The sequence below is a fragment of the Diospyros lotus genome, chromosome 15 (assembly GCF_014633365.1).
Source record: "Diospyros lotus cultivar Yz01 chromosome 15, ASM1463336v1, whole genome shotgun sequence".
Lineage (NCBI taxonomy): Eukaryota > Viridiplantae > Streptophyta > Magnoliopsida > Ericales > Ebenaceae > Diospyros > Diospyros lotus.
The window spans coordinates 27,448,411-27,520,499 of NC_068352.1; the positions used below are offsets into that span (position 1 = coordinate 27,448,411).

Genomic DNA, 72,089 nt, shown 5'->3' on the forward strand with positions numbered 1-72,089 from the left:
GATTCTTGTGTTTGTTTTTTTGCATAAAATTTTGCAATTTTTGTTTTTCAAATTGTACATCATTCAAAACTTTTACCACTTATACTTCGTTTCTCATTAGAAGATGGAGATGCGCTCGCTCCCCAATCCTTTGTGAATGGTGGATGGGTATTATGCTCGCTCTCCAATACATTGTTGGTAATGGATACCGGATTATTTTTGCAATCTTTACATTTTCGGTTCTAATCCAGTCGCATGCATTTTATGCTTTTGACTCCAGGTTATCGTTCTTGTGCATCTATGTATTTTGATTCTAGGTTATCCTAGGTCATTTTTGTGTTTTCAATTCTTAGTTCAATCTTATGCATCTCACCCCTTTAATGCTAGATCTTTCCTTTGGCATTCTTACGATTCTTGTAATTTTAAATTTTTGGACTGTCCTCGCCCTTTGCTCTTCGGTTTTTAAACCGTTCTCACGCTTTAGTGTTTTTACTTTTTATACTATTTTCATGTTTTTAGCATTTTTTATTTTTAGACTGTTCTTACACTTTAGCGTTTCAATTTTTTGAATAATAAGTCCTATATCGTTCTCCGTGTTCTACACTTCAATACTAGGCTTTGCTTGTTTATCAGAGTTTTAACCCTTTTAGTGCACTCATTGTTTTTGAAAAATAGAATACACAAGGAGGGAATTGCAACAAGACAAGCATCATTTTATTCTTGCATCGCTTAATGACATACATAAATGTTTAAAACTTTTAACCTTGCCCATGATACTTCCTTAAAGCGTTCATACACATTTTGAATTATTTCATGGGCTTTAGGTCTTCGAGCAATGTGATGTGCTTCTTGGAAAAGCTTATTCTCCTTTACTACTCTTCTCGCCTTAAATTATGCCTCTAGCATTCGGGATAGTTAATATGTTCATCCTTCTGGGCTTCCGTGTCCACAACTTCTACCAATTTTCGTTTTTTGATCAAAGCCTTTATTTTATTCTTTAAGTCTTGGCACTTGTCAATGGAATAGCCATGTGTACTGTGGAATTGGCAAAAAGCCTCATGTTTCCTCCCTATAGGCTTGTCAATCTTCATAGGGAATTGAATAAGGCCCGATTCTTCAATGGTTGCCAAAATGTTGAAGCGTGACTGTGTGAGAGGGGTATACTCCTTGAACTAGAGTCGGAAAGTACCGTCATGTCTTTTAGCCTTCTCTTCCCTCTAATTTGTTTCTTCATTGGAGTTTTTTCTTTTTCTCTTCTGATCCTACCTTCTTTTCCTCTAACTATTTGCATTATTTTAGCCTGTAATATATATTTGTTAGCTTGAGCAAACAAATCTGCCAACGATGTAGGCTGATCTAGAGCTAGGGATTTTTGCAATAGTATTGATGTTGTCCCTTGGAGCATTATGGTGGTTGCCATGCCCATTTGTAGATCTTTCACTTCTAATGTTGTGTTTCTAAAACAATAACATATTGTCTAAAAGCTTCTTTGCTACCTTGTTTGATACTGAGCAAATATGTGCAATCCTTCTTTTTGAGGTTGTTAAAAGCCTTGATGAAGAACTCCACCCTTAATTTGTCAAAACAAGAGATGGATCCCTTAACAAAGCCATTGAACCAGGTGTGGGCATAATTTGTTAAAATCAAAGGAAAAGCCCGACACATGATTGCATCCTCCCACCCATGAAGTAGCATCAGGGACTCATAACTCTGAATGTGGTTGTGAGGATCGCCCTTGCTCGAGTACGTAGAAAGTTGCAGCATTTTGAATTTCCTTGGCAGGGGTCTATCCATTATGGATGATGCAAAAGGGAGGACAAAAGGGATTCTCTTTAGAGGCTAGTCCTTAAAGGTATGGAATAGCCTATTTTGCTTAACACCTCTTCAATCATTCTCCTCATGTAGGTTGTTCCTTGAGTGTTATACATTGAAAGGTTATCAGCTTCATTATTTTTCCTTAGTCTTTTAACAAAGTTCGGTCTTTGCCTATGGACGTACTCGCTACTATTTGTAAGTGTTCCCTTTTTTTAGGGCCTTGCCTATCATCCCTCAGTCTTCGACAACCCTCATTCCTCTCTTGGTTTTAATCTTGGCAGGGAAGGAAAGCCCGTGGGAAGGTCTTTCATGGTAGACACCTTGATTGAGTTCCTTGAGAAAGATAGAACCGAGACTAAGTGTCCGAGGTAGCTTCTTGGTAAGAGCTATTTTCAGGTACCCCTCTGTAAAGTCCTTTGTGGTGGAACCATTTTAGATACAAATTTCCTCAAGTTGGGTGGTAACATAGTATAAGAGACCATGTTTTGTAATACCCCAGCCATTTCGCAAAGCATCCTCATCCCTTCCTCATGTTGTTGTAAAAGGGCTTCAGACTCTGCCCAAGGGACCACATACAGAACTTGCTCAAATGAGCCAAGGTGACTGGTGTTAGAGTGTGAGATTCAAAGATTATTTTTTAACAAATGATATCTTATAAGGGGTGGTTGTCCTTCACGTGAATGTTGATGAGTATAGGGTGGTTAACCCTTATCTGAATGCTGATAAGTAAAAGGTGGCTAACCCTCATGTGAGTGCTAAGGGTGCCCCTCTATACGAGAGAATGTCTCTTTCCTAAGTGAGTGAGCATCACAAGAAAGGGTTTGTTGCTTGTTTCTTGTTTAGGCCATTGTGAGTGAGTGTTCTTTGGGTTTTTTTTGTTGGGTTCCCATAAACGACATCAATTGTTATTGTTTAGATACAATAATAAATTTTAGTATGTGAAATCATCTCAAGGCGTATGAAGGTGACCTTCTGGGATGGCAGGTTTTGTATGGGAAACCCCATCGAGAAGGTAATTTTTAGTATGGGAGACCCTCTCAAGGAAGTGTACAAGTGACCCTATGTAATACCTCATATTTGTATGAGGTTGCTACGTAATTTCGATAAATTTAGAATACCGAAAATTGGTTTGATAGAAATTATAAGTACTGAATCGACTGTAGGGAATGTCTCGGGGTGAAATTTTTTAAGGAAAATGATAGGGTCTCGATGAGCGTTTCAAGATAGGATTTATGGTATCGAAAGAAATTGGATCGGGAACAGTTTTCGATACAGCTGTTATTTAGGCTGCAAAATTGAATTGTCGTAGGGGACTTTCAGGAAGTCAACGGAAACCTGAGGGGGCTTTAGTTTTTCGTAATGAACAACCCTTCAGTAGTTTCGAAATGAAATGATAGCCTAGCGAGGACACTGGGGTGAAATCTTCATTATCGAGTAACTTTGAAGTTATTAATTTTGCGTTGTAATGCAATTTAATTCAGCATTTGAGGGTGTATGGAATTGTATAAGTGAAATAGAGATGAATTTTTAGATTAAAATATGTATTTTTTCTATTATTGTAGTTTAATATATAGTTATATAATATGTATTCGTGGGCATGTGTGAGGCCATTCATGGCCATGCCTTGCAACCTTCACTCCATGTCCTGCTATCATGATGGCTGGCAATAAGGTTGATTTGTACGCAAAGAAAGTATGGACAAGGCAAGTGTGAGGCGATAGAAATGGTTATGAAATGGAGGAGATGTGAGCAAATGAAAGCAAGAAGAAAATGACAGTGAAACGGAAGCAAAGGAAGAAGGCAGCCGCGGCAATAAGCTATGGCCGAGAAAGGCAACGAGCAAGCGACTAAGAGATCGCGAGGGAGAGGTCGGCCGAGGAGTGGCCGTTTCCAGTTGCCAAAGGCAGCCATGGCAGATAAGGAAAAATGAAGCAGCAACAGGGAGGCCGATTGCGGCAACTGACGGTGCGTGTGTGCGTGCAGGTGAGGCCGAAGGCCGGTGCAGCGGCCAACGAAGGCCTGGCGATAGGGCGAGGCGACGACTGGGCATGGCGCAGGTGCTGCTCGCGTAGGAGGCAGGGGAGAGAAGAAGAAAAAGAATAGAAGAATAAGAAAAGAAAAAGAAAAAGAAGAAAGAAAAGAAGAAGAAAAAGAAAAAAAAATGAAGAAAAATGACGTATGGTAGTTGCAGGGGCAAGAGGAACAAGAAGAAGGAAGGAAACAAAAAAAAAAAAAAAAAGAAAGAAAGAAAAAAAAAAAAAAAAGAAGAAAAGAAATAGAAGAAAAATAGGAAAAATTCTCGAAAAAATTCTAAAAAATAGGAAATGAATATTTATTAATATTTCAGATATTTTGGGCAAGAAAATGGTTCAGGCTCGAGTTTCGAGAATATGACTCGCATACCAAGGAAGCCAGAGAGGCCAAGTTAAGGTAAGTAAAATTTTTTAAAAAATTTCAAAAATTTGGGAATATTATTTTATGAATTTTTATAGTGAAATATTTGAGAAAATATTTAGTTTGGATTTATTGAGAAAAATAGGAAGAAATAGAGTGAAAAATAAAGAAAATACAAGAAATTATGAAAAAATAGGTTTTAATGCTTATTTAAATAATTATGGTGATTAGGATGCTTTGAGACTTAAATTTGAAGTGACTATGCGAATTTTGAGGTTGGCACGCAAATCGAGACGATGCACGAATTTTGAGACAAGGCACGAATATCGAGGTAACCCGATAAGCTTGAGAAGGTAAGTGGTACTTCTCAACTGGATTTAGTTTATGAAAAAAGCTTGGTTTGTAGGTGATTTATGTTTCAAACCCTGATCCTTGGGGATACTTTCATCATATTGACATACTCTGATATGTATCCATCACGTAGACTGCATACATGACATGAGTATGAAATGCATAAATACACGTTGATATCATTGATCATGCGCATGTTGTCCATTGGGAGTATGAACTGACACCACTACTTTACTAAGAGTGCCCCCATACACTTTGACTTCGAAAGATATGGCTGTAAAAATGTTGAGTAGAATGAAAGGGTGCAGTTGACCCCTACGAATAAGTAATATATTGCATACATGCATGATAAAATATTTTGTTCCCTTACTTAGATTACTTAGATGATTTATCATCTAACTTGGGGTTTGCCTCTGAAATATTCAAACGTTCCGGATGGAGATTGGAACAGATACGAGAATGAATGAGGCATAAAATGACATTTAACAAAATGCATGATGAATTGAATGATGATTGAGATGTATGTAATGCAGCCTATGTATTTAAGTTTTATTACTTTGAGTTCTGAACGTTTTAAGGAATAATGATGTATAATCCTATTTAAAGTTAATGTTAGTTGAGAACTTATGCTATGTATTAAATTATGTTGATGAGCGATGATATAAGAACTAAATTTCGATTTACGTTAAGATATCAGGTTCGATTCTTGCTTCTGCATTTGATGTGTATAATGATTCTTTTTCTAGATAAATGAATGGAAATTTTGGGATAGATATGAAGAATGATGTGATTTAGCTTTAAGTTTGAAAGAAAAAAATTTATTATCTCAGAATTGTCCCAAGTTATAATGCGTCCGAGAAAGCAAGACATTACACCCTGTAGGTGATGAGTAACACTCTAACGAGAGGCTTCCTTAGTGATGAGAGACCAAGAAAAGAGAAAACTAGTTAGATGTAAGGGTGAGGTCACCTACGGACCCTCCTATGCTTAAGTTAGTTTTTGAAGAAGAGAGTGCTTGAGAGCAAAATGAGAGAGAGTTCGACTGCTAATTTGAGCTTACCACCTTGAATGAGGAGGCGAGCCTTCTATTTATAGATAGGGGAAAGACTGACAGGTGGTGCGATGCCATTTTTTCTAAGTAGCACCTCAGAGGAATATTCGGAATCATTGATCAAGTCTCGCAAAGTTTGCAACTTCTCGGCATGGCACGACAGGGGGGTCTCTTGGCCTTGAACGGGTTTGAGATCTTTCAACTTTAAGGTTAAGTTTTGTAATTCTTAGTCCCATTTCAATTGTATTTTGATTCCATCTACAGTTGGCTAAGGCTCTTCACGTACTTACTAAAATTAAGTTTACTTTATGAATGATTTTTGCTTTGGCCCAGTATGAAATTGAAGAGAAACAAGTTCTTAAAATGGTGTTTTATGAAAAGATTAATGGTATATTTTCAGTGACAACAAATTTCTTGATGATGCCCAGTAAATATGAGCAATGCGAGCTGAATTGATCTCTAGTTCAGCCTGGTGTTTGGTTGCTCGCTTATTTGCTATCATGGCCTTTTCTGGCTACAAAAGGAGCTTGCAACATATAAATGAGAGATTCGGCCTGGCTCTTCTGGCCCATCCAAGAGCAATTAGCTTTGGACTTAAGCCTGATAACTGCTTGCAATTGGTGGGGCGGGCTCAACCCGATGGTGCAATGGGACCTTGGGCAGTGTCCCAGATCTAAAAATCTAGTTTTGATAAAGTAGTAATCCAACCCAGATCTATTCATATTTAGAATAGATCTTGTAAATTTGGATATGATTTCTATTTATATAGTCTTTAGCAAAAGGCGAAAGCATGGCAGCTCTGTGCTCATCATGTAATGTGTAGCTATTCATCTCCATCTATGTTCATAATGAAAAACCTAGTAAAATAAATACTTTTTTTGTTTGGAAAACTTCTTTTGTTGAGAATCTTATTTTATTGACTTGATTTAGGGGGGTTAAACTAAAATAAATTTATTTTTGAAGGATTTAATAAAGCTAGAACAAAAAGTTAAAGACTTAGGAGGACACTGCTCCAACCCCATTTGCATTCTCACCAGAGGAGAGGAGGGGAGGGCATTTTTGAGAATTTACAAAAAGAAATAACCATATGTTAATTATGGAAAAAAAGTAATATGTGATTATAAAACTCAATGAAATACATATTAATTTTTAAAAAATAAAAAAAAATTAATTAATATAATTTAGACAAACTTCATTGGTAATCTATAAAATTTACACTTTTTATCTTTGCTAAAAAATCTGAGCCGTAACTCACAAAAAGAAAAAATTATCTTTGCAATCTCTATAAAATTATTCTTTTTTTGGTTCTATTTTAAATACTATTTATCACTCGTTTAAATACGTATAATTATATTTAATTTTTAATTTAAATATTTTATAATTTTTATTTTACTTTCATCATAAATTTATGTTAATATTGTTATATAAAAATTTTTAGTTGTAGGATAATTAATATTACTTAATACACTTTTAAATCTATTAAGCCTTATGTAATAATTTTTTTAAATTTTTATACCATAATTGTAATTGTTATATATTTATTTTATTCTATAAAAACACAACTCTGTTTGATCACAGTGCAAACATTAAATCCTAAATCTCTCTTTTTCTTTTCTTTTTTTTTTAACGTAAGAATCGAGGAGCTTCATCTTTGGCATGAGCGTTGCCAACCCTATAACCTACGGGATGACTCGAACTGGACCATCGGGTCAAGCCAAGGTAAGTCCGGGTCAAAGACCCGTGCCCGTGACCTCTTGTGTAGTTAAGTGATACCTATCGCATTGCCTAGGATTCGAACACATAATCTTGGCATACTCAACACTCAAAACCCATACAGTCGACCACTTGAGCTATCTCAAAGGGTTAAATCTCTCATGTTTTCAGTTCAAAATAATGAAATATCAAGAAAAATAATTTTAATAATTATTCTTAATTCACAGCCATCACAAACTTAGTATTCAATCAATTTATATAAAAATTTAATAATAATTTTATTTTTAATCATATTTTCCCCATGATGTTAGTATTAAATCTAACACTTGAAGTTGGGTTAATTTCAAAAAAGAATGAACGTTACTTGAGTTTTTAATTTTAATATCTAAATTTAACGCTACATTTTAAATCGAGCATTTAATTTTTGTAATAGGAACATAATAATATCTAAATTTAACGCTACATTTTAAATCGAGCATTTAATTTTGGTTGGTAGCCTTGGTCACCGTCGCTGTGGATGCAATCAGAAGAAATTTAATTGCATTCTCGCGCATCTTTACTATTGCGAACGCGGAAGGTAGCTTTCCAATTGTCCTTTGCACAGCGAGCGAAAGTCAATTCTGTCACTCGGAAGCTACTTTCTGCTTGCTTTGGTTGAAGATTAGGTACATCTTGTGGTGGATCTGAGGTCCAAAAGCTTTGGTTGAAGATAAGGTACAATCCCAAACAGCAACAACGACTCAGTTTCTTCTTCTTATTATTCTTTGGAAAACTTTTCTCTCTATTTTGCACTTTACAAGAAGAGCTACTCAACTCACCTCTCTCTTCTGTCTCTCCAGCTGCTTCCTCTCATTTCAGACGAGGTATTTATCTTGTTATATTATGAAACATAAAATGAGGCCCATGGCTGAGGGGCTTCTTGTGGCAACCTGGGTTGCCCCTTCGAGTGCCCACTGGAGGGCCACAAGAAGCAGCCAGCTTGGGCCAGCCCAATTCTCATATCTTGTGGCCTTTTGTCGTTTTGTCTGTTGCTGTCTTTTTTGCACGACTTGATCCAGACCATTGGCGTTGCTTTTACTGATGCAATTTGAGCCATTCATTTCATTTATATCTCGCCTCGAGATTGCTGTTTTCTAATCGCATTGAAGACGATTTTGATTGAGGGGGTTTGTAGAGGGTCGGTCATTTTTAGGGTTATTTCTTTATGCTCTCTCTCTCGTTCTCTCTCTGTAAATATTGTATAGATCATCTTCTGTAAGGGTTCCTGATTTTGTTTTTGTTTAAGGTAAGCACCTAATCTGTAAGTGATTTCGTGGCTTATTGTGTAGAAAATCAGGGTTGTTTGTTATTGTTTTTACGCTGTAATCAGATTGAATCTATAGTGGAGTGAACTCTTCTCACCGGAGCTCAAGTGGACGTAACCCTATTTTTGGATGAACCACTATAAAATCTCGTGCCTTCTGTCTCTTGTTTATGTTTCAAATACTGTCAATATTGTTTCTGTGTTTATCGGTCAATTCATGCGAGTTCATCTATGGAGATTTTGAACTATGTGTGTGCATTTGGAGATTTTGCTATCTCTTTTTGATTGTAACACATATGTTCCTTAATTCTATCTCTCTCTCTCTCTTTCTTTTATTTTCTTTGGCTATTGAATCAAGATATGAGTTCGAATGCTACCAACCTAGATAGAATACAGAAAGAAAGAAAGAAGAATATTCTTTTCTTCTTCTTCTTAATATCCAGACGCACACATAAAACACATATAGCTACCTCTTTGAAATCTAATTTCACAGGACAAGAGGAAATTGATTATGACAAACATGATGGCGGATGCATGTGGGGGGAAGATTGTTGAATTGCTTGCAGAAGGCGTGATTAATTATGTCAAGCGCCATGGGGCCTATGTGATTCGATACAGGAACAAGGTCCAGCTACTCGAACAAGAAAATATGAGGCTCGGTGAAAAAAAGAGAGAATCCAAGGAATGGTGGATAGAGCCACAAACAATGGGAAAGCCGTTGAGACTGAGGTCTCCAGTTGGCTAAAGGACGCAGAAGACATGAAGGGGACATCGCCAACATCCTGCATCCACAAGAAAATAGAGAATCCTTCAAGTGTTTTAAGGGCTGCATGTGTCCCAACTTAATGTGGCGTCACAAGAGGGGTAAGGATGCTGACGACAGGAAGTCGGAGGTCACTAAACTGATAAATAGGAGTGAGCTGCTAGAGACGTCACCAGTGTCACACGATGCACCTTTCCAATGGGAGCCGCACTTTGATTCTTCTCAGTATTACACCAAGTTTGACTCAAGAGCTTCAGTTTTTGATAAAATCATGGAAGCTTTGAAGGATTCTAGGATTGACATGATTGGGGTCCATGGGCCTGGTGGTGTTGGGAAGACGACGATGGTGAAAGAGGTTGCCAAGGAAGCTAAGAACCGAGGAATTTTTGAAAAGATTGTGTTGGCAGTTGTGTCTAACGATCCAAACACCTCAAAACTTCAAGGAGATCTTTTACTCCAATTGGATATTAATTATAAACAAACAAGTGAGTTAGGAAGAGCGGATGTGCTACGAAAGGCACTGTCAAACGGGAAGAGAAAGATACTGGTAATATTGGATGACCTTTGGCAAGTGCTAGACTTGAATGAATTTGGAATTCCTATTTCAGGCCTTGGCGACAGAGGTTGCAAAATTTTGCTAACCTCTCGTAGAGAAGAGGAATTCAAAGGGATGGAGGTTCGTTTATATTTTCGCATTGGGTACTTGGAGGAGCGAGAAGCATGGGAGTTGTTTAAGAAGGTGACAGGAGATTTTGGAGTCAATGAATCGATAGCAAGAAAGGTGAACAAGAGATGTGGAGGTCTGCCTCTTGCTATAGTTGCAGTTGGAGCTACATTAAAGGACGAGGAAGAGTTTGAGTGGTGCAATGCACTTCAGCAATTAGAGAATTCCCCTCTAAAATACATTGAAGGAATTGATCGAGCGAGTTATACCCCCTTGAAGTTGAGCTATGATTTTCTAAAAGAAAAGGATGCAAAGTCGTGCTTCTTGCTCTGCTGTTTGTTCCCCGAAGATGCTGATATTTCTATTGATGACTTGGTTAAATATAGCTTTGCCTTGGGGTTCCTTAGAAAGGTGGATACGTTGAAAGCTGCAAGATATAGAGTGCAAGCCTTGGTTAAAATGCTGAGAAGGTCTTGCTTGTTGCTAAATGGAAAAAACGAGAATTTTGTTAAAATGCATGATGTTATTCGTGACCTTGCAATTTCTATCACAGAGGAGAAGCAAACTGAACATGGCAGTGGTCATGATTGGCCAGGGCAGCAACAGTTCGTAGTGGATCACGATATTCGAAGGTGGCCAGGGAATGATGCCTGGAAACATCACACAGCTATCTCATTAACGAACAATGATGACAACTTTACTTTTCCTTGCAGTGTGCTCGATTGCCCACTAGTGCATACCCTTTTGTTGAAGCTTTGGAAATCTTCTCTTAAAATACCGAATGATTTCTTTCAAGGCATGAAGAAGGCAAGAGTTTTAGATTTAAATGACATATTGTTGGCCCTCCCATCATCGGTTTTGGAGTTGGATCATCTTCGGATGTTACGTTTAAAAAATTGCCAATTATTGGGAGATTTGGCTACAATGCAAAATTTAAAGAATCACATTGAGATACTTAGCCTTGAGGGATCTACAATAAAGGAGTTACCACAAGAGATTGGAGAATTGACTCGTTTGCAATCCTTGAATCTAAGTGGATGCGAAAGCCTAAAGGTGATTCCAAAGGGTGTGATATCCAATTTGATCCGTCTAGAAGAGTTGTATGTTGCGTACAACTTTAAGGAATGGGATACTATTATAGATGGCGGGAGAATGAGTAATGCGAGCATTGTTGAGCTGAAATTATTGACACAATTAATAGTTTTATATATTAGAATTTCATCAAGAAGTTGCAGGATTATGGTACAAGAATGCCCCGACTTATTTGAGAAATTGATTAATTTTAATATACTTATATTTGATGGCTACAGTTATTATAATCAATCCTCGAATGTTTTGAAAATTTGTGGTATTCACCATATAGATGATGAGTTTTGTCTCTTGATGGACAAAGTTGATAAGTTGATATTGTGGAAAATTCAAGACTTGAGATTTCTACCTAGCAAGCCACAACTACAGATTACACCAAGTGGTGAGGGATCTTTCAATAAATTAACCTGTTTAAACATTTATAGTTGTGATAGGATTAAATATCTCTTTTCTCCGTCCTGCGCTAGAGCACTCCAACAACTCCAAGCACTACATGTAAGGGAATGTTGCCAAATGGAACAAATAATTGGAGATTATTATCATGAAAAGGAAGGTGTCACTGATGAAGCAATTATTTTCAAGCGGTTGACATATATTTGTTTGGAAGATCTTCCACAATTTAGAAGCTTCTACCCCAAAATGGAGAAGACAACAATTGGGGGAAACCCTTCAAATTGGACTACAATAGCAGAATCTATCTTTAATGAAAAGGTATGTATTAAATCTTAACATACTATCTATTTTTTATTTAAAATATTTTCTCTAGGATATTGTTTGCTAAAATGTCACCAACAGAATTATTTTAGTCATTAAATTATTTTTTATCATTTAAGAAAATAAAGTTAAGACTTTAACTAGTACTTTTCTATTCTTAAGCTAACTACTACTATCTATTTTTTAACCCTTTTTTTGTGTGTTGATAACAATAAAATTAAAAACTAAAATATAAAAGTGTGTGACCTAATATTAAATTTTATATGACAGGTTTCTTTTCCCGTCTTAGAACAATTGAACATTTTGAGGTTACCAGTGGAAGATATTTGGAACAAGCAGGCAATCCAATCCTCCAAAAAATTAAACAAAGTATCTTTTTCTCAATTAGAGAAGGTGATAATAAGCTATTGTGAAAATCTGGTAAATGCATTCCCTTCAAATATGCTTCAACGATTGCAAAATTTGAAGACATTAGAAGTTTGGGAGTGTCCTTTGAGATTGTTAGTTGAAGACCTCAACTCTAACATTCAAAGTCTTACAGTTACATCTAAATTCATTGATGTGTTCCCAAAGTTGAGAAGGCTCATCTTAGATAATTTGCCCAAGTTGATGAAAACATGGCTTAGTGATGCGGACTACTGCTCCTATGACAATTCTGTGGATTTATGCCTAGAAAGTATAAAAATTAAAGGTTGTGGTAGTTTGAGACATATATTTTCAGCTTTTGTTGTTAAACATCTTGTGCGCATTCAAGATTTATGCATAAGAGATTGTCCTGAAATGGAAGTGATAGTGTCAGAGACAAGGAGAAAATGAGTGACCAATGATGGTACGACTGAGTTCTGTGAATTAAAAAAATTGCAGCTAAAAAATTTGCCAAATCTTAGAAGTTTTTATGACTCCAAGTTTGAAGCAACACATTTATTTAATCACCAGATACGAATATTCTAACTCTTACGATGCACATGTGTATATTAAAATAAAAAATAAAATTTTAGTTTTAATTAACATATCAGCATACAACTATAATATATCAAGTCTTAGCTCTTCCAAGAAGTTAAATATACTGATATGCTATAGGTAATTTTATTTTAATTTTTATTATTTTTACTTGTCTAGATTACAAATGTAATCGTAATAAAATAAAGTGCATATTTCACACATTTGAAGTTGAATTTTCTATCATTCTTAGTTAGATAATATCAAACTATGGTTTATTAGCAAATATGTCCCACTCGTGTTTTGGCCATTGGTCACCGATTAACATAGTACTAAAGTTGCTATTGATTTTCTACCTCTGCCATGGCCTAATATAAAAGTGTATGACTTAATATTAAATTTTATATGACAGGTTTCTTTTCCTGTCTTAGAGCAATTGAACATTTCGAGATTACCAGTTGAAGATATTTGGAACAAGCAGGCGATCCAATCCTCAAAAAGATCAAACAAAGTATCTTTTTCTCAATTAGAGGAAGTGGTAATAAGCTATTGTGAAAATCTGGTAAATGCATTCCCTTCAAATATGCTTCAACGATTGCAAAATTTGAAGACATTAGAAGTTAGGGAGTGTCCTTCTTTGAGATTGTTAGTTGAAGACGTCAACCCTAACATTCAAACTCCTATGGGTACATCTAAATTCATTGATGTGTTCTCAAAGTTGAAAGGGTTCATGTTAGATAATCTGCCCAAGTTGATGAAAACATGGCTTAGTGATGCGGACTACTGCTCCTATGACAATTCTATCGATTTATGCCTAGAAAGTATAACAATTAAAGGTTGTGGTAGTTTGAGACATATATTTTCAGCTTTTGTTGCTAAACATCTTGTGCTCATCCAAAATTTATGCATAAGAGATTGTCCTGAAATGGAAGTGATAGTGTCAAAAGCAAGGGGAAAAGGAATGACCAATGATTGTACGACTGAGTTGTGTGAATTAAAAATATTGCGGCTAGAAAATTTGCCAAATCTCATAAGTTTTTATGACTCCAAGTTTGAAGCAATACATTTATTTAATCACTAGGTACGAATACTCCACCTCTTATGATGCACAAATGTATATTAAAACAAAAATTAAAATTTTAGTTTTAATTAACATGTCAACATACAACTATAATATATTAAGTCTTAGTTGTCCCAAGAAGTTAAATATACTCATATGCTATAGATAATTTTATTTTAATTTTTATTATTTTTACTTGTCTAAATTACAAATATAGTCGTAATAAAATAGTGTGTATTTCACATATTTGAAGTTGAATCTTCTATCATTATTAATTAGATAATGTCAAACTATAGTTTATTAGCAAATGTCACACCCTTGTTTTGGCCATTGGCCACCGATTAACATAGTACTAAAGCTGCTATTGATGTTCTACCTCTGCCATGGCCACCATCTTGTCGCTGATAGTCAAATGTCTCGTTCCTTACTCATTCTACAAAGATCCTTCCCTCCCAATTCTCATTCACTGTATCCCTACTCTTCTCATTAGCAGCTTCTGCTTTCCCTCAACATTAACCATTGAAAACAACCTAGAGCCACCATAACACCTAGATGGAGTTCTCATGTTAAGCCCTTAAAAGTGAACATGATGAACCCATTTCTCTCTAGCCCAAGAAATTAATGGTAGAAAATTTGTTTCATATATTGAGAAGAAAAATGTGCAGTATATGTTGGTTGATACTTTGTATATATATATATATATATATAATATTAATTCTTGTTGATGATTGCCATCATAAATTAAAGCAATTAAATTAGAATTTATGGCAACAAACTGATATAAGTAGACATTACTTATTTTATACAATTGTTACTTTGAAATTTACAAAAAGTACATGAATTTGTAGGATTTAAGAAAGCAAAGATTATTAATATATGCCAATCTTAAATTTTTTTTATCATTTATTGTTAATTTTATTTTATTTATAATTTTTTATCTGAGTTTTAACAGGTTATTTTTTTCAAGATGAAATTTCTCTCTTTTAAGAGACCTCAAAAGCATAGGAGAGATACAATTTTGAGATCTCTAGCTACCATACAAAAACATCTATTCACGGTGAATATAATCGGATGCCAAGTCTCAACCAAGATTTCATCTCATCATCAAAAACGAAGTTTTAAAATGATCGGGATATTATGCTTACAAAATTGCCAAGGGCTCAAATATGTTATTGACATCAATGGCATAATAAGCATCAGCAAGGAGTAATTTGTTGATGTGAAAATATTAATTCTTTGGGACTTACCTGAGTTGATGGTTCTGTCGAACAAGAATCTTTGTGACATTAGAGGCCTTCGAAGCTTAAAGTACATAAAAATTGAAAATTGTTCTCATTACGCATTCAATAGCCATGAGTCTTCAACACCTAGAAAGTCTAGTAGTGCAATCATGTGAAATGATGGAAGAAATTATTAATATTGAAAAAAATAATATTAATAATTCAGAGAAAGAGAAGGCAACTCTCCAAATTGAATTTTCAAAATTAGAAGATTTGATTCTATTTGGCCTACCAAGCCTCATAAACTTTTGCAATGATGAAAGAGGTTTCTTTAGCTTTTCATCATTGCGTAGAGTTATGGTGAAGGATTGTCCAAAAATGAAGACCTTCGCTTCTAGACAACTTTGCTTGCCTCCAAGGAGGATGCGAGCCAAGGTAGGAGATGAAGAAGAGGTTGAAATCATAGATCTTAATGCATTTTTTGAGTTCAGGTAAAATTGTAAAATCTTACACAATTTTTGGCATTCACTTTATATTCATTCACTATTTTATGTACTCTTTAATTTGTTCCATTCTCAAACCCTTTGGGTATTAATTTGTCATCTTTTTTTGGCAGGAATGCGGACAGCAACCACAAGATGAAAGCCATATCCTGGGGAGATGTCTTTGACAACGGTGAAGACGACTTTGATGATTATGGTAAAAAATACTTTGATGATGACAATTTGACAAAGATGTACAGGGAGATAACAGGAAGGTAAAGTTGACAACTATATATACAAGCACATCTCAGAGAATATATCTATAGTTCTACGTTATTTAATTTGACATGTGCTTTGAAATGAGCAATTAATTTTTCTTTGTATAAGGGAAAAATGTTAAACAAATAGGATATTATTTTAACTATAAATAAAATAATTTGACTTTTTTAATACTAAAATAAAATTTTAAAAATGCCTTGTCAAGATTTATTATAAAAACTCCTCCTAACAATCATAAACTGTCCCCTGAGAAGTCTATTTATTCCATGAGCCACGCATTCCATGGCTCCCCAAAACTTATTTTTGTGTGGTCTTCATAATTTAGGCTGCAACCAGTGAGAATCATTTTAAATATTATTTATACATTCTATTTTGACACTTAATATTATCAGTGCATTAATATTTTATCTTCATCTCTCTTGTCCCTTAAACTCCAAATTTTAAATTTTAAAAGTAATATTTCTATAAAAATTACCTAATATATATATAATTAATGTCCTTTCAAATCTTTTTCTGTATAACACGTTAATTTATTTACAAAATTCACATATATAATTCAATTACTCGTCATTTTATATTGTAACTCGTTGGTGAGTTTAGGAGTTATTAATATTTTATTTATGAATATTGAGAATTTTGTCTCTATTAAATTAAATGTGAAAAATATTTTTATGTAACAAAATATATGTAAATAAATTATGTATTAAATTAAAATAGAATGTCATAAATAGGCTTTCCTCATATGTGATGTGTTTAGATTAATGGATTGGGCTTTGGAAATTTTTGTTGGGCGCATGAGGAGATTTTGTATATTTTAATTGTTGTAATGTTGTGAAGTCTATTGGGGCTTATGATTGAAATGGGCCATTATATTTAATTGGGCCAAGGATTTGGGCTTGAGCCCATGTGTTTATATGAGTATAATGAAATAAATGGAAAAGAAAATGAAAATAGCAAAAGACAATAAATAGGCATGCTTTATGAATAAAAGTGAGGGCAAATGGGGAAAATCATAATTGGAGAAATTAAAAAAAAAAGAAAAGAAAGAAGAAAAATGGAAAAAGTCTACAAGGGGTTTGGATTTTTATGTGTGTATGAAATAAGGGCAAAATTGGAAAAGAAAAGTTAGGAGTGGTTAGAGATGGCGTGAAAGCCACTTCTCTTCCATTCCTCATCCGTTCTTTAATTCGTTTTCTTGCTTTTTCTGTCCCGAATGTTCTTCCATCTTCTTTTTCTTCTTCCCCTTTTTCCACTATTCTTGGTGAGTTTGGAGCTTCAAGAAGTGAAGAATCTAGCTTCATTGGAAGGCTTTTCTTCTTCTCCTCCGATTTTTATCACCAAAGGCAAGTTCTTCTTCCACCATTGTATTGAGTTGTGCAAGTTTTCATTTGTTCCTTTTCTTTCATGCAACTCCTTATTTTCACCCATTTTAATGTATAAGAATGTGGCCTTGTATGCCTCATTTTTTAAGAAGTTTGAAAATTTTTCTATTTTTCTCCAAAATTGGTGGGTTTTTCATTTGAGATGGTTTTGGGGTCCCTTTAGAAATCTCCATAGGGTATATTTCATCTCATTTTTCTTTCATAGAATGGCATTGTGGATTAAGAAGTTATAATGAGAGTTTGGGGATGATTGGTGTCCATTTTAAGTGTTTTTGGTGGATTTTTGGCCTTTTTTCTTCGTTCTTGACCAAGTCCACTAGGGCCGAGTCAACTCAGCCGCACTTGACTGTACTGCACGTGCATCGCTATTTTGGCCATAACTTTTGATGTAGAATTCGAAATTGTGATCCGTTTGAAACGTCATAAACTAAACTTCGAGGAATTCGACTTGATATATAATATCATATATTTTGGATATGATTTGAGTTGGTTAAGTCCTTTCTTAATCCAAATCAAGTAAGAGTGTTAAAGTAAATTATTTTTAAATGCTTCCTTTGATATCCCTCAATTCTCTAAAATGATAAGATGTGGTTGAAGGCATATATATGTACTAGAGATAACCCGTGCCTGAAGACATGGTGCAATTAAAAAAAATTAAATATTAAATTTGAATGTGAAATAATCAAGTACTGAACTCCGACACGTACTAAACTAAAAGGCTAAACTCGCTTATATCACGTATCTAAAGACTGTAAATTATAATAGCTGTGCATAATACGTATAAATTATAATTATATTTTAATCTTAATATTATTTACACCGTTTCTTTAGACGCGGGTATTTTAATCTTAATATACCTGTGTCTAAAGGTACGGTGTAAATAATATTAAGATTAAAATATAATTATAATTTTTACGTATTATGTTGTAATAATTTTGTTTGTATAAGATTTATAATATTTATTTATTAATATTAGAAATCAAAATATAAGAGCAAGTAAAAAAAACTATAAACACTAAACAAAAAATAATAATTAAAGTTATTGTATATTTGTTAACGTTTTATAATAAAAAGAAAAAAATTACTAAATCTATATAATAAAGCAAATCAATAAGTGTTCTACAATCTAAACAAATTAAATTAAAAATTAAACATCAAACAATACATAATAATCACCACTGACCGCTATAGTTGTGGCCATCAACTGGGGGCAACCCTGATTCAAGGTTGGGGAACCTTGGGTTCTCGACCGTGAGTGATCGGAAACCCATGGTCGGGAACCCTTGTGTTTCTGAACCTTAGGTTCTTTGACCATGTGTGGTCAGGAACTCTTTGATTTTTATATTATTTTAGTTTTAAAAAAAATATTGTGCTTAAAAAAATAGAATTAATAAAATAAAAATAGAATTAAAAAAATAAATTCTTTTTAAATATTTGCATCTTTAAATAACTCAATAAGATAGATTAATCAATTTGACATTTTTTTAGTATCAAATATTCAACAACTAAAGATAAAAATATTAAATTTTAAATTAAGCTTCCTACATTGAATAAAATTTTACAATAAAAACAACATTTAGTTATCAGTGATTTAAAAAAGAGATTTTTATTTTTTTTTGAAATTAAATTATCTATATCAAATTCTTATACATTAAAACTTACACGATTGATTTTTTTTAAAACTTATATGATATTTCAAAAAATTTCAAAAACTTACATGACTGATATTTAGAATATGAAAAAATTAAGTATTAAATATTTTAAAAATTAAAATTTAAAAAAATTAAAAAAGAGTCCTTGAGTATACCTACACACCCCGTAAGTGTATTGCAATTGAGACATTTGTATCAGAATTGTATTAGTTCATAATTACACTGATGGTGGACCAATTGCAACCTTAGTGTTACTAGCTCAAAACCAACAAAATGGTATAACATATCCAATTCCAACACGTCGAGCAACCAGAATCCCGGGTTCTCAGACTCAAGCACCCACCAATTTGAAATTCAACAAACAAATTCTTCCCTAATGACTAAGAGAGACAATTATGCACACAAATTGACACCACAAAAACACATATCTGGAAGCCACTGATATTAGCAGAGACGCGATAATCAACTAAACTCAAAATGGGAATTTTATAGATTAAAGCCCTAAGCTCTGAACTTAAATTATCAAGAACATATTTTTATGAGAACCCATCGATCAATAGCACAACTTACCAAAATAAACAAATTAAGAAGTTCAAGATTATACCCTGCGATTGTTGGGATTCCCATAGTTTCCAAACTGATTATTAGTCGCCAGTTAATTAATCCGTATCAAGGCCAATGCATTTTTTTGATTCATCAAGGAAGAATTTCATTCAGCTCAAGTTTAGCCAATCAATTATAAAGTCTAGATCATTAAATCTCTGATTCCATAAGCCAACTCTGTTAAGCACAATTTTGCAAACCCCCCAAGTTCAGTTAAACCATGAAGTTATATAACGATGCATAAAAAAGTAAAAATTTTCCTTAATCAGAGAAAATTAAAAAACAAATTCATTCTTGAAAAAAGCCCAACATAACTCAAATTACCACTCAGGGCTCCAAAAGAATGATGTAAAGAAACATCCAAATCCCAACATTCAATCGCTTTTCCTCCAATTTATGTTTCCACCAAGCCTTTCCTCACATTTTCTAGGCAAACAAACACAACAAACTTACAAACAAACCCGCACAATTAACTCACAGATAAAGGAAAACCCAACAACATAATCATCAAAACCCATAATTAACGCACAAATCAAAGAAATCCCCAAGTCAAGAAAAACCCACAATTCATTCACGATTACATTGGAGGAATCTGCCATTATGTATGTATGTATATAATAATCTATGTATATAAAGAAGCAAGGCAGCATGTGAAGATTAAGAAAAAGCGCACAGTGTGTGTCTTCTTCCTCCTCCAATTTCAGAAGTGCACTGTGCGCAGATACGGCTTTCTCACTTGCGTTAATTTGATGCGTGTTGTGCGTGTGACTCACAGTGGTACGTTCTTCTTCCCGAATTTACAGCCCCCGATCTCCCTCTTGTCTTCTTCCTTTCTTCTGTTTTCTGTCCATCAATCCACCAAGGGGGTTGCAGCAAACGATGGAGAGGGCGGCGACGACGGCGGGGTTGGGCCGATAAGGGGCGCAGTGAACGGCGGAGGGAGGGGCGATGATAGCCAGTGGGGGAGAGAGAGAGAAAATGGGTGAATAAAAACACATATATATATATATATATGTGGCGGACGACCATGGCTAAACCTCGCAAGTCGAGGATGTTGGCGGATTGGGACGACGGCGGGGATGGCCATTGGCAGCAGAACATGGTCGCGCTGGAAGTAAGCGGCCGCGATGTTTGCAGGCCGTAAGATCGGGAAGCACCACCAACGATGACGGCAAACACGAACGATAGTGATGGCGGAGCAGCCGTTGGCGAATATGGCTGTGGTGGAAGCAAGCGGCGAAGGCTGTGCGGTGGGGGGGGCGACGGCGATTGAGCGGCTACAGGGGAGGGGGAGGCGATGGCGTGGGTGGGTGGGTGACTGAAAGAGAGAGAGAAAGGGAAAGAGAGCGGCTGGGCAGAGATGGAGTGTGAGAGGGAAAGAGGGAAGAGAGGGCTGGGCAGTGAGTGGCTCTGTGTGCGTGTGTGAGCAGGGGATGTGATGGTTTCGCGGGGGGGGCGGGGGGGGGGGGAATTATATCCTCAAAACTGATCTGAGCCATTGAACTTCTTGAAAATTAATCTCAACCATAAAAAATGTCTCCCTCACATTTGTCTATAGATTTCAAATGAAAATTAATCTCAACCATAAAAAATGTCTCCCTCACATTTGTCTATAGATTTCAAAAACCATCCTCCCTTATTATATAGATATACGTGGGGTTCATGAGACAAAAATGTAATTGAGTTGCATGAGGAAGCATGATGATAATCATTTGGGAAGTTAATAAAAAATGATCTTGGTTGGCATGTCCATGGTAATTCATGTGTGATGCATGACTACCATTATATGAATAATTGCCCTTAATTGATGTGGTGAAACCTTATTAATGTGAATTATGTGGAAGAGCCAAGAGCTTTAATGGGCACAAATTGAGGATATGTGATTGTCTCTTGTCATAGCATTGTTGTGGATGCGTTACATGACATTATGTGTTATTTTATCTTGCATTATGATGATAGGACATGATTTGTATGTGATGGGTGCGTTAAGTATGGCATGGTAATTATCATTGGGCACTCATAGTTTAAAGAAGGACATGCATGTATTATGCATATAACCATGGGTATACACTAAGCGTAAAGGGCTTACTTGTTCTATGGTGGTCACTCGTGATGTGACATGCACTTGAATTCGCATATGCATGCTTGATGTTATAATTTGCACCACTATTATTATTTTTGCGCGACAACTAAGTCTGCGTGTGTGGAAGATGGTACCCTATGAGAGCCTGACGCGAGTGAGGTGGCCATAAAGCCAGTAGGCCTTTCTCGAGCCAAGTGTGGCTATTGAAATTTTGGTATTTGTGTGTATATATATACATCTGCATGGATGATTTGTTATTTGAGCTATTGTGATGTATGGAAAAGTCATCCCTTTGTAGATTGAGGCATGAGCTATGCAATGATTCTTTAAAAGCATGACATTCAGTTGAATGATGAGTATCCTTCATAATGTATGCATGCATGCATAGTAGTGGCAGCCTTGGGGGCCACGTGGGTTTCTTTATTATGATTTCATGTGTATGATGATGGGAATAACACGTGGCATGTATGATGTTCATGGCATGTGAAAAATGAGTCTGGTACTCATGTGAAATGCATGCATTGATGCATATGGTTAGAGAACCTTGTATGCCAATTGTTGTGCATGTGCATGTATACTTTATGAAAATTTAAAATGGGTTTTGTTAAAATATAAAGAAATGATTGCCTTTGAGGAGGTTGTTGTCCAGTGTGGAAAGCATGAACTCAATTGAGACTTAGTGATCGGGTAGTGAGTTTCCCTTGACTTTTTGTTATTCATGCCTTCATATATTGATCTCGTCATAATTTTCCTTTCCTATATACTTACTGAGCCTTGTGGCTCATCCTTGCTTCTTTTGTCATTTCAGTGAAAAAGAAGAATAATTAATTGGGGCGAGTTCTAATAGATGTGTACAAAGATGTCTCGGCCTCAAAGATTCATGGGCGTAGTTCGAGGGCATGATTAGAGGGTTTAATTTTGTATTTAAAGTCTTGATGCCTCTTTTATTATGAAAATGTATGGGTGGTAAGCCCCCAGATGATTATGTAAAAAATGTTGTAATATTTATTATGACTTGTATTGTTAGTGAGTAAATATGAGAATGAAAATAATTTTTGATAAATTTTAAGTAATATTTGTATTTGTATCCATTTTGAATGGATCTTCTCTCGGACTTCCTATGCTAACGGGTAATCCGGGAATGGGCCTTGACATATATTCACTCAAAAAATGTAAAAAAAAAATTTTTTTTATTAAATTTGAAATGTTACTAAATAGTAAGTATTAATAAACTAGCCTGATATTCATATTAAATTAAAAGCAAAGAGATCGAGCTTGGTTTCAGTACCGTAAGTCAATTTATAAGCTCGTGTTGCCGAAAAAGGCGGCAGTGAGCTCCAGATTGCCAAGGTGGCACCAAAACACCTATGTTGGCATCGACATGTAGTAGTTTATTATGCACACGAACATCACTGAAGTGGCAAGTCGCAAGAGGACCCTTAGTTCAATCCAAATCGTCGATCAGAGGCCTTTCGAGAATGGCTTCTTGGCGTCACTTAAAATGCTCTCTAGCTCTCCACTCGACTCTCCATGTTTGAAGAGGCAGTGGATATTATTATCTTGCGAAGTGCTCATCTTTTATCGAGGTGGCAATAGCAATGGTGGTGGAGATTGAGGATGGAGGGGGAGAGATTAAGGAAGGGTCTGGATACAGTTTTAAAATACAAAGATTTTAGCGTGCAAGCGGTGACATAAGGTCGAAGAGTATTCACAGTACACGGCCACATCATAAATGATAGACATTTAAATTACTATTTATTGGATTAAAGTTAGGCAAGTGATATAAAAATAAATTTTATCTGTAACTACTTGAATTATGATCACATCATTTTTAATCTTATGCCATTTTGGCAAAGTTTCCAAACAGAAATATGGATAAATTACTTAAATGTGCTGAATTTTTAGTGTATTTTTAATTGTAAACTAAATTTTTAACTTTTTAAATTTTGACAAAAGGGTTCTTTTATTTTCTATTGTCCATTACATTCCATATTTATTTTTTTTTTAAATTTATTGACTTGCACATAAGGCTATCTTAATCACCGTTAAATCCAAAAATTTCTTCTTTAATATTAATATCCCACAAAAATTTCATCTTTACTGACACAAACAAATGACGTCCCCATGCACGAAGGTCAAGGAGTGTACAAGGTATTCGTGTGGAGCCTCTCTCTTTCATTTCACAATTTCAACTACTAGGAATAAATTTGCTGTTATTGCCAAAACTTGTCCACATATTGATCCCTGCCTCAGTTACCTATTTAAAATTAACCCTACATATAGGTTCAATTGGTGTAAGCATAGGATTCCCCAGAAACAAGGTCTGGCACCATAATGCCAACAATTGGGGTGTCCAAATCACAGGAACGTTATGTTGCCCACGCCCCCCTCACCGGCGGGCAACATAGCATTCATGGTCCAGATCATTGGTTCCGTTATTGGAGTAAAATTGAATTTAATTTACTGATTAATTTAAAAAATTGAACTAGTAAATAATAAAAAAAATAAATTCAAACTGCATAAATCAAATTAAGCCGATTATATAAAAAAAACACACAAAAATTAAAAAAATTAAAATAGTTGATAAAAAAACACACAAAATCAAAGAAAATAACATCGTTTTATAAGCATCAAAATAACATCGTTTTAAAATTTGATTGGTTCGATTAGTTTGGTTATTTCAACCAAAAAATCAAAATAAAAATAGAAAATTAAACTTTTAAGAAAAATTAACAGAACTAAACTAATATAAGAAAAAAATTTATTTAGTAAAAATTTATTATACTGACTTTTTGGTTACAATAAAATTTTATTATATTAATTGTTTAAAATTTTAGCCTCTCCAAACATAAATTCCTCAATCACACTAATATTCCTACATTCTAAACATGAAGAAACAAACTAATTTCATAATCACGCGGATTGTCTCTCTCTATCAGTGTTTCTTGTCCTTCCATTTTTATGTTTCATTTATAATAAGACTTCGCCTACAAAATTGTCTTTCAATGTAATGGTAATAAAACCTAAAGGGAGAAAGTAGGGGGTACCTCAGTATCAAAGCGAACAGTGCAGGTGAAAGATTTTCCAATGTCTGTCCTGACTGTAACATCTTGACCAGGTCTTATCTCATTGATTTTGCTTGGGAGGCTAATAGTATAACGCCCATGACCTGTCAATCCAAGGGAGTCTGCATCCTGACCAGCCTTGAAGCATAAATGGAACAATTCCCATTCCCACCAAATTACTGTGATGGATCTATTCAAAACTTTTTGCAATGATTGCTTTGACGCCCTGTTATAAAGTAGGATTACTATAAAGGGAAAAGGACAAAACAACAAAATCATAAAGTGAAGAAGGAAAAAACTGGCTGGCTCCCCATACAAAGACTCACCAACAACATTGGACCTTTAGCAGCCCAGTCACTAGGATTTGATGCATTTGTGCAGCTGCTAATAACAGCAATCACAACACTACCATGCTTCAGCTCCACAAGCTGTCCATGAAATTAGAATTTGGCCACTTTGCCTTATGCCTCTTTTGGTGCAGCAAATCCCTACAGCGTAATCAATCATTAAGAACACTGGCAATCTCAAGCTTTACCAATGACACAGCATGCGAAATGACCACCATAGAGTTTCAACTTTTGAACTCTAGATGTCTTAACAATTCGGTGGACAATGAGAAGTCAGCCGAAATTGTTTGCCAAATTTATCGGCCAAATGGGTGAAAAGCCCGTTAATGCATTGAGTGTTAATGCAAGGGCAAATGGACTTTTCACCCATTCAGCCGAATTATCATTGTCCTTTTCTAAAGAAATTCTATTTGCAACCATGTATTTTATTCTTCGTAATTTACTTTTAATATTTCTAAAATATCTTCAAATGAAAATTCGTATTTGCCCTCATTTAAATCGTTGAAAATCAACCACCCACCATTACTCCTCAAGCGCGTGCACCCACTTTCTCACCCACCATTGCCACAATCACTTTTTCAAATAGCAACAACTATAGTAAATCAATATAAAACAGTAGAAAATTATTAATATTTTTAAAAATTAAAATAATTTCTTAATATTATCAAATTGCATGCATTTATATAATTTATATTTAAAAATAACATAATTTATAACATCATAAACATCAATCACTAGTTAAATCACATAATTTATATATATTACAAATAAATTAAATCACATAATTACATAGATGAGTGATAAATTAAAAAAATAAAATTAATTAAAAAATAAAAAATACTCTTTCCTGAAGCCCCGAACCCCGGGGCTCGGGGCCTGGGAGATACCCCGAAACTTGAAATTCGGACGATTTGGATTTCCCCGAACTTCGGGATTCGGGGCATCCCCCAACCCCCAAATCTCAAAATTCGAGAGATTGATGGAATTTCGAATCTATATATTCGGAAAAAATCAATTCTCCCGAATCTTGAGATTCGGGAGAATTGATTTCTCCTTAACCTCAACGTTCAGGAGATATATATATTTTATATATTATAATATATAGTTATAATTATAATTATATATATAGTTATACATAATTATATTACATAAATTATTATATACATACATATTTTATATACATAAATTATTATAATTATAACTATTATAAAATATAAAATATGTATAATATATATAACTATTATAAAATATAAAATAGTAGAAAATCAATTCTCCCGAACCTTGAGGTTCGGGAGACTTGATAGGCGAAACTCTTCAATTTTGGGGACAAGTCCCGATAGGCGAAACACGTTTAGCCTAAAAAACAACTCTAAAGCAATACCTTTCTCGATCATCACCTTCTTTACTTCAGAACATTTTCCCTGCATCTTTTGCATTCCTTTGTTGCATGAAGAGTCCATCTGACTTAATCATTGGAGGGGTCGTATATGATTCGTGTGCCCTTGATCCCTTTTTATTTTGTAGACCTACTCACATGACAAAAGATCTCTTGTCATCTCCCAATAACTCTAGATTTTTTGGCTCCATAACTCTCTCTGTTAGCGGATCAAGTCTTTTTAGGGCTAGTGGATTGGGTCTACCCTAATCGACTTCCCCCTCTTCAAAGTTCAATGACTAGGGCAAAAAGGCCAAGGAATGCCTCATGTTCTTTCTATTGCTTTTTAAATTTTTTATAGTAAATAAATTTTAATTATTATATTCCAACAAAAACTACAACAACATCTATATAGTTGATTGCGTTGGATGCATTTGTTACATGGCTACTATGAAAAAGCACAAACTTTGAACATGATCAAAATGATTATTTTCATGCTAAAGAGGTTATAGCTGTCAAAGTTGGATGTCCTTATTATAAATTTATAATAAAATGTAAGTTTTAAACATGACAGACGACACCAATATTGAGGAGAATTGGACTTGTCATGCCAGACCAGACATGTTGGTCATGCTGGACACCCTTACTGTAGAGTTTTAATAAAAAGTGTACATTTTTGAATGTTATCAACACCATCAATATGAAAGACCTAACAATCAAAAGTAATTATATTTAACGCTCTCATACCAGAGTTAAGATAAAAGGCATGAGTTCTAAACATGATGAACAATAAAATTTTATTGAGCAAACAAAAAAAAACAAAATTTAATTAATAATTGTAATGTTACATAGAATTATAATAATCAAATAAATTATGTTAAAAAACACTTGTCAAAGAGTTCGGATGAAAAATATAAATTTTGAATGTGATAAATGATCTCGATGATAAGGAGCATTATAATTATCAAACAAATTATGTTGAATACCTAATCTCAAAACTACTAGAAAAATCATGAGTTATAAATATGAAAGAAAAATAAAATTATTAAATGAGCCAGCTCGTATAGTCTTAGCCAACTTGACCCTAAAGGCTTTCAAGCAAGCCGAACGGGCCAAGCCTGTCAAGTTGTTTTCATAATATTTTTAATATGTTGTGTATATGAATACATAATAATAATTTCATATATATGTTTTAACTTTTGACTTGAAGGAATCACGTGAACGTGTCTTCAATATTTCATCTTCAATCTTCATTATTCAAGCAATGTGCTGGTTGGAGGATGATTTTTTTTTTTTTTTAATTTGATCTTTTATTTATGATTATAAAATAATTTATATAAAAAATATTTAATTGGTTTTTAAATAGGACCAATTTGAGCAGTAAACTTGTAAAAGATAATTTATGAAAATATTTAAGTGGTCAACACTAAACTTATAAAAGATCTCTACTTAGTTTCTAAATAAGACTAATTCAAAGGTTTATTACACGAGTTTTAATAAAAAAAAAAACTATCATAATTATTTTACATACATGCGTGACGCTTGGCATGAGAACTAAATATGTGAGAAAGAGTAGAGAAAATAAATAAATATTATAAATATCAACTGCTATGCATTAAATATTTTTGATCGAATAAGGTGAATTTATGGTTTGACTCAAAATTATTGATTTGATTTGAGTCTGAAATGATCATCCTATCACATGTCCATATCCTCTATTTGTTAATAATAACATATAATATGTATTATTCCTTCCGGACTATAATATAATAACATATAATATGCATTGTTCCTTCTTGATCAAAAAAGAATTATCAGCGGTGGGGCGCGGTCCAAGAAATGATTGACATCTATAAGCACTCCGACAGTTGACTCAGTAAGAGAGTAAGGAGAGATAATATATTAGTAGGTCAAAGATCAGAAGATATTTTAACTTTAAAGGGAGTTGGTTGATATAGAATGAAGAGATGTTCTTCAACATGCATGTGTCGTGCGTTTGCAGATGATGGGACTAGCTATCTGGCATCAGTAAAGGTTCCTAGGTGATAACATGGTGGAGACGAAACTCTCATTAATGTAGATGTGATCCGTCATTAATAGATATAAGAGCCTCTATTCTCATATCTTGACTTACTTAGGGGTAAAAATTTTATGTCTTTTGTGTGACTGATTTTGATCGATTTGAACAATTATTTACATATTTAGCTTCCTCGCAAATTCTTATAAATTAGGGAGATTTTATAAAATTGGTGAAATTTTATTCTAAAAATTTTGGTAAATTTATTTCATTCTCTCCTAACAATTGTGGCTGTCGTATCTCTGTCACAAATTCAACAAAACTAACTCTATTTGGCACTACAATTCTAAACGGTCATCCATTGTCTGCAACCACCCATTGGTGGCTTTTTCGTTATGCCGTCGGGCCATATAACACCGTCAAGTTTCCAACCTAGAAAGCATTTGGTAATTTCTTTTCCTTTAAAAGTTTCGGGTGAAGAAATAGAGAGATCTGAATAATTGGACCAATAACCTACCTGTAAAGCTCACAAGGTTAATAACATCATAAGGGCTGCTCACAAGGTTCCGATCAGGGTTGAATTAAAATTGGTCTGTCAAATCTGTAAAGCTCGTGTCTTGTAATATCTTGACTAGAAGTTTGCCGGCATCAAAAACTTTGAGATTTCCAAGCTGTATATTAGATTAGATCCCTTTGCATCTTGTAGCCTGCCACTCAAAGAAAATCTTATGTTATTATGCGCATTCAGAAATTTATCAATTGCATACGCAACTGCCCACGTTGTATCATATGCATAAAGTCCATAAACATTCTTCAGAATTTACTTTCCCATCCTGCTGCATCTTTCACCATCAAGACACAAAGGCCTTTTTCTGGGTGGTTTGTGGAGCATGTTGACGGAACCCAAGTACACCTTCAAGTATTGTCAACAGAGTTTGTTCTCTGAGGAGAGTGTATCTATTTGTAGCAGAATCCAATCCGTTACATAGTTTTTGGGCAATGTTAAAGATTCTCAATTTTGGGTCTGGATTGACATGAAGAACATAAACACGGGTTCCAAGCAATTTCAACTTATTTAGCACACCTGTTATGTTGTCGGTATCATAATCAATAGGCAACAGAAATTTTTAACAGCTATGATGAGACACCTTTGCATTTCGTAGGGTCACATATAGCATCTTTCACAGTCATTGCATTGTAAGGCAGCCACCCCATTCACTGGTTTTTTTCTTCTTTTGAAAATAAACATATCAACGGCACCAATAAATCATGGCATTTTATACTTTTGAACATTTTAATTATTATATTTGTGTTATATTTTATCTACTTAAAAAAATGTTTTATCTGAAACATGTGTTAATTCGATTATGATTCACTTATTTATATTTTTTTCTCTAATTTAAGGAATAACAGAATCTATTTGGTTGGTGATTCTCAAAGCATCTCTTTTAGAGAGCCCCCACCTGCACATATTCAACTTTTTCCAATACCAATCAGTACCAACATTTTTTAACGTTTTACAAATAAAACTACTTTCAATTTAAACTGTATAAGCTATCACAATGAGTAACAAATATGATTTCATATTTGGTACAAAAGAAAATTCTAGACTGATTTTAACATCTTCTCAAGATTTTCTTTTTTCCATAATAATTATGGATGCAAATGCATAATTAGGTAATTGGGTTGTGGGAAAAACAGAAAACATAAAAAATGAATATCCCTTCTCCTTCCATCTTCATAACTCATGAGAAAGGGAAGGAACCCAATGGAATCCAACAGGCCCAGCCTGGATATACTTTGGGCTGAACCACCAATGACCAGTGCAAGGCCCAATTGTTTGCCTTATAACCTGAGCTGCAGCAACATTTTCCTTCTTCCAACATATTCCCAGTAAAAATTAGGATATTTGAAATATAATTTTGAATATTTAACTAGAATTTTCTCTTTATTCTTCTCAACAAGTCCTGTTCTGTAAATTTACAAGTCCAAGTTCGGCTATAGATATAATTTGTACATTTTGGACCAATTCATCAAATGTTCAGTGATCCTTGAACCAAAATAAAGATAGCAAATTTTTGCAATTAAAATTTCTAAGACAATAATTTGTTTGCCTCTCCAGTTTTATCAAAGTAGGAGATGGATTGACATTTATATCATTGTTACAAAAAGTATTTAAAACTATATATAAAAAAATATTTATATATAGTTTTAAATATTTTAATGAATAATTGTAATAGGTTATTGTTCTTCTCAATAAAAACTATATATAAAAAAATATTTAAAAAAGTATTTGTAACAATGCCTAGTCACTGCAACCTCTATGCACCCAATGGACTTAGGCGGTACATAATCCTAACTCAAAAGAAATTATAAATATTTAGTTATAATATAGATTATTATTCTCAAAACTTAATTTATACAATGCATAAAACTAGCGTCTTAATTTTACAGTTTTACATTTTTTTTAACTAATTTATACTTTTACTTTTTGCAAATACTCTTATAAATATTATTAGGATCGATGGAAGTTTAATTAAGTGCAGAGATTCTTTGGTTAAATTAATATCTCTAGGAAAATACAAATATCCAACTAATTGATTACTTTGAATTGATGATTAATACATCAAGGTTAATCTAATTTTTTCAACGAACATATTATCTAGGAAAATACAAATAGCCAACGATTGCCTGTTTTAAAAATTCGCAAGTTCAATTCGTGCATGGTCTTTTCACGCGGAACAAGTTACATATAATTTAATTACAATATACACATAATTTACATGTTCAATATATATATATACACAATAATATACACACGTATTATTTCCGCCTCTAAAACTTTCTCTATAAACTTTTTTGGATGATTTTGATTATTCGTGTCGAGATCTATCTCTATTAAAGATGAAAAAAAATTCTATCCTTATAATCAATTTTTTTTTCCTATAGTGTATTCTCGTTGTCCTTTTAAAAAGTTGAGAGGTCATCATACATGAAGTTGAGAACAATGCTTCATACCTAAATTAAGTCAAATCAAAATATGTAAATTAAAGAGTCACATAAAATGTAAATCATAACTAATATGATAAATGGCACCATGAGACAACTTGCCAAGTAAGTAATGTAATTACTTCTAACATGAACATCTAAAGTATGCATAAAAAATTGTACATGTGAGATAAGATTGTGTAACTTCACCTTTCATCCCCAATTATCCATTAAGATTATGATACCGACAAGCAAGAAGCAATCGAAGAGGTAATGATAGTGACGATCTTCCGAATTCAAAAACAAAAATTAAATTAAGACCTAAAGGATAGGTAGCGTGAAGAAAACTGAAGAAAAGAAGGTAATATATATAGTGTGTGGTTAGAAATTGAAGCAATTTGGTCTTTAACCATAATTGGTCGTTGAAAAAACATTTTCGGTCAAAAATGCATTTTCGACAATTTTTTATAATTTGTGAAATGCCTTTGAAATGTTTCGCAAATTACAAAAATAGCTCGAAAAAGTTTCCAGCCATCTTTGACGTTTTCAAAATGAGAAACGTCTTGAAAACACTGAAATGAAGTCTCTAAGTCGTTTCCTTGCATTGGAGATGATACCACCACAAGCTATCTTTACTCCACTTGTCTTTGATACAATCACTTCCATATTTGGATAGTCTTGTATGGATAATACTTTAATATTATGCCCAATAATTTTGACAAAATAGGGTCACAAATGAGTCTAGTCATTCGCGAGTTGTTTTGTACTCGACTTGACAAAAACTCATTCAAGTTCGTTCGCTAAAGTAAATAAACCAACCTTGAGTGTAACTTTGAAACTTAATTTGTAAACCACTTGAGATTAAACTCAATAAACCTTAAATTGTTAAGGCTTGATTAGAAACTTGTAAGTATGTTTAATTAGAAGCTAGCAAAAAGACTTGTGAACAGACTGATTTATAAATAGATTAATAAATTTATTTATAATTTTATAAATATATTATTTAACATAAAATTGTCAAACTTTATATTTATTTTTTAATAGAGACGAAATTAGATATTGAATATTTTTTGTCTCTACATGAGATTGGGATTTAATCCCCCAATTTTTTTCACCCTTCTCCATTTTTCTCGATCCCGACTGTTTCCTTCGCCTTATTTATCACTTCCATCATTCATCTACCTCACCATCGAAGTTGTTGGTCGTCTTCGACCCCATCATCTTTCTCCATTGCTATCGTTACCTACATCGTTTTTGCCATTTGTTGTCATGTTCATCACCTCTACCATTCATTGTTGCCTTCACCTCTATCACTGTTGTCATCACCTCCACCATCTGTTGTGGTTAGCACTCTTGTTATTTTCCTTTTCTCTCACTATTCTCTAGCTATTTGTTGACCTTGTCGCGAGCTCAAGCTTGAATCACCTAAACCTTGTCACAAGCTTGAATAAACTTTCAAGATCAAGCTCAAGCTTAATATTTTTCTACCAAGCCGAGCTTAAGTTCATAAGAGCTCGACTCGGCTCGATTGCATCCCTAGTAATGAAAGATGAAAATACATGTCTTTGATTACTATGAGGATAACTTTTTTATAGTTCTTAGGTGAAAATATATAGGGTAAATTTTACATATTATCTTTGAGATTTGTTCATAATAAATTCAAAATTTTTGGTTTAATTATTTGTGGTAAAGTCTTTGAAACAATTAAAATATCATTAAAATTTTTTACCTCACCCTCAATAATGCAAATTAGTAACTTTGATGAGTTAGTTTAATTGAAAACTCTCATTTTTTTTTAATTTTTTTGTAAATGGCAGCATTAATGGTATGTTTTCTCTCTGTTGACTAATTATTATAGTTGAAATCACACAAATTGCAAAGCTATAAGTTGGGTGGTTTCAAATATAGGGTAAATTTTGTACATTATCTTTGAGATTTGATTAAATTGTATCAACCACGCTTGTATTTTTTTAAATGATAGAGATTTCCTTTTTAGTTAACTAAGCATAAAAATTGACTATTTTGTTTTTTATTTAAACATTGTGTTATCTCTTTCTATCCTTTCTCACGCACATATTTCTTTCTCAATTTTTATTTCCTCACTTGTTTTCTTTTCTAGCATTTTCTCATTTTAGTCTCTCATTTCATCATTTCGATGATTGGCAAAATCAATTGATCAACTTTATTTTTTTTTATCTCAATTTATTTATCACTTTTATTGAAGTTGATCGAGATGGAAAACCTATTGCAATAGGTTGGCGATGCATTACACTTGGTTGATAATGAGTTTACAAGTTTTTCTCTCTTTCTATTGAGAATCCTATTACTCAATAAAGTTTTGCTAGCAAAACTTCGTCGCGTGAGGTTAGGTTTTCTCAAAAATCAATTGATTATTTTCAATTTCAATCCCCTAGAGATGCATTTAATCTTGGGTTCTTTTTTGGGTTCAAAACCTCTTAAAAAGTTTGAGGGTTTGAACTCATTACTGGGTTCAAAATGATCAAAATGATAAGGAAAGTGTGGTTGGATCAGACATAATTTATTGTAATTTTTATTTTTTTATTATAATTAAATTGAAAGAGATGGAGGCATTTTTGGGATTTAGAAATAATTAACAGCTATATGTTAATGATGGAGGAAATGTAATTCACAATTATAAAACTTAGGGAAGGTGTCTATTAATTTGAAATATCAAAGATGGTTACTGCAATATATGCAAACCTTAGGCAAGGTATATGAAATTCACAATTTATTGTTTTCTCTTTTTTATTAATTATTATAGTTCATCCAGCTCAAATCACTAAGCTAATATCTTTATAGTTTCAAACATATGGTAATTTAATTTAAAAAATACATTTCAAATCGTTTAGACTGGCTGCTGCACACTCTTAGTGGATTTAGACCTAATTTAAATCTTTCCAAAAATTATATATTGAAATAATGAATTTTAAATTTTAAATGAAAATCTTTCCAAGAATTATATATTGCAACCTGAAAGCTTTTCTTTGAGAGGAAGTGACTAATGGAGTGGGATAAAATAAAAAAATAAAATAAAATGACAAAAACAAAATGTTTTTCCTAGTTAGAGAAAGAAAGAGATGAAAATAAAAAATTATTAACAACAAATGATATATACATTTTTTTCAAGATGAGTTTTGAATTTTTATATAAATATTAGGGGCAAAAGTCAAACAAGTTATTGACTATTGTACTAAAAAATCTGTTAAATAAGTTATCTTAATTTTAAATACAATGTCACATAATCATTATGATAAATTTTCATCAATTTTATCTTACACCAAAATAACTCTATACAATTGTAGTTTATTTATATGATCCAAGTAGCAGGGATAACTCGGTTTGGATAGCCCCTTTGGTCGAGTACCAGAAACGGGTCCTCAAAACTCCAGCCCCGAAGCTACCAACAATGGCTTCCTCAATCTCTGCTTCTTTGTAAACCTGGTAAGTGTTATATGCACATCGTATTTGTCTAATTTGGAAATGTATTTTACTTGGGTCATTTCAATATCGTGAGTCTGAGATGGTTCTTCTTGATTTCAACACAAAACCGGGTTTTTCTGGGTGTTATTTTCTCTGAGGAATTTAATTGCCGAAATATGAATTGGATTCTTATGATGGATTCTTGATATGGGTATGCTGTCTTATCTACTTGAACATGGTTTAGGGTTTTTGCTTGGTGTTTGTTGTTCAGCACATGTAAGGAGTTGTAGTTTTATGGTAACGCAACAACTGTTCTCGTTTTGCTTGTATACTGGAACAGCATCACTTAATCTTATTGGGATGGAGACTAATTCCGATAAAATCTTTGGGTGGCTTTTTGACAGTAATTGTTATAGTTCAGTTAAGAATTATGGTATTTCATAGTAGCGTTAATGGGAGAGAAATTGCATACATTTCAGAACTCCAACTTTGATAGAATAGCTACTCTTGATTGGTTGATGATTGGAGCATCTTTAGTGGAGAGTGAAACATTAACGGGGTCGAAATTATGTGTGATTGGTTGCTATTGATCAAGGTGTGTTGGGTGGTTAGTCTGAATCTAGACCTAATGTTGCATCATTACTACATTTGTTACTCAGTTCTTGTTTTTGGTACTCGAATTTTTAGGTGTATTTTTTGGTCCCAGTTTTGCAGGTATGATTGGTCATAGTTATCAGTGGAGAAGGGTATGAACTTCCTCTTTTGTGTAGCATTGGCCTTTTCAGGTTTAATTGATTTTGTAAGGGGTTGAACATAGCTGTTTGATAAATGCTCTCTCTCGTGGGCTGGTTCTGAAAAAGCTTCTGTGCAGAAAGAGCTTTAATCTCATAGTTATTTACTCCAATGAAACTGATCCAAATTAATTCTGACTTTTAAGATAATTATATTCATTTCATGTCAGTAACTTGAGATCGGCATTTTGGAGAGAAAGAAATGGGATATGTGTTTCAAGCACTCCCATCACTCATGTTGGTTTTATGAGGAAGACTATAGAATGTAAAGAATCCAAAATTGGGAAGCAACCAATTGAAGTTCCATCTAATGTGACAATCACTTTGGAAGGTCAAGGTTTGCAAGTGAAGTCCTCCAGGGCAGCTTTCACTCACCTATCCACGTGAAGTAAAAGTTGAGAGGGAGGAGTCAGGTAGGGGTGGCAATTTTTGTTGACGGGTCGTAATCGTGTCGTGTCGAGACACATGTATAACACGTGTCAGGCTAACTCGAACACGACCCGTTTAATAATCGTGTCAAATTTCTTAAACCCAAACACGACACGTTTATTAAACGTGTAATACGACACAACCCGTTTAACCCGTTTAACTAAACGTATCGTATCGTGTCGTGTCACCTGTTAACCTGTTTAACCCGTTTAATTTAAATGGGTCGTGTTGTGTCATCTGTTAAACGTGTTATTTAGTTTTAAACATGTTATTTCGTGTATAATCGTGTTAACGTATTCAGATCAACTCACTAATTTTTTTAATTAAACGTGTTATTTCGTATATAATCGTGTTAACGTGTTCGGGTCAACTCGTTAACACGTTTAATTAAACGTGTCATTTTGTGTCTAAATGGATTAGACGGGTTGACCCGCCTAAGACACGAAAATAATCGTGTCATAAATGAGTTGACATGTTTATGACCCGAACCCAATTAACCCCAACCCTAATCCGCTTAATTTCGTGTCGTGTCGTGTCGTGTCGTGTCGTGTAATCGGATCGTGTCTAAAATTACCAGCTCTAGAGTCAGGTGTCCTTAGGGTTAGAAAGGCAGCGGAAACAAGACAGGCCAACCAAATGCATGGTCTATTTGGGTAAGGTCACTTCAATTTTGTTTTCTAATTAATTTAGTTGTGTATTCATGCTTGGAGATTTATGCACCTCCTTCGTTCTTGATATCTGTTTATTTTTGTAATTTTAGGACATAATTTGATTTGAATATATGCTGGTAGATCTTGTTTATGTAAATTCTTGTAGCAACATTTCTTAACACATGGTAGGAACTAGGAGCTTTTGATAAATTTTTATTAAAAATTTATGGGGGAGAAGATATTTGTGTTGAAATTTCATGATCTTCATGATGTCCATGTGTACAATTATCTGAATTAGTGCCAAGGTGATTCTTTGTTCAAAAATACTAAGTTATATGATAGTTATGAGACTCTACGAGACAAGTTTGCTACAAATGGTAGTTACATAGACTAATAATGATTGATCTTTTACCATGCCAAGTTACCAAGAGATGGGCACTTTCTGCAAAATGCAATCAGAAAGTACAGGCGGAACCTACATTACTAAATAATTTCTCTCTCTCTCTCTCTCTCTCTCTCTACATATATATATATATATATATACATATATTGTCAAGGCCTGTTCCCGGATTTTCCTGCTAGCATAGGAAGTCCAAGAAAAGGTCAATTGAAGATGGATACAGATACAAAATCACTCAAAATTTACAAAAAAAAAATCTTTTTATTTTCACATTTGCTCACTATCAATAGGAGCCATAATAGATTATACACATTCATTACATCTTCATCTCAGGCTTTCCACCCATGCATTTTCAAAATAAAAGGACATCAAGACTTTAAATACAAAATGAAACCCTCTAATCATGTCTCAAACTACACTTATGGATCTTTAAGGCCGGGACATCTCTGTACACATCTAACTAGAACTCGCTTCAAATATCTATCTTTCACTTTCTTGGAATGACAAAAGAAACAAAGTGAGTCACAAGGTTCAGCAAGTATAAAGCAAAAGAAAGCATTAATAGAACGATATATGAAGGCATGAATTACTCAAAGTCAAAAGAAAAGCACTATCCGACATCTAGACAACCATAGGGTTCATGCCTTCTACACTTGACAACATCCTCAAAAAAATATAATTTCTTACATTTCATCAAAACACATTTTTCAAAGTGAGGCATAAAGCTCAACAAGTTTATATATGTAATCAACAATGGCAATCATTGAATTAAAGATATGAATAATGAAGAGGGTCTACAATAGATACCTTATCGCCCATACCAATGTTTTCCAGCCATTTAATTAGAATGTAAAGGTTTCCCATAATAATAATAATACAATCCCATTCTCATAATTCAATATAATATCATGTCTCTTATCCACATTTTCATAGCATTCTTAGATCACTTCATTTTCCGCTCACAACATGTGAAATCATCAATACATAATTATACCATGTGCCATCGCTATGCAAGATAATCACGCGGACACACGGCCATACAACATAATCACACGGACACTGCCATGCTATATACTTATGCGGACACACTGCCATGCAATATAGTCTTGCAGACACACCACCATGCAATATAATTATGCAGACACACCGCCATGTAACATAATTCTGCGAACACACCGCCATGCAACATAATTCTGCAGACACACCGCCAAGCAATATAATTACACAGACACATCGTCATGCAATATACTTATGCGGACACACCGTCATGTAATATAGTCCTACGGACACACTGCCATGCAATATAATTATGCGGACATACTGCCATATAATATACTTACACGGATACACCACCATGCAATATAATTACGTGAAAACACCACCATGCAATATAATTCCGTGAAAACACCGCCAAGCAATATAATTATGCGGACACATTGCCATACAATATACTTATGCGGACACACCTCTATACAATATAATTCCGCGAACACGCCGCCAGGCAACATAGCCACAGGCAATGCTATAACAAGTGACATTTACACACCCTCAATTTTTGTTTATTAAGGTTCTTGGTTCTTTCACTCAATTCATATTTAAATAGGTTTCACCACATCAATTAAGGGCAATTATTTATATAATGATAATAATGCATCACACATGAGATTCTATGGACATGCTAACCAAGAACATTTCTTAACAACTTCCCAATTGTGATTATCATGCTTCCTCATGCAATTCAATTACGTTTTTATCTCATGAATCACATGTATACACACACACATATATATATATATATATCTTCAACCACCTCCTATCATTTTAGAGAATTGAGTGATATCAGATAAAGCATTTAATAACAACTTATTTTAACAATCATACATAATTTGGATTGAGAAAAGTCTTACCAACTCAAATCGTAACTAAAGTATATGATATTATATATAAAATCGAAGCCCTCGAAGTCTAGTTTATGATGCTTCAAATGGATCTCAATTTGGGCTTCCACATCAAAAGTTATGGCCGAAAGAGTACAAGGTGTGCTGTAATATCCCGAAATTTTAGAATAAATAATAATTATTCAAACCGATGTTTGAGGACATTATGGAATATTTGAGGAATTAAGATAAAATAATAATTTATGTTGTTTGAGGAAATAGGAAAGTAAAGGTAATTAATTAAATTATTTGAAAGTGGTTAATCAGTATTATTTATTGTATTTGTGGGTTAAAAGAAAATATTAATTTATTTGGGTATTTGGAGATTTAAGAAAATGTTTATTTATGATATTTTGAGAAAATAATTATTTAATTGGGAGTATTTATGAAATGGGAAAATAAATTAAATTAGTGAAATTTCTAGAAATTATGGGGAGTCAGTGAAATAAGAGGAAAAATTGGATGCGAGTATAACTGTGAGTTTGTGAAAGTTTTGGGGTGCCTTTGCAATTTTCGAAAAATGGGATTCGAGAATGGTTTAAAATTAATGGGATGCGCATTATGTAGTGAGAGAGCAGCCAACTCAGCTGGCATGCGCGTGAGGGATGAGACGGGAGGTCGCGGGTTCGAGCAGGGGGAAAGGCGCGCGCGTTAGAGGGATTTTGGATGATTTTTCAACCAAAACCTTGCCCAAAACGGCGCCGTTTTGGGCAAGGCGGTGGCAGCCATTCGCGGCTGCCAGCGCGCCACGTGGTGCACATTGGGCCCTCTGTTGAGCTTCATTTTTAAGGCCAATTTCGATCATTTCGCGAGTAGAAATCAGAAAGAAAATGGAGAAGAAGCAGCGCGCAGGGGGCCATTTTTTTGGGAGAAAGTTAGGATTAAACTCAATTTAATTGAGTTTTAATTAGCTCGGTAAGTAAAGAAATGCGTATTAAACATTTTGTACGGTTGGAATTTCGTTTTGAGTCCTATTTTGCTAATTTTGGGAGTTATTCTATTTTACAGCGTGTATTATTTTGGTGGTATTCAAGCGTAGAAATGCTGTAATCAGCTTAAATAAGGAAAGCTCCCTCTACCCTTGCTATTTCTTTCCATTTTGTGAACCTCTCGTCTTCCCTTAATTCATTTCGGTTTAGCATATTAATTATTCGAAATGAGTATTTTATTAGCGTGATTTAATTTAAATTAAATATGATACTCGTTGGGGTTTTATTTGTGGTGTGCCTACATGGGATTTTAGACGACTAAATTATTTATATTATATGGTTAGATTTAATTAATGTGAGCTACGGTTTTATTAATCGCTATTAAACGTTTTATTTCGCAGTGGGAGTACAAGAAAGGTAGGAAACAGTCGTGTAAAGGCAAGCTCCTAACCCTCTCTTCCTGTTCTTTAATTCCTGTGAGAGACTCCGTGGTTTCTCATATTTGATCCCCTCCCTTACTCTAATTCGGTGCCTAGCATTGTTTATTGAATTATTATTCAATTGTTTAATTTAAATTAAATCTCAGTCTTCTAGAATTTTAATTGTTGAAGGCCTACGAGGGTTCATATCGCCCCCATTCCTTTTGGAATGATGCCGAACCCAACTTAGGGACTAGGTTTCTAATTGTGTGGGTTTATTTATGGTTCGGATAGAGCTATCGAGTAGTAGGGCAGAGGTCAGCTGTTTGGTGATGTTGGGATAGACTATTGTACGGCCCTGAAGTGGACTGTCGAGTGGACACTCCTAGTCACTGGTCGTTGACCGGTGCCGGGCACTATTGACTAGCTCTACTAGTATGTGATTTACTACACGATTAGATTCATTATATTACTGTTCATGATTTGATATGCACATAGGTACGGGTTGCATGTTGGGATATTCATTTATTGAGTATGCTTGGGACACAGACATTCTAGCTTGGTTAGGTTGCATCCAACACGGGCATATGCATCGCGTATAGTTTATTATGTGGGCGAAGCATGGTCTAATGCCTGGATGTATGGACATCAGTGTATCACATTGATGCTCATTACGCCATTGCATTTTTATGTGCATTGCATGGTTACTGGTAGTTATTAGTTTTCGGATGGGAGGATCGTTCTGAGGAAGCCTATGGCCCGAGTGTCGGGAGTACCGACACGGACACATGGGGGATGTGAGCACCGACCCGGGACAGCCCGTGTAATATCCTCAAATTTTGAAAATAAGAATAAAAGAATAAACTAAATTAAATTTACATTAATTAAAAATGAGAGGCGGTGCGTTGTGTGCTAAGCATCAAAAAAATTTGATATTTTGTCTCTCATTGAGAGTTGTGGCCATGAAGCAGAAGAGAGAAAGAGAGAGGGCAGAGAGCGAGAGCCGAGTGAGGGAGATGAGATCGAGAGAAAGCCACGGCCGAGAGGAGCGAGTTCATGAGAAAGAGAGAGAGTGTGTGAGAGAGCTTTGTGAGGGAGAAGGAAGATCGACCATGGCAGTAGCTGCCATAGCCGACGATGGAAGCAGCAACCATGGCTTCCCGATGATGAAAGAAGAAGGCAGCAGCAGGCAGTGCAGTGAGGCGCGCACGGTGGAGCTCGTAGAGGCGGAGTCGGCCAATGGTGGCCGCGACACCTATCAGCGCCGGAAACAGCCGTCAATGGTAGCGATTGAGGCTTGTGGTGAGGGCAGTTCAAGGCTGGCCGATAACCAACGTTCGCGTGGTGGTCGGGAGCAGTCCGTGGCGGTGAGTAGCAGCTGCAACGATGGCCGGTGGTCCATGCAGAAGTGGCTGGCGGTCGGCGAGCGCTGTGTGCGCGCAGTGAAGAAAAAGGCAGAACAGTGGTCGCGCGGGAGAAAATAAAGGAAGAAGAAGAGAGAAATAAAAAAGAAAAGAAATAATGGAAATTCTGGAAAATAAGGGAAAAATCCCAAAAAATTCCAGAAAAATGGGGGAAAGTTCTAGAATTTAAATTGGGGTTGGAGGAGCGTGTCGGGAGCTCGGAAGTGAGATTTTTGGGCTCAAATGGCAGCTCGGGAGGCAACGTCGGTGTGGGCGTTTCTGAATTTCTCTCCAAATGAGTCGAGGTTTGACCGGGGAGGCGGTGATCCTAGAAGAGCTCGGAGTTCGGGCTGGAGTTCGTGCCGAGACAGTGATGAGGCTTCAAGCCAGCGTGTATTAAGTTGGTGGTGTTTAAGCGGGGAAACGTTGTAATTAGCTTAAACGAGGAGTGCAAGAAATGCAAGAAACGGCCGTGTAAAGGCAAGCTCCTAACCCTCTCTTCTTGTTCTTTAATTCCTGTGAGAGACCCTGTGATTTCTCGTATTTTATCATCTCCCTTACTCTAATTCGGCGCATAGCCTTATTTATTGGATTATTATTTATTTGTTTTAATTTAAATTAAATCCGAGACTTCTAGAATTTTATTCGTCGTAAGCCTATGGGGGTTTGTACTGCCCCCACTCTTTTTGGGAATGATGCTAAACCAGCCTAGGAACTAGGTTCCTAGACGTGCGGGTTTATGTACGATTTTATCGGGTTTATTTACAGTTTTTCTCAGATTTATTTATGGTTCGGTTGAAGTTATCGAGCAGTAGGGCAGGGGTCGATTGTTGGTGACGTTGGGGTAGACTATTGTACGGCCTTGAAGTGGACCGTCGGGTGGACACTCCTAGTCACTGACTGTTGACCGGTGCCGGGCACTACTGACTAACTCTGCCAGTATATGATTTACTGCACGTTTTGATTCATTATATTCTGTTCATGATTTGATATGCATATGGGTACGGGTTGCATGTTGGGATATTCATTTATTGAGTATGCTTGGACACGAACATGCTAGCTTGGTCAGGTTGCATCCAGCACGGGCATATGCATCGCGTGTGGTTTACTATGTGGGCGGAGCATGGCTTGATGCCTGGATGTATGGGCGCCATGTATCATGTTGATGCTCATTACGCCATTGCATTTCTATGCGCATTGCATGGTTACCAGTGGTTATTAGTTCTTGGACGGGAGTACCGTTCCGAGAGAGCCTATGGCTCGGGTGTCAGGAGTACCGACATGGACGGGTGACGGGAGTACAGACCTGGGACAGCGCACGCTGGTTTGTTGGAGATACATGTTGCCTTTCAGGACAGCGGTAGGTTGGTATGGGACTTGGGTGCCAAGTGTATTGTGTGGGCCCCAAGGACCAGTATGTGTTTTTATATTGTTATGCTATTGTGTTGTAGCGTCTCATGGCTTGTGTGTGCCTGGGGGTTTATCCTGGGGAGAAATTTCTGGTTTTATGTAGCCTTCAGCTTTTCTTTTCTTATGCTTGCTGAGTCTCTCAACTCACTTTGCTTTCCATCATTCCAGGTAGTGCCAGCGTAGGCCATGGCAAGGGAGTCATCTCTTAACGGTAGAGTCGGTATGGTGTACAGGCAATCTCGTCAGTCCCGGTCAACTCTGATAGTTCAATAGAATTTACTTTATTATTTTCGACTGTGCCAGGTCATCCCTCGAGTCTCGTGTATGTTGGCACAGGAGTCTCTATTTATTTATTTATCATGTGACCGCTGTGCTAGCGGGGTACCTGTAGTGCATGCATGTGTTTAGCTTCGCTTCTGCTGTTCTTATTGTTGCGTATGCATGCCAGGGTGGTTTTTGTTTTGTGTTCCATTTTTCTCCTCCCGTAGGCGCTCCTGTTTGGGTAGTCCGGGTGGTTGGGATATCCGAGCGGGGGTGCTTACAGCCCGCGCAGGTTTGTTGGAGATATATGTTGCCTTTCAGGGCAGCGGCAGGTTGGTATGGGACTTGGGTGCCATGTGTCTTGTGTGGGCCCCAAGGACCGATATGTGCTTTCATTATGCTATATTATTGTGTGGTAGCGTCTCATGGCTTATATGTACTTGGGGGTTAGTGTTCTGGGAAGAGTTTATTGGATTTATATAGCTTTCAGTCTTTCTCTTTTTATACTTGCTGAAACTCTTGACTTATTTTGCTTTTCATCATTCCAGGTAGTAGCAGCGTGGGTCAAGGGCAAGGGAGTCAGCTTCTAGCAGCAGAGTCGGTATGGTGTACAGGCAATCCCGTCAGTCCCCGTCAACTCTGATGTCTGAGTAGAATTTACTCTATTATTTTTACTGTGTCGCGTCTTTCCTCGTGTCTTATGTATGTCGGCACAGGAGTCTGAATTCATTTATTTATCTTATAACCACTGTGCTAGCGGTGTTCCCGTAGTGTATGCATGTATATAGCTGCTCTTCCGTTGTTTTAATTCCGTTGTTTTAATTCTTGTTTTAATTCTCTCCCGTTCAGATAATCCGAGTGGTTGAGATATTCGGGCGAGGGTGCTTACATGCACAGTGAGTTTCTGTTTAGACATGTTTCGAAACATAGAGTGCATGTTTCGAAATATAAGTTTCTGTTTGGCCATGTTTTGAAATATAGAGGTTAGGTTTCGAAACCTTCAGCTCGAAAATCGACTAAACACATACGAAATTGGAAATCCATGAACAACAAACTCCCAAAACACTCACAAACACAACCCTAACCCTCAAGTTTCCATTCCTTGAACAAAAGTTGGGAAAAACAAGCCCCATAAAAACCAAAACGAGACTCAACGACCCCTTGAAAGAAATCCACAGGGTTTGAGAAAAGCATGGAAGTATTGCATTTAACTACAATCTTTCAAAAACCACCATTGAAGAGATGATAGCAAGAGTTTTGATTAAACATAAGGATATTTCTTGCACTAAAAGATAAGAGAAAAGAAGAATGAAGCTTGCCAAAAAAAGAGAACTTGCACAAACCATTAAAAAGAAAGAGTGCAAGAGAACTTGCCTTGATGAAGAAAATCCAAGAAGAAGAAACACCCCTTGAGTCTTGCAATCCACCTCTTAAATCTCCACTACAAGAACAATGGGAGGAGAAGAACAAGAAAAAGAAAGAAAAGAGGAGAAGAAACTAATTGGGAGAGAAAGGAAGAGAGAGAGAGCAAGAGGAGACAAAGGAAAAAGAGAAGGCATGGGGGAGGAATGGGTGCCACCAACTCTCCAACCACCCCCCCCCCCGTCTAATTACTAAATTGCCATTCTCACTAACACACACACCACAATCTCATTAGACTCATTTTGGTCTTTTACCTCTCTTTTTTTCTTTTCCATTTTCCATTCTTTCCCAATAGTACGCACAAGACTATTCATAATAAATATCCATTTATGATATTCTCATTTTACCCTTAGTTTTATCACATTCAACATGTAAGATAAGACCTCTTTAGACTTTTCATAATTCATTTTTGTTTTTATTAAATAAAATACACAAGTTGATATACATGGGCCCATGCCCATTTCATTAGCCTAACTCAATAGGCCCAACATATTCTTAGGCCCAATGAACTTTACAACTTTATTTCAAATAAAACACACCAAATTTACACTTGGCCTCAACCAAAATTTCAAAGCTCCAAACTATTAAATTAAACACATAATTTACTTACATACATTTTGTCACATAAAAATATTTCCCACATTTAATTTAGTGGGGGCAAAATTTTCAATGTCCATAAATAGAATATAAATAAAATATTAATAAATTCCTAGACCCACTAACAAGCCGTTATATATATATATATATATATTTTGTTCTTTCTTGCACTGCCTTAACTGGATTTCATTATCGGGGAGCTGATGAAGCTACACTGTTGTCACTCCTAAACTCTGCAAGCTGATTGCTTTTGTTATATTGGAAGAGCAACTATTTTGAAACAGTAACAAAGGCACTCTGTTGAATAAAGTTCAAGATTATGGAGTATTTTAATCATCTTTTTCTTCTTCTTTTGGCTTAGGATACAAGCCTGCCTGCTTTGGTTTCCTTGAGATATCAGCGGATAATAATATCACCTCCCTCTCCCTATGGGGGATGCTGCAGGGGCCTATCCTGCATTCATCCAATTTGTAAACTTGAATATATTTCCTTCTCTCAGTATATAATATACTATATTTATACTTATGGATGGATATGTGTTTACTGAAGAAAACAGAAACAAATGACCAACTCAATTTCATTGAGGCTCTTTAAACTCAAAAGAGAAATTTATAATGTATACTATTTATAACAACTTTTAATCATGTTCACTTATGACTTAACAGATGCATGGTTTAGTTAGAGATATAATAATGGAAGAAAATGTGAATTTCATATTATTTTGTTATTTTTCCAGTCACTCCTGGGGAATGTTATCAATGACTTTCTCTGTTGTCCCCTGTCATCTTGGATGCATCGGAAGCCTTGAGGTTCATTGGAATCTTTTTTTATTTTCTTTGTCTTTTGTAGTTATTAATACCAAGGAAATCTGTGTTGTAAATGCTAATTGATGAATGTGGATTTGATTAAGCTTTCCAAATACCATTTTAGCAATTCATATGAGATAGAGCTTACCATAATGTTGTTGAAAGAAGGCTAAATAAAACACTGGATGTGGGGTGTTCTATGCCCTTTTCTTAGGTCTACTCTGTTTCATCTCAGGACTCTCACCTATAACATGGTGGTGGGTGTATCAAAGGGATTTGAGAAGAGACTCCAATTGGTGGGCGTTGGATATCGTGCAATGTTGGAAGGAAAAGACTTGGTTTTAAGTCTAGGTTTCTCTCATCCGGTCAGGATGCAAATCCCAGACGGCTTGCAGGTGAAGGTTGAAGACAATACAAGAATTGCTGTAAGCGGATATGACAAGTCCGCTATTGGCCAATTTGCTGCTTCAATTAGAAAATGGAGGCCTCCAGAACCTTACAAGAAGCACAAGGCGAGTGTCATGACATCAGTGTAGGTAGATAGAATCCTTATTTCTTGACGACTTGTCATCTTATATCTTATTTGTTCTTGTTGATTTAATTGCATATTTTTGCTTTTGGGTGAGAGGCAAGGCAAAAATATTTTTGCTTTTGATTTAAATCATTTTTGAGAAACTTCTGTCTTCATTTTATCATCAGTCTCCAATGTGAAAATTTCATCGATCGTCGTGACACTGTTGATAAATTTAGAAGTAGTGTCATCACTGTCATGTCGTGTTGATATATTATTTGAAAATTTAAAATGTATAAATACATATCAAGCTTGAATATTATATATGTTAATGTCATAGCATGTATTTTCCTAATGTAGTATTAAACATAAGAGAAATAAATAATGAAGATTGTATCACAAATGTCTTATTGTATCTCATGACAAAAAAAAATTGTATTATTAGTTCTTTTTAACTCTCATTTATAGCAATCCTTGACTTCAATTTAGTTTATAAACTTTCGCTTATTTCTTTAACAAAAACTTGTGGTGATTTAGGTGCAAGCTAAGCTCATATTCATCATAAAGCTTCTCTTCATGCCTCTACTCCTCTTAACAATTATGCATTGAATACATTTTTTAAATAAATCATTATTTTTATTTTTTAAATTAAAGTAAATTAAATAAATCATTTAATAGATAGAGGCCAGGAGGAATTGACCCCTTTATTAATCTTTTCAGAACATTTTGACTCTTTTTATTGGTTTTTTCTTGTGAAAATCATTTTGATTTCATATAAGTCTCTTTAAACTTAATGAGAAATAATATTATGATAAATAGTGATAAAATTTTTGTATATACCCTAAAAAGAAATTATACTCTTCATCAAAAATTACAAATTGATTTTCAAGGAGGTCATCTTTCAACCCATTATAGAATCACATAATGCCCATCTAGAAATACATGGCATGAAGAATAATTTGAGAATTATTAACGTACATGTCACAGTAAAGATTAAGTATGATTGGAGCATTTGTCATGACTCTCGAGACTTCTATTAGTCTCATAACACAAACAATAATATCAAATGAAAAATTAAGCTTGTTATTGTGTTTGTTTGTTTGTTTGTTTTTTTCCTAAAGAAATGGAAAAGCAAAAAAATACCAAGATGGTCTTTTAATGATGTGTTCATTGCAATATGTGTTTCTTTTTTTATACAGAATTATAACTATTAAAAAAAATAAAATTATATTACATGGACTTACGAAAGTTTTGTCACTATATGTTAAAAAAAATAACATAAATAAATTTATCAAGCAGTTTTATGTTTTTTTTCCATAAATATATTATTTTATATGATAATAATCGTTTATAAAACAAATGGATAAAATAAAGTTTTTACAAGCACATTCGTAGTGATAGCTTTGAAATTATGTGTGATTGGGTCACTTCTCTCTAAAAATGTAAATAAGACTGGCCTGATCCATCTTGTAAATAACTTTCCTTATTTTCTCATATAATTTAATTAATTAAATTAAAACAAGGTAATAAGCCAAATAATTAAATTTGAATGGTTAATTAGATGTGACTTTGGTTACATATAACATCAGACAATTATTTCCAACTATATTAAATTTGGTTACCATTAGACAATTATTTTATGAAGGGATTAATTATATATTTTCAGACAAAATTCTTGATGATGCCTAGTAAATATAAGCAATGCGAGCTGAATTGATCTCTAGTTCAACTTGGTGTTTGGTTGCTCGCTCATTTACTATCTTGGCCTTCTCTGGCCCACAAAAGGAGCTTGCAGCATACAAATGAGAGATTCGGCCTGGCTCTTCTAGCCCATCTATGAGCAATTTGCTTTGGGCCTAAGCCTGATAACTGCTTGCAATTGGTGGGGCGGGCTCAACCCGATGATGCAATGGTTGGTCAGTGTCCCAGATCTAAAAATCTAATTTTGATTAAGAAGTATTCCAACCTAGAACTATTCATATTTAGATAGATCTTGTAAATTTGGATATGATTTCTATTTATATAGTCTTTAGGAAAAGACGAAAGCATGGTAGCTCTGTGCTCATCGTGTGGCTGAAGATTAATGTGTAGCTATTCATCTCCATATATGTTCATAATGAAAAACTTAGTAAAATAAAGTCTTTTTTAATGTTTGGAAGACTTCTTTTGTTGAGTATCCTATTTAATTGACTTAATTTAGGGGCATTAAACTAAAATAAATTTTTTTAAAGGATTCAGTAAAGGTTGAAAAAAAAAGGTTAAAAGAATTAGGAAGCCATTGCTCCAACCCCATTTGCATTCTGACCAGAGGAGAGGAGGGGAGGGCATTTTGAGAATTTAAAAAAAATAACCAAATGTTAATTATGGAAAAAAAAGTAATTTGTGATTATAAATCTCAATGAAGTACATATTAATTTTTAAAAATACAAAATTAATTAATATAATTTAGGCAAACTTCATTGTTAATCTATAAAATACACTTTTTATCTTTGCTTAAAAATCTCAGCCGTAACTCACAAAAAGGTAAAATTATCTTTGCAATCTCTATAAAATTATTCTTTTAGGTTCTATTTAAATACTATCTATCATTTGTTTAGATACGATTAATTATGTTTAATTTTTAAATTAAATATTTGATTAATTTTATTTTACTTTCATCATGAATTTGTATTAATATTGTTATATAAAAAATTTTAGTTGTAGGATAATTAATATTACTTAATACACTTTTAAATCTATTAAGTCTTATGTGATAAATTTATTAAATTTTTATATGATAATTACAGTTGATATATTTTTACTTTATTCTATAAGAACACATCTCTGTTTGATCACAATACAGACATTAAACCGTGAATCTCTCTTCTTCTTTTTTTTATATTCAAAATCTTAGTCTATTTTTATGATAATGAAATATCAAGAAAATTAATTTTAATAATAATTTTTAATTTCATCTTTGGTAGCCATCAAAAAGTTAGTATTCAATCAATTTATATAAAAATTTAATAATAAATTTATTTTTTAATCATATTTTTCCCATGATGTAAGGATTAAATTTAATACTCGAAGTTGGGTTAATTTGAAGAAAAATAATTTTAAAAATAAATTTTAATTCAATGATTGATAGTCCATCTTTGTCATTGCCAACCTGGAAAGTATTGTCCTTTTGTACTACTTTGCAATTATACAAGTCAGGCGGATCATTGCATTCACGTGCATCTTTACTATTGCAAAACGCGTTGAGTAGCTTTCTCATTGTCCTTTGCACAGCCAAAATTAACTCTGGAGTCGATTGCAGCGTTGGATTCGAGGAGAGGGAAAAGCAAGCGATGAGATGAGAGAGAGAAAGAGCAGAACAAGCAAACTACGTGAGGAAAGAAAGTAATGAAACAAAGCAAAACAGACAAACCACGTGAGGAGAGGTAAGTACCTGAGGAGAGAGAAAAACATGCAACGGGACAGAAGGCAAAAGTGCAGAACAGCAAGCCACGCGAGGAGAGAGGCAAAGGAAGCCAAACTCACCCATAGAGGGGTTGAAAAGACAATTACTTTCATTACACCAATAATGAATTATAAAAAAATAATTTTAATAATAATTCTTGATTCAATCATCGATAGCCCATTTTTGTAATTGTAATTATCAACGCGAAAAGTTACATTTTTATTGTCCTTTCGCGCAGCGGAAGTCAAGCTTTCGAATTTCAGGCCTTGTCCCCCTTTGCAATTACAAGTCAGGCCCATTATTGCATTCACGCGCATCTTTACTATTGCAAAACGCGGGAAGGTAGCTTTGCCAGTCTGCCAAAGTTATAATATCATATCAAATCAAATCAGAGGAGTTCATTATAGCGTTGAACACGAGGAGAGGGGAAGGCATGAGAAGAGAGAGAGAGGGAAGAAAAAACAACCCACGTGATGAGAGGTGTATGCATTTGAGGAGAGAGAAAAGTAAGCAATGAGAGTAATAATTTTAAATAATAAAAATATAACAATTATTTAAAATTGAAATAAAATTAAAATTAATTAATACTGTAGCCAAACGAAAAGTTCATTGCAAAATTTAAAAGATAAAAAGGAAAATAAATTCTAGTTCATATTTGGAAATTTACGCTAAATTAAGCATATAAATACATTGACAAACAATAATAATATACTAAATCTTATTCTTTCTCAAAAAGATAAATATATAGACATATGCATAATATTTTATTTTACTTTCTGTATTTCCACTGCTCTAAATTCCAAACATATGTAGTCATTAAAAGAAAGTACATATTTCATGCATTTGAAACAAAGTCTTGTATCATCGTCACATGTTAATCAAGAGTTAGTTTTAGGGCGTAATTGAGATTTGAGAGTAGGAGCGTAATTGAAAGTCTTGTATCATTCCAAGCGTTAGTTTTACTTTAGCCCCCACACTCCATGGTGCAAAAATAAAGTTTTTGGAAGTCCTTGTAAGTGGTGCGAGTTCGAACTCATGCGGAGGCAGAAATCTTGAGAGTGGATGACTGCTTTGGAAGAGTTTAAGTTGCAACCCATTTGGTTTTTCTTGAAGGGGAAGTTCGCTCTCTTTTAAGAGTGGTCGGGTGAACGTCAAACACCCGAGTTATCAAAGAAAAAGAAGTTAGTTTTACCTTTTTTTAATTATTTTATAATTATAATTTAACTCTCATTATAGTTAATAATATTATTTATTATGATAGTGTTTGTTAATTAAGATATAGGTTAAAAAAATAAAATATAAGAAAGATTTTAAATAAAAATATTTTTTATTATGTTTATAAAATTTATTTGACAACTTATTAAAAAGAAATTACATAACTTCTTATTTAGAATTATTTAGATAAATTTATTATTTTCATCTAGATAAATTTATATGGAACCAAAAAAAAAATAACTCATATATCTCCTAATATATTTTTAAAAAATTATCAAATAATTTAATATAAATTTTAAAATACTTTTTAACTTTATTTTAATTATTTTATATTTTAATTCAAAAAATATTTTAACCATATCCATCTTAACAAGCATAGCATTTATATATATATATATATATATATACATGCCTATAACTGTTAATAAACACTTAAAAAGTGTATATAATGAATCCATTTTGGCAATTAAGTGGCTAATAATGAAAATAATACATTCTTTTACGGATTTATAAATTTATTTAATTCTTTTAATTTTGAAAATTAAGTTTAAAATAGATCAATTAAGTGTAATTTTATTCAATATATAAAGATAATTTAGATGGATTATTAGTTGACTAGACATACTAAGTATTATATAATAATAATATTTATAAATTAAATTATTATTTTTTTAATTTTAATTTTTATATATATAATTTTTTATAAATATTATTATTATATAACATTTAAAATACTAAATTAGTCTAAACACAATTTTTCATTTTACATGTCTAGGAAAGGTCGTGGGGAGAGAAAAGCAAGCAAATGAGATATAAAACAGAACAGTCAAGCATGAGGTGAGGTAAGGGGGAATCATATGTTTACGCTTTACGAGGCATGCAGGAAGGACGGGGAGAGAGTCGGATCCCCTGCTTGCTGTGGTGGATCTGAGATCCAAAAGCTTTGGTTGGTTGGTTGAAGAACACTCCACGTAAAGTTTTAATTTTTGTTGGTAATTTTTCATTAAATATTTTATATATTTACCTTTTTAGAGAATTTTGTATTAATTAATCTACCCGCCAATTGTGTGTGGTATGGTGTGTGATTTTTTTATTTAAACAAAATTAAAAAAAAAATAAACTATGTATTGATGACATCTAAAAACTAACCCGTTCGTTTGACTTTGCTTAATTTTTTGTATTTTGTAAAGACTTTCTCTAACTCGAATTAAAAAGCTTTTGCAAACTCATAAGTAAACCAGTTAAAATTGAGACTCGTGCTTTAATCAATATTATCATTCAAATCTAGCAATTTAACTCGAATCTAAATAAATTTGAGATAAACACATTCTCCTAACTCTTAAAAAAATTATTCTTCTAACTCTTAAGAAAGTGATATATTAAGCTCATCTTAATTCAATCATTGATAGCCCATCTTTGTCATCGCCAACCTGAAAAGTTGCATTTCTGATTGTCCTTTGTACTACTTTGCAATTATACAAGTCAGGCGCATCATTGCATTCACGTGAAGACAATCCTTTGCACAGCCAAAGTTATAATAACAAATCAAATCACTTCAAAATCAAATCGTATGAGTCAATTGTAGCGTTGGATACGAGGCGAGGAGAAGGCAATCCATATGATGAGAGCAAGAGAAAGGGAGAGAGAGATGTGTCACGACCCGACCCAAAATCTGATGTTGTGAATTCTTAGGCCTAGTAGTCCCATAATAGACTAGTAAACCTTTTCTTTAATTCGATTTAAATAAAATGATACTACTGACAAGATATAGAACATGAATAAAATATCAATTCACCTTCTAACATAATATCTCAATATTCTATATACAGCAACTGTACAAAATAAGAATATCCATTACACTGTTGTCATAAATACATATCTATTCCCATACCTCGGGCCCTTAGCACAATTATATGCCAATAAAAATAAAAAACAAAACATCGAACTCTACAACACGTGTATGTCTCCACAGAGCATCCTATAATATATCCGAAATCAAAAGAAGGAATGATATCATACCAGAAGATCTGCTGGACCAATAATCAAAAGGAGAATTCCCTGAAAATATTTTTAATAAAACGAGGTAAGTCTTGTGAACTCGCGAGTATAAGATATGTCATGCCCATTAGGAGAGTATACAATATAAATGCTAAGATGATCATTATGAGTACAATAACATAATAACGGTATAAACAGCGAAAATATGAACCATAAGTTTAAATGATTTGAAGTTTCAAAAGATAACATAGTGTAGGAAAAATAGGTGCCTAAAGACAACCCCCATAAGTTGTTCCCTAACCACCTAAGTCCCCTATACTTTTGTATGAGACACATGCACTGATTTTGAGGACACACTAGTAGAAACTGGCCTAACGCCTATATACACATGCACACAAGTATATATATCGGCACATACATCATCATCACACAATATCATCATAAAGGCCCACGTGATAGCAGTGCTGAAACATACTATTCATGTCTCTCATGGCCTTGGCATGCCAAGCCTCACAGTACCATGATCTTTTCCTGCTGTGAGTCACCAGGGAATCTACTAGATAGTCCTCTAATAATAATGCAAATGATACCCTAATTTATGCATAAATCATAATCATTTATCATTTCATGTGGTGCCTAAAATACACCATATCATTTAACATTTCATATTCTCAAGACAAGAAATCAGTTAGGGTATCTTTCAACTTATGTCTCTCCTAGTAGAATGAAAATATTTCATGCAACTTAGAAACATTTAAGAGTATTTTTTTATGATTCGTATATAAAAATCATGTACGAGTTATGCATATAAAAATCAGTGCAAATTTATAATATTTGTGAATGAAACAGTATATACGTGCATAATATAAGGTAAACATAACATATCTCGTCTACTCGCCTGGGAAATGATGACTCAAGTCCGAGTCTGGGGAGAAAATCGAACAAAATCCTGAGAATCTGAGCCTACAATAAATAGAATGGGGTGTCACATTTAGGTAACAAGAATAACGACGTAATGAAATTATCGAGAATCCTAACCATTGCCTAACACCCTGAATCGATTATTTGGTACCTTGACCCGCACAATATTCAAATCTGGCGTCATGGAATTCGTCGAGCTAAGCCATCGATTACGTCATCATATCTCGCTTTGCTTGCTACGCGTAAGTGTATAGTGGAACTACACACCCACTTATAGGCTGCAATATCATAATATATATATATATATTTACCCATAAACTAGTTTTATTTTAATATAGATAATATATTTTTTTATCTAAATTCCTCCTTTATCAAAAATACATACATATATATTTATAACTAAATTGATAAATTTTCTTAAAAACTTAATAATTAATTAATAATTTAATAAATTATTTAAAAGGAATAAATTACAATATTCTAGCCTCAAAATAAAAGGAATCTATCATAAATCAGGATTCGAAATAAACCCACGTCATCATCATAGGCTAGCCTAGAACGCACTCGGGGTCAGTTTTACTTGGCCTCGAGTCATCTAATAGGGCTTCGTCCTTAGGACTCTGATCAACGAAATGACTCGCCAATCATATCTCCAATTCTAGGAGACCTAAAGAGAACCCAAATTAAACAAACCTCGATATTCTGAGTAGGACCAACCTAACCAAGTCATCCTAGGTCCACGGACAAGCGACAAGGGAGAACAAGCCGAGTGGGTTAGCCTAAGGGCTGCCACAACTAGGTCAGTCATGCCCAACACATTGGGCCATTCTAAAATCCAATCGGGCCCCGCCATCCTAAGCTAAAACCTAACCCGACATGCCCAATCCCAAAAGCCCTCATTTCATTTTTCCTTATATTTTATTTATTTTTATTTTCTTTTTTTTTTCTTTTCTTTCTTTCTCCTTTCTTTTCTTTATTTCTTTTTCTTTTCTTTTTTCCTTGCCATCAAACTGCTACCGCCGGCGACCGTCGTCGGCCAGCCAAAAATGGCCGACCAATATACCGATACGAAGCCCTCGCCACGAATAACAACATATATTAAAATGAAACCCATCGGTCGGTCAGATCTTAATGAATCTGAAAATTAATTTTCGATCGAAAATAGGGGCAAATCTGGCAGTCGCCGTTCACCGGCCGACGGCCATTTTTCGACGATCAGAAACTACCTCGAGGTGCGCAACACTAAGGAGAGCAACATACCCAAAAATTAGAAAGATCGGACGGCTAGATCTTTGTAGATCTAGAGTCAAAGTCTCGGCTAAAATGGGACAAAATACTGCCAAATTATTTATATATTTTGTATTTAATTATTTATTTATGTTAAGTCCATATTTTTAATTTGACGTGGCAGTCACTTAATCTAACCTCCCATTGTCACGTTAGTATTTAATAATTTTAAATGATAAAAATATAACATCCCTTCAAAATGGAAACAAAATAAAAATTAATTAATACTGTAGCTAAACTAAAAGTTCATTCACAAATTTAAAAGAAAAAAAAGGAAGATAAATTTTGGTTCATATTTGGAAATTTAAGCTAAATTAAGCATATATTTATATATTGACATAGAATAATAATATAACAAATAATTTTAATATCAATATTTAAAAAATTAAATAATGTGGAAGGCGTCGTAAAAATGGCAAAATAACCAAGCAATAATATGAATATGAATAATGACACAGAAGATGAAATTTAGGTCAAACTCACCTATGGAGGGTTGAACAGATAATTACATTCATTACCACAATAATGAATTATAAAGAAAATAATTTTAATAATAAATCTTGATTCAATCTTCGATAGCCTATGTTTGTCCAATTTCACGCCTTGCCCCACTTTGCAATTACAGGTCAGGCGCATCATTGCATCCACGCCACGCGCATCTTCTTTACCATCGCAAAACGTGGAAGGTAGCTTTCCCAGTGTCCTTAGCACAGCCAAAGGTGATTCCTCTGCTTTCTTGCTTTGCCTTGGTTGAAGATGATTGGGTACATCTTGTGGTGGTTCTGAGATCCAAAAGCTTTGGTTAAACTAATCAATTAGATAATAAATCATAAATTAAACTAATCAATTATATACCAACATAAAATTTTATGTGAAAAACTCAAAAAAAAATTATAAAAACAAAATATCTATAAATAAATATTACTAGTATAAAAGTAATATTATTACACCTAAAATATTATTAAGTAAACATTTTTATAACAAAAATAATATAATTGTAACTAATTTTATAATATTATGCACCTATTTATAAATTTAAAACTATTTATAGATGTACATCATAAATTATATCCTTGATCAAAAGATGATTTATGTGGATATTTTTTTAAATGAGATAAATTTTATATAAAATTAAATTTAATAATATTATAATCATAATTAAATTCAAAATTATAATTACAATTAAATTAAAAAACTCAATTAAAAATAAATTTAAATTTTAGATCACAATTATAACACAACAGAGCCAACTAATCACTTTCTTCTTATTATTCTCTTCCATCTCTCTTCTGTCTCTCCAGCTGCTTCCTCTTATTTAAGAAAGGGTATGCATTTCTTCCTTACTTTACAATGTTACATTAAAATATTATATTATATTATATTATATATATTTATATAGTATTTATTAAAATAAATAAAATAAAATTATATTAAGATAAATTTAATATAATTTTTAAACTAAAATATAGAATGATCAATATAAGTTTAGAAAAAAATATTTCAAAATTTTTATTAAACTATTTGTTAAATTTTTAAAATATATTGAGAATATATAAATTATTTTATTTTATTTATAAAATTTAAAATAAATTTATCTTAGAACTTAGAAGAGAGAAAGATAAATTTATTTAAATAATTTTTGATAAAAATTAAATATTTTTTAAAGATTATTAATTAAATTTAATAAATATAAAAAAAATATTACAATAAAAATAGTTTTAAATATAAATTTTTTAATTTATATCTTAATTAATAAATATTTCCTTAATTATATAAAAACATCAAATCAAATTATACTCAAATAGATAGCGTTGGAAAAAAGGAGAAGAGAGAGAGAGAGCTGAATAGACAAGAGAGGACAGACTGTGAGGAGAGAGAGAGAGAGAGAGAGAGAGGCAAGCATCGAGAGACATCCAAGACACCACTAGTACCTATCAACTTCACTATTGCAAAACGCGTAAAGTTGCATTTCCTATTGTCCTTTGCACCAATAATAAATAATTATTTTTTTCTAAAGAAATGGAAAAGCAAGAAAATACCAAGATGGTCTTTTAATGACGTGTTCATTGAAATATGGACTTAAGAAAGTTGTCACTATATGATAAAAAAAAATAACATAAATAAATTTATCAAACAGATTTGTGTTTTTTTTTCATAAATATATTATTTTATATGATAATAATCGTTTATAAAACAAATGGATAAAATAAAGTTTTTACAAGCACATTCGTAGTGATAGCTTTGAAATTATGTAGATGATTGGGTCACTTCTCTCTAAAAATGTAAATAAGACGTGGCCTGATCCATCTTGTAAATAGTTTTCTTTATTTTCTCATATAATTTAATTAATTAAATTAAAACAAGGTAATAAGCCAAATAATTAAATTTGAATGGTTAATTAGATGTGAGTTTGGTTACATATAACATCAGACAATTATTTCCCACTATATTAAAAATGGTTACCATTATACAATTATGTTATGAAGAGATTAATTATATATTTTCAGACAAAATTCTTGATGATGCCTAGTAAATATAAGCAATGCGAGCTGAATTGATCTCTAGTTCAGCTTGGTGTTTGGTTGCTCGCTCATTTGCTATCTTGGCCTTCTCTAGCTACAAAAGGAGCTTGCAGCATACAAATGAGAGATTCGACCCGGCTCTTCTGGCCCATCTATGGGTAATTTGCTTTGGGCTTAAGCCTGATAACTGCTTGCAATTGGTGGGGCGGGCTCAACCCGATGGTGCAATGGGACATTGGTCAGTATCCCAGATCTAAAAATTTAATTTTGATTAAGAAGTAATTCAACCCAAATCTATTCATATTTAGATAGATCTTGTAAATTTGGATATGATTTCTATTTATATAGTCTTCAGGAAAAGGCGAAAGCATGGTAGCTCTGTGCTCATCGTGTGTGGCTGAAGATTAATGTGTAGCTATTCATCTCCATCTATGTTCATAATGAAAAACTTAGTAAAATAAAGTCATTTTTAATGTTTGGAAGACTTCTTTTGTTGAGTATCCTATTTAATTGACTTAATTTAGGGGCATTAAACTAAAATAATTTTTTTTTAAAGGATTCAGTAAAGGTTGAAAAAAAAAAGTTAAAAGAATTAGGAGGCCATTGCTTCAACCCCATTTGCATTCTCACGAGGGGGGGAATAACCATACGTTAATTATGGGAAAAAAAGTAATTTGTGATTATAAATCTCAATGAAGTACATATTAATTTTTTTTTTAATGCTTGCAGGGCGTAAAATAATGGGCAAAAGAAGAATCGTTAGGGTGTTGCTTTTTGCGCTCTTATGTTTCGTATTCGAGTCCTGATTAGGAAATAATTTAGTAATCAACGAGCGACTCTGAAAAATAAAAATATTTGTCACCCTCACATTTATGATTGTGTTAGGGATCAAAATCTATTTGCTAAGTTTTCTAATTTACCTCTTTTGCTGAAATCATGAAATCGAATAATAAAGGCGCTCGTGATAGTGCGTTAATAAAAAAAAAGTACACTTTTTATCTTTGCTTAAAAATCTCAGCCGTAACTTACAAAGAGGCAAAATTATCTTTACAATAAATATAAAATTATTCTTTTTTGGTTCTATTTAAATACTATATATCATTTGTTTATATACGGTTAATTATGTTTAATTTTTAAATTAAATATTTGATAAATTTTATTTTACTTTCATCGTAAATTTGTATTAATATTGTTATATAAAATTTTTTAGTTGTAGGATAATTAATATTACTTAATATAATTTTAAATTTATTAAGTCTTATGTGATAACCATACGTTAATTAAGGGAAAAAAGTAATTTGTGATTATAAATCTCAATGAAGTACATATTAATTTATTTTTTTATGCTCATAAGGCGTAAAATAATGGACAAAAGAAGACTCGATAAGATGTTGCTCTTTGGACCCTTAGATTCCGTATTCGAGCCTTGATTAGGAGATAGTTAGCAGTCAATGAGCGACCCTGAAAAATAAAAATACTTATCACCCTCACATTTGTGATTGTGTTAAGGATCAAAATCTATCTGCTTAATTCCCTAATTTATCTCCTCTACTAAAATCATAAAATTGAACAATGAAGGCGCTCATGTTAGTGCGTAAAAGAAAATAAAAAATACACTTTTTATCTTTGCTTAAAAATCTCAGCCGTTACTTACAAAGAGGCAAAATTATCTTTACAATAAATATAAAATTATTCTTTTTTGGTTCTATTTAAATACTATCTATTATTTGTTTATATACGGTTAATTATGTTTAATTTTTAAATTAAATATTTGATAAATTTTATTTTACTTTCATCGTAAATTTGTATTAATATTGTTATATAAAATTTTTTAGTTGTAGGATAATTAATATTACTTAATATAGTTTTAAATTTATTAAGTCTTTTGTGATAAATTTATTAAATTTTTATATGATAATTATAATTGATATATATTTATTTTATTCTATAAGAACACATCTCTATTTGATCACAATACAGACATTAAACCATGAATCTCTCATTTTTTTTTTATATTCAAAGTCTTAGTCTATTTTTATGATAATAAATATCAAAAAAATTAATGAAATATCAAGAAAATTAATTTTAATAATAATTTTTAATTTCATCTTTGGTAGCCATCAAAAAGTTAGTATTCAATCAATTTATATAAAAATTTAATAATAATTTTATTTTGTAATCATATTTTTCCCAGCAAGGATTAAATTTAATACTCGAAGTTGGGTTAATTTCAAGAAAAATAATTTTAAAAATAAATTTTAATTCAATCATTGATAGCCCATCTTTGTCATTGCCAACCTGGAAAGTTGCATTTCTGTTTGTCCTTTGTACTACTTTGCAATTATTCAAGTTAGGCGCATCATTGCATTCACGTGCATCTTCACTATTCAATACGCGTTGAGTAGCTTTCTCATTGTCCTTTGTAGCGTTGGATTCGAGGACAGGAAAAGCAAGCGATGAGATGAGAGAGAAAAAGAGCAGAACAAGCAAACTACGTGAGGAGCGAAAACGACAGGAGAAGAGAGAAAAGCTAAGTAATGAAACAAAGCAAAACAGACAAACCACGTGAGGAGGGGTAAGTACCTGAGGAGAGAGAAAAGTATGCAACGGAACAGAAAGCAAAGTGCAGAACAGCAAGCCACGCGAGGAGAGAGGAAGAGGTTATGTTGCACGGAAACTCTTTATAGGTATTATTTTTTTGTTTTTAAAATATTTCGAAAATATTTTTTATTTTTATTTTAAATTTTATTTATATTTATCTTTTTTAAAAAAAAAATATTTTCACATTTTCATTTTCTATCAAAAATATTTTTCATTTTCATTTTTGTACAATATAGGAAAAGGAGGTCAAACTCACCCATAGAGGGGTTGAAAAGATAATTATTTTCATTACAGTAATAATGAATTATAAAAAAAAAGATAAATCTATTTAGATAGAATTTATCCGGATAGAAAGACATTTAATGCTTGTTTTATATTATTTTATAATATTTTAATTATATTAAATAAAACAGAAAGATAATTTTAATTTTATACAAATTTTAACTCTTCACTAGTCTAAAATTCTCGCCTAAAACTACTACCTAACATATTAAAGTTGCATATTTTCAAAATAAAAAAATTAATTATAAAAACAAATAATTACAATCATCTGTATTGAAGTTCGCCTAATATGAGCGAACTGTATCTTAGATACAACCCGATGCTGCATCTAAGATGCGCAGCGAACTGCATTCTGCATGTTAGATGCAGTCCGCTGCTTAGATGCACCATCGGGCGGACTGTTGCAGCAGCAGGCTGCATGTTTGATGCAGCCCGCTGCTGCGTCTGACATGCTCGGAGAACTGCATGTTAGATGCAGTCTGCTGTGCATCATGCAAGCCCGCCAACAGGCTACATCTTAGATGCAGTGTTTGGCAGGCTGCATCTAAGATATAGTCCGTCAGTATTATATTTGGCGGACTGCATTTAGATGGAGTCACATTAGAAATTGAGGGTTATCTAAATTATTGAACGGATTTTATTACTGATATTTTTATTATTTAATATTTTTAATGATCTTGTGTATTAATTAATTTAAGTAAAATAGAATAATTTGTATTTAAAGTCATTATGACTCTTGAGATTCTAAAATTTATTAATTCAGGGAGACTAAAATTTAAATTTAACAAGAAAGAGAATTAAATTTTGACTTGTAAACAGTGAAGGTATTGTTGATAAATAAAATATTAAATAATATTTTTATTTTAATATTAATAATTAATATAATAAAAAATAATTTTACCTTAACCGATTTTATCCAAATAACAAGATCTAAAAAAAAATTATAATAATAATTCCTGATTCAATCATCGATAGCTCATTTTTGTCATTGCCAACGCGAAAAGTTACATTTTCGATTGTCCTTCGTGCAGCGGAAGTCAAGCTTTCGAATTTCAGGCCTTTTCCCACTATGCAATTACAAGTCAGGGCCATAATTGCATTCACGCGCATCTTTAATATTGCAATTGGAAAACGCGGAAGGTAGCTTTGCCAGTGTCCTTTGCACAGCTAAAGTTATAATAACAAATCAAATCACTTCAAAATCAAATCATTGAGTCAATTGTAGCGTTGGATACGAGGCGAGGGACGGGAAGGCAATCCATGTGATGAGAGCAAGAGAAAGAGAAAGAGAGAGAGACAGAGCAGAACTGACAACCCACGTGAAGACAGGTGTAAGTTTTGAGGAGAGGGAAAAGCAAGGAATGAGAGTAATAATTTTAAATAATAAAAATATAACAACCATTTAAAGTTAAAATTAATTAATACTGTAGCTAAACTAAAAGTTCATTGCAAAATTCAAAACATAAAAAGGAAGATAAATTTTAGTTCATATTTGGAAATTCACGCTAAATTAAGCATATAAATGCATTGACATACAATAATAATATACTAAATCTTAATCTTTCTCAAAAAGATAAATATATAGATATATGCATAATTTTTTATTTTACTTCCTCAATAGATTTCATGCATTTGAAGCGAAGTCTGGCATCCTCACATGTTAATCAAGTGTTAGTTTTACTTTGCCCCCACACGCATACCGCATAAACAAAGTTTTTAACGCCTCACAAACATAGCCTAATAGTTAAGATCGTATGTATAGATTCCAAAATTTTTGGAGGTCCTTGCGAGTGGTGGGAGTTCGAACTCATGTGATAGATGACTACTTTGAAAATGTATAAGCTGCGACGAATCCAATTTATCATGAAGGTGAATTAAGAGAGAAGTTCGTTCTCTTTTTAAGATTAGTCGTACGAAGCTCAAACTATTTAACTTATTAAAAAAATTAATTTTATATATTTTAAATAAAAATATTTTTTATTATATTTATAAAATTTATCTAATAATTCACTAAACAAAATATTTACTATTGGAATAGCTTTCCCATTGTCCAATGCATAGCTAAAGTTAAGTCTGTCACAGCTAAAGTTATAGAACCAAATCAAATCACTTCAAAATATTCAAGAAAAGCAAGCGATGAGATTAGAGAGAGAGCAGAACAGACAAAGCCACATGAAAAGGGCAAAGGACAGGAGAAAGAGAGAAAAGCAATCAATGAGACAAGCCACGTGAGGAGTGATAAGTCTTTGAGGGGAGAGAAAAGGAAGCAATGGACAGAAAGCAGAAGTACAGAACAGAATGGAATCAAAAATTTTTTTTTTCATTTAATGAAAGCAACGTATCATAAAATCAATTAATTTAAAATAATAAAATTAATATCTAAAATATAACAAAATCTGTAATAAAAATTATGCTATTCTCTAAAATAAGATCTCATGGATGATTAAAAAAAAACATTATTTCTCATACTACAATCATAGCATCTAAATTTATAAAATAAAATCATAACATTTGAATTTAAGATGAAATTAAAAACACGGTAGGTAACTTCATTAACATGAAAATTATAAACAGACAATCAAGTGTAAACAATTATATTTTCTGTTCCCAATAAAGTGTAGATAAATTTTAAAAAATTATTATAAAAAAGTAATTTGAATAGTATTAAAAAAATATGGTCCGAAGAAATTTAGTGAGAGAGGAAATGTGGTGTGGAAGGGATAAAGAAGAGAGAGAAAAAGTTGAGAGAGAAAGTGAAGAGAGGGGGAAAAGTTTGCTAGAGAAGTGTGTAGCAACGCCAACGTTGCCCATCAAATCTGGCGTTAATTTCGGTTAATTTGGTGTCCGATATATTTTACATCAAATTCTTTAATATCAAATTAGTATTGTCCAAGTGCTACATTAAATTGGTGTAAAAAAAATTTAAAAAAATATTTTATAAATAAATATTTAATAAATATTAATTAATTTATTTAACTGAACATAATATAATTAAAAATAATTAGTCACAGTGATTTACACCATGTTGTTGTTCTTTTTATTTTAAACTGTTTTTCTATTTTCATTATATATTTTTAATTTAAGTTAATAGAAATATTATTATTTTTTATTATATTATTGAGTTTTTGCATTAAATTTTTTTTTCTATCAAGTAATTATTGAAATAAAAAACTTTCATATACATAAATAAAAATAATTCATTTTATATTAATATAGTGTTTATAAAATATATTTAATATTATACTCATTTTATATATCTTAATAAAATATTTCTATCCATATATATTTTTTATAATAATTTAATTTATATTTTTAATTATTAATTAAAATATATAAATAAAATAAAAGTGATAAAAAATATTAAGAGAATAAGTTATTTTAAAATTATATAAAAATAAATAAAATTAAAAAAAATTAGTATTAGTAAATAGTATAACACTAATTTAGTGTTACACTATTTATTCAACATTAAATTTATTAATTAAAAATTATGTCAACATGAAAATAATGTATTCGTTGGAGAGCTATTTTATGTCAAATTGAAATTAGCGCTGGATTTGCGGCCAAGAAAGAGGAAACGATGAGAGAAAGAGAGAGAAGACGGAAAAGTGTGCCTGGGAGAGTGTGTCAGTGTGCCAAAATCCTGAAAAATTGTAAAAAATCAATAATTATACATTTCATATTATTTTTTGTCACTGCTGTCCATCTCCAGTGGAGATGAATGGCAAATCAAATCACTTCAAAATATTCAAAGAATAGATACGGTGTGCTCTGGAGTCAATTGCAACGTTGGAAACGATGAGATGAGAGGGAGAGAGATAGAGAGAGCAGAACAGACATGCCACGTGAGGAGAGGAAAGGACAGGAGGAGAGATAAAAGCAAGCAATGAAATAGAAAGCAGAACAGACAAGCAATGAAATAGAAAGCAGAACAGAGATGCCACGTGACAAATTTACATTAAATATTTTATATATTTACCTTTTCAGATAATTTTAGATTAAGTAAATTACTCCCAATTATGCGTGAGTTTAGTGTGTGATTTTTTTATTTTTAAAAAATATAAAAAATAAATTATATATTTGATGATAGGGAGAAATCAACCCACTCCTTAAGACTTCTTTCGGCCACGAATTGTTGGTTGGGATTCACTCAATTTTTGTATTTTGCAAAGACATTCTCTAATTCAAATGGAAGAGTTTTTGAAAAATAAATTAATTATTTATTTATGTTAAGTCCATATTTTTAATTTGACGTGGCAGTCACTTAATCTAACCTCCCATTGTCACGTTAGTATTTAATAATTTTAAATGATAAAAATATAACATCCCTTCAAAATTGAAACAAAATAAAAATTAATTAATACTGTAGCTAAACTAAAAGTTCATTCCCAAATTTAAAAGAAAAAAAAGGAAGATAAATTTTGGTTCATATTTGGAAATTTAAGCTAAATTAAGCATATATTTATATATTGACATACAATAATAATATAACAAATAATTTTAATATCAATATTTAAAAAATTAAATAATGTGGAAGGCGTCGTAAAAATGGCAAAATAACCAAGCAATAATATGAGTATGAATAATGACACAGAAGATGAAATTTCGGTCAAACTCACCTATAGAGGGTTGAACAGATAATTACATTCATTACCACAATAATGAATTATAAAGAAAATAATTTTAATAATAAATCTTGATTCAATCATCGATAGCCTATGTTTGTCCAATTTCACGCCTTGCCCAACTTTGCAATTACAGGTCAGGCGCATCATTGCATCCACGCCACGCGCATCTTCTTTACCATTGCAAAACGCGGAAGGTAGCTTCTTTGCACAGCCAAAGTTAACCCTGTCACAGCCAAAGGTGATTTCTTATCGGGAAATTCTATTGAGGACCCGAAAATTTATCCTTCAAAGTCACGTTCCATCAAAATTTTTAATAATTTTAATATATCTCTTTTATCTCTACAACCCATAACCAACCCTCTTCTCCCATCACCCCTAATCGTCGGCCATCACCTTGCATTTTTTACCAGTGGCCATCACCTATATAAATATATATATACACACTCACACATATATATATACACACACAACATAGCCGCAGCTATGCAACCCATCACACACACATATACACTCACACACCAATACACTCGCACTTATATAAATATATATATACACACTCACACATACTTATATATATATATATATACATACACACAGAGCATGGCCACGGTCATGCAACTCAGCACTCACACTGTAACACCCGAGAATAATTTTGAGGATAAAAATGATATTTGATAAAGGACATAATTGGAATTTTGGGAAAAATAAGACTATAGGGCACACTAACACAGTTTTGGACGACCGAATTAATCAGAGGGAGTACCTCGGACCCTAGATAGCCAAGGAAAATGGTATAGTATCGACGAGCAATTAAAATTATAATTTTTAGTGATAAAAGAAATGAGATCGGGAACATTTTTCGGTACAGCAAAAATACAGCTGTCAATTATGTCGTATTACCGAATTGTTGTAAACGACGCCCAAAAAGTCAACGGAGAGTGCCAAGGACTAATGTTCGATGTATAGAACAACCCTTAGGTGGTTTCAGGTTGAATCAAGCGGATTTGAGGCCAAATAAATCAGTCGGGCCTAAGTGTAATTTTATAAAATTGCCCAAGGGAGGTCTAAACGGCAATTTTTCAAAAGTTTCAAGGGAGAAATGAAAAATGCTAATCTTGAGGGTCTTAGTGAGGATGTTAGAAAGACCAGGGGCTTAAGGTTAAGGGCCAAAATGCAAAAGCAAATTTCAGGGGGCTAAAGTGTAATTTTCAGAAATTTCGCACGCACATGGCAGTCTGGCCACGAGTTTTGGCCGGAAAATCTGGCCATTTGGCAGCCAAATCTTGTCAAGGGATGGCCGAGGACAGTCCTGGTGGAGTGAAGGGGGAGAAATGGCCGAAAATCGGCCACGTGGGGGTCGTTTTTATCTATAAATATCGAAGGTATTCGGCCGAGAAAGAAGCACCAAATCGAGCTCGTTCTTGAACGATTTTTTGAGCTTTGATAGAGGGCTTTTGGTCTCTAGGAGTCAAGGATCATTTTGGGAGTATTTTGAAGCATTTTGGTGAGCATTTGAGGGTGTTTCGAATGTGGCCGGAAAAGCCCTAGGCGGACCGCCACCGAGACCTACAACTCGAGTTTTAAAGCACTTTCTGGTGTCCTTTCGGCCTGAAACTGGTGGGGCTAGGATTGACTCTTCATGGGCTTTCAGGCGGTACCCGTTTCGCGGTGATCGGAGCAACCACCGGCGGCCGGCTCAAGGTTGAAGAATGTGGCGCGTGACTGCCACGCGCCAGGCCAAACCAGTCAGCCACGCGCCCGCGCGTGAGGGCGCGTGACACCTCAGGTAATTTTGATTTTTTTTATTATTTTAAGAAAAAAATAAATTATGAATTATGGTGGAAGAAAATTTGAAAAAATGTTGGAGAAAATGGTCATTTTGTAATTTTCAAAGTAAATAAGGCTTATGAAAAATAGGAAGAGGTATTGGAAAATCCTTAGAAAATTTTGGGAGTTAGGAATTATTTATTTATGAATTGTTATGAAGAGAAATCGAGGAAAAATCTTGAATAGGTATTTATTAGAATTTTTGAGGAGAAATATAAAGAAAATAGGAAGAAATTATGGAAAAATTGGAAAAATAGATATTGATATGATTTTGAATAAACGTGATGACTAGGGTATCGTTGAAGCTCGAGGTTGAAGTATAAGAGCGTCTAGCACAAGAATCGAGGTCAGGCACACAAATCAAGGCAGGCACGCAAATCGAGGCGACTCGTGCTCTTCAAGAAAGTTGAGTTACAGGGTGAGTGTTCGCCCCCAACTTTGTTTTGACTTGTGAGTGGTTCTACCCGAAAGGATCTTGAGTGACATGTGAATGGTTTACTGTGAATGTTCACCCCTATTGCTTGGTTTATTATGGTTGTCCAAACAATTATTTACACATGTATTGAATTTCGTACGGTAAATTGCATACATTGAGATGTTGATTTTATGCATATTATGATTTTTCGGCATTGGCTTGTTTTATGTCGTCCATGTGGGACGTGGGTTGGTAACCTGTGACGTAGCCCAGAGTGACAACACTCGGGATGCGTATTTAGGATTAATGCTAGGTGACCCACTTGGGACGGGGTTGAGACGGACTTCAGGTGAAAGCTGTGGCGCCAAGGGAAAGAATGTCACCGAGATGTAGCTGTGATCGTAGGGATTAGTCTATGATTACGATGTTCGGAAATTTTGTAACATTTTGATATTTTCATGTGAAACATCGATTTGGTTAATGTAAATGGAATTATCAGTTGTATATATATTTGAGGTTTCGATCTTGCTTCCGCTAATGTGATTGATAATACCTGTCTTAGTCTATTTTGTTATACTGAGAATGTACGATCGGGATTGTCGAGAAATGAATATCGAGAGATTTATGTCGTGTTTGATTTTGGAAAAAAAAAAATAAAAATATTCTCGAAATCTCGAGGTAATGCACGTTGTGGAAAACGGGGCGTTATATGTGTGTGAGTGTGTATATATATATTTATATAGGTGTGAGTGCATTGGTGTGTGAGTGTATATGTGTGTGTTAGGTTGCATGGCCGCGGGCTCGCGGCTGCGGCTACCATGGCCGCGGCTATGCTGTGTGTATATATATATATATATAAGTGTGTGTGAGTGTATATATATATATTTATATAGGTGATGGTTACTGATAAAAATGCAAGGTGATGGCCGACAATCAGAAGTGATCGGAGAAGAAGGTTAGTTATGGGTTGTGGGGGTAAAAGAGGTATATTAAAATTATTGAAAATTTTGATGGAACATAAAAAAGTAAATTTTCGGGTTCTCAATAGAATTTCGCTTTCTTATCTTGCTTGGTTTGCTTTGGTTGAAGATGATTGGGTACATCCTATGGTGGATCTGAGATCCAAAAGCTTTGGTTAAACGTTAAGTACAGCTCAAACACACCAGAAATTAGATAATAAATTACAATTAAACTAATCAATGACATACAATTTTATGAAAAAAACTTAAAAAAATTATAAAAAAATAAAATATCACTAAATAAATATTACTAGTACAAAAATGATATTATTATACCTAAAATATCATTAAACAAACATTACTATATATAATTGTAACTAATTTCATAATATTATGTACCTATTTATGGATTTAAAATTATTTATAGATGTACACAATAAATTATATCCTGATAAAAAATGATTCACAAGAATATTTTTTTAAATGCGATAAATTTTATATAAAATTAAATTTAATAACATCATAATCATAATTAAATTTAAAATTATAATTATGATCAAACTAAAAGTCTCAATTAAAGATAAATTTAAATTTTAAATCACAATTATATAAAAAACAGAACCAACTAATCACTTTCTTCTTATTATTCTCTTCTATCTATTATTTTTCCTTTAATTTTCACTTCACATAAGAGCTACTTGCCTCTCTCTCTCTTTTGTCTCTCCAGCTACTTCCTCTCATTTAAGAAAAGGTATGCATTTGTTCCTTACTTTACAATGTTACATTAAAATATTATATTATATATATATTTAGATAATATTTATTAAAATAAATAAAATAAAATTATATTAAGATAAATTTAAATTACTTTTTAAACTAAACTATAGAATGATAAATATAAGGTTAGAAGAAAATATTTCAAGATTTTTATTAAATTATTTGTTAAATTTTTAAAATACATTGAGAATATATGAGTTATTTTATTTTATTTATAAAATTTAAAATAAATTTATCTGAAAAGAAAGGGAAGATAAATTTATTTAAATAATTTTTGATAAAAAATAAATATTTTTAAAGATTATTAATTAAATTTAATAAATATGAAAAAATATTTTTATTTGAATAAAAATATTTTTAGATATATATTTTTATTATAACTAATTTTTTAATTTATATCTTAATTAATAAATATTTCCTTAATTATATAAAAACATCAAATCAAATTATACTCAAAGAGATGGGGTGTGTAATGGAGTCAGTTGTAGCGTTGGAAAAAAGGACAAGAGAGAGAGAGAGAGAGAGAGAGAGAGGGGTGAATAGTCAAGAGAGGACAGGCTGTGAGGGGAGAGAGAGAGAGAGGCAAGCATCGAGAGACATCCAAAACACCACTAGTACCTATCAACTTCACTATTGCAAAACGCGGAAAGTTGCATTTCCTATTGTCCTTTGCACCAATAATAAATAAATTATTAACATTACTTTCACAAATTAAAGCCTTTATGTCACCGAAGATATTTAATTGCATGCATTCACGCGCATCTTCACTTGCTACTATTGCCAAACAGCATTATCTTTCTTTCCTGTGCATTGGAGCTTCGTCGTCTCCCCTGCATCTGCATGCTGTGGTGGATCTGAGATCTTTCGTTGAAGATTAGGTACATACATCTCTAACACACCAACAGCACCAACTACTCCCTTTTTTCTTATTATTTCTCTTTTCTCTATTTTCCTTTTAATTAAGTTTTACTTTACAAGAAGAGCTACTCTACTTACATCTCTCTTCTGTCTCTCCAGCTGCTTCCTCTCATTTCCGACGAGGTATTCATCTGTTCCTTAATTCTCCCATCTCTCTCTTTCTTATATTTTCTTTGGCAGTTGAATCAAGATATGAGTTCGAATGGTACCAACCTAGATAGAATAAAGAAAGAAAGAAAGAAAGAAAGAATATTGTTTGGATTTTCCTCCTCCTTAATCTCACACACACACACACACACACACACACACATATATAGCAACCTCTTTGAAATCTCATTTCACAGGACGGGAGGAATTTCATTTTGAGAAACATCATGGATTTTGTGGGGACGATTCTCAGTTCTCTCATAGAACCCGTGATTAATTATGTCAAGCGCCATGGGGCCTATGTGATTCGATACAAGAGCAAGGTCCAGCTACTCGAACAAGAAAATAAGAGGCTCGGTGAAAAAAAAGGAGACAATCCAAGTAATGGTGGATACAGCCACAAACAGTGGGAAAGTCATTAAAACTGAGGTCTCCACTTGGCTAAAGGACGCAGAAGACATGGAAAGAGACATCGCCAACATCCTCCATCCACAAGACAACAGAGAGTCCTTCAAGTGTTTTAAGTGCTGCATGTGTCCCAACTTAATGTGGCGTCACAAGAGGGGTCAGGATGCTGACGACAGGAAGTCGAAGGTCACTGAACTGATAAATAGGGGTGTGCCGCTACAGACGTCACCAGTTGCACGCGATGCACCTTTCCAATGGGAGCCGCACTTTGATTCTTCTCAGTATTACACCACGTTTGACTCGAGAGCTTCAGTTTTTAATAAAATCATGGACGCTTTGAAGGATTCTGGGGTTGACATGATTGGGGTCCATGGGCCTGGTGGTGCTGGGAAGACGACGATGGTGAAAGAGGTTGCCAAAGAAGCTAAGGATCTAGGAATTTTTGATAAGATTGTGATTGTAGTTGTGTCTAAAGATCCAAACACCTCAAAACTTCAAGGAGATCTTTTACTCCAATTGGATATTAATTATAAACAAACAGGTGAATTAGGAAGAGCAGATGAGCTACGAAAGGCATTGTTAAACGGGAAGAGAAAGATACTGGTAATATTGGATGACCTTTGGCAAATGCTAGACTTGAATGAATTTGGAATTCCTATTTCAGGCCTTGGCGACAGAGGTTGCAAAATTTTGCTAACCTCACGTAGAGAAGAGGTATTCAAAGGGATGGAGGTTCGTTTATATTTTCGCATTGGGTACTTGGAGGAGCGAGAAGCATGGGAGTTGTTTAAGAAGGTGACAGGAGATTTTGGAGTCAATGAATCGATAGCAAGAAAGGTGAACAAGAGATGTGGAGGTCTGCCTCTTGCTATAGTTGCAGTTGGAGCTACATTAAAGGACGAGGAAGAGTTTGAGTGGTGCAATGCACTTCAGCAATTAGAGAATTCCCCCCTAAAATACATTGAAGGAATTGATCGAGCGAATTATACCCCCTTGAAGTTGAGCTAT

General features: G+C 33.4%; 3 protein-coding genes across 3 annotated transcripts in view; all 3 read left to right on the forward strand.

The window, feature by feature from the left end:
• The first annotated feature begins 8,174 nt into the window (after window positions 1–8,174).
• On the forward strand, window positions 8,175–15,816 carry LOC127791688 (probable disease resistance protein At4g27220). The gene is made up of 4 exons (XM_052321668.1): window positions 8,175–11,833; window positions 13,188–13,337; window positions 15,422–15,546; window positions 15,672–15,816. The coding sequence occupies exons 1-4, from the start codon at window positions 9,437–9,439 to the stop codon at window positions 15,814–15,816; spliced, it is 2,817 nt and encodes a 938-aa protein (XP_052177628.1). The 5' UTR covers window positions 8,175–9,436.
• A 20,644-nt stretch (window positions 15,817–36,460) lies between these two features.
• On the forward strand, window positions 36,461–46,845 carry LOC127791689 (50S ribosomal protein L6, chloroplastic-like; the record flags this gene model as incomplete). Its single annotated transcript, XM_052321669.1, has 2 exons — window positions 36,461–36,642; window positions 46,459–46,845. Coding segments are annotated over 2 exons (483 nt in total), but the record flags the coding sequence as incomplete, so codon positions are not given.
• Window positions 46,846–70,256: 23,411 nt separating this feature from the next.
• Window positions 70,257–72,089, forward strand: part of LOC127791861 (disease resistance protein At4g27190-like) — a gene marked incomplete at its 3' end in the record, with an annotated part of 2,848 nt that continues 1,015 nt past the window's right edge. Inside the window, 2 exon segments of the mRNA XM_052322008.1 lie at window positions 70,257–70,486; window positions 70,626–72,089. The exon segment at window positions 70,626–72,089 is cut by the window's right edge and continues 1,015 nt beyond it. Of these exon segments, the coding sequence (XP_052177968.1) occupies window positions 71,058–72,089 (1,032 nt within the window).

What these genes read in the sequence shown, in the direction of transcription:
- LOC127791688 (XM_052321668.1), top strand. Translation starts at nt 9,437, where the DNA reads ATGTGTCCCAACTTAATGTGGCGTCACAAGAGGGGTAAGGATGCTGAC. An exon ending in TAAGCTATTGTGAAAATCTG is followed by an intron (nt 13,338 to 15,421) that starts GTAAATGCATTC and finishes GTTATGGTGAAG; the next exon opens with GATTGTCCAAAAATGAAGAC. An exon ending in AATGCATTTTTTGAGTTCAG is followed by an intron (nt 15,547 to 15,671) that starts GTAAAATTGTAA and finishes TTTTTTTGGCAG; the next exon opens with GAATGCGGACAGCAACCACA.